This window comes from Scomber scombrus, chromosome 6 (assembly GCF_963691925.1).
Source record: "Scomber scombrus chromosome 6, fScoSco1.1, whole genome shotgun sequence".
Taxonomy (NCBI): Eukaryota; Metazoa; Chordata; class Actinopteri; order Scombriformes; family Scombridae; genus Scomber; species Scomber scombrus.
Window position 1 is genome coordinate 20,183,004 of NC_084975.1, and position 72,089 is coordinate 20,255,092.

General features: G+C 40.3%; 4 protein-coding genes across 4 annotated transcripts in view; 3 read left to right on the forward strand and 1 right to left on the reverse strand.

Annotated features, from left to right (window-relative positions):
- Nucleotides 1–4,491: 4,491 nt before the first annotated feature.
- pparab (peroxisome proliferator-activated receptor alpha b) lies at nt 4,492–28,969 on the forward strand. The gene is given in 8 exon segments (XM_062421459.1): nt 4,492–4,606; nt 8,775–8,959; nt 8,961–9,024; nt 11,925–12,088; nt 14,745–14,883; nt 18,835–19,034; nt 24,245–24,698; nt 24,926–28,969. Coding segments are annotated over 7 exon segments (1,410 nt in total). The 5' UTR covers nt 4,492–4,606; nt 8,775–8,815; the 3' UTR covers nt 25,171–28,969.
- A 2,439-nt stretch (nt 28,970–31,408) lies between these two features.
- yars2 (tyrosyl-tRNA synthetase 2, mitochondrial) lies at nt 31,409–37,081 on the forward strand. Its single transcript, XM_062421519.1, has 5 exons — nt 31,409–32,187; nt 33,941–34,108; nt 34,411–34,566; nt 35,327–35,497; nt 36,011–37,081. The coding sequence occupies exons 1-5, from the start codon at nt 31,409–31,411 to the stop codon at nt 36,168–36,170; spliced, it is 1,434 nt and encodes a 477-aa protein (XP_062277503.1). The 3' UTR covers nt 36,171–37,081.
- Nucleotides 37,082–38,044: 963 nt separating this feature from the next.
- cdkn1bb (cyclin dependent kinase inhibitor 1Bb) lies at nt 38,045–42,520 on the forward strand. The gene is made up of 3 exons (XM_062421329.1): nt 38,045–38,817; nt 39,115–39,244; nt 40,920–42,520. The coding sequence occupies exons 1-3, from the start codon at nt 38,376–38,378 to the stop codon at nt 41,083–41,085; spliced, it is 738 nt and encodes a 245-aa protein (XP_062277313.1). The 5' UTR covers nt 38,045–38,375; the 3' UTR covers nt 41,086–42,520.
- A 10,974-nt stretch (nt 42,521–53,494) lies between these two features.
- kcnq1.2 (potassium voltage-gated channel, KQT-like subfamily, member 1.2) overlaps nt 53,495–72,089 on the reverse strand; it is a 163,014-nt gene continuing 144,419 nt past the window's right edge. The window contains exon 19 of the mRNA XM_062421039.1: nt 53,495–53,641. Within this exon, the coding sequence (XP_062277023.1) occupies nt 53,495–53,641 (147 nt within the window). The remainder of the gene's footprint in view (nt 53,642–72,089) is intronic.

Below are 72,089 nucleotides of genomic sequence, written 5' to 3' on the forward strand. Positions count from 1 at the left end.
TTGCTTGTTTTGAGGTCTTTGACACTTATATGAATATTGACTGTGCTTATGACCATGACAGATAACCATGCCAAAGGTTAAGGCAGTGCAAATATTGTTTTGGATGGAGATTGCTATTTCTGCCAGTTAAGCAAACTCTTTCAGTTATCATATTCAGCATTCACATATGGCATCTGTGCAGCTGAACTGGGGTTTTAAGCAAAGCATTGGCTATATTTAATGAGGTGACCGTGGTTTTTTAAGGTTTGCTAGTGATGACAACTGCTGCATGTAGACAAAAAAAAAGCCAAAAGAACATTTTTGTCTTAAAATGCACTGACTGATCCTACTACAGTAGCAAAATAGTGTTGTTCTGTCACCAGCCTTATGTGCTGCATGCCTCTCAACAAACACGTAGGTTTGGCAGGCAGAAAGGGGGAACTCAGGACTCCAGTGTCATGCTGGAAAATGTAATAAGAGACACACAGCTGTCTGAGCAGAGAGAAATGCTCCTAGCTTCGTGCTGTTCTCATCTCAGTTTGGGCAATTTCTAAACTCTGGCATTGTCTTGTAAGTAATATAGAAACGCTGTAAAAACAATCTTGGAATGTTGTTGAAAAGCATCAATGCATTTAACTTTTTGACAAGCTAGCATGGGAGAGGAGAAGGGATAATGTAATAGTAAAACTATTGTTTGCCTACAGTTGACAATGTATTTATTATTAATATGATGAATAAATGTGCACATTTTTCATTTATTTTTAGTCTGTAAGAAGGATATAATATGTCTAAAAATAATGATATAAGATATACAAATCAGATCATTCTCACACATGAGAAGTTGGGACCAGCAAGTATTTGACAGGAAACTAATTTGTGAGGGTGGCGAAGTTGACTTATCATTTTAGTACCGAATTAGTGATTATTGCACAACAGGCATAAATCTGAGACTTGTGCTCAAAGTGGTCTGTCAAAGTTACAGACTGAAAGCTTTGTCTGCTCCTTGTATCCCTCTGTTGCCAGGGGATGAGGGTATTGTATCTTGGCAGAGCCTCAGGGGACAGAGCAGCTGGTATAGAGTGTTACAGACTCACTTGAACATTCCCTTCTCTTTGTTACCAGCCATGATAGTACATTGTGCTGATCACACACGCAATATTTTTATTTCTAGAGAGGAATGTGCTACTTCCTAAATTTGTCTGTGCCAGTGTTCAGAGCAAACCGTACATAATATTCCAACTAGCTGGTCTTTATATTTAAACTTATAAACTTCACACCGCTGGAATTTATACCACCCTAAAACATTAAGAAGCTCTTGGAAAGCCATATCCACATGCATTGCAGTTCCTTTCCTAAGTGCTTAATGCTTAATATTGCAATGTCAATTGTAATATTATGCAATGGCATAAAAGTCGGTATACAGAATAAGCCCAACGACAACAACGATGGCATAGATCATAAAAAACGCAAGTTAAGGTGACCCACAAAGGCACCTTTCGGTGTTGTCGGCTCAGTCCGATATATGCAAGTGCCACTTGTGGCTGCAGTAGAGACATTGCTATGCTATTACCCCAGCCATCATCTGTCAAGTGATAAAGCAGCTGTAAATAATTGCTGCAGTTTCCTCACTTTAATATTTACAGTTTGGATGTACTGCAGGGACATTTGGTAATGGTGACCCTACTTGATCCTTGTTACTGATTTGGAAATAAGCACAGAAAGTGGCAGCCAGGAACCTGTGTATTTGCACAGAATAGACATGTTGCTTAAGGTTGGTGTCATTAGCGATTGGTAATTTTGGTGATTTTTAGCAGCTGGGAACAGTGAGGGTCAAGCCTCTCATTGTTTCAGCTGCAAATACATGTAACACAGGGGTGTAGCTTGCTAAGCCATGGCTGTACTGGTCAAGGTTACACAGCAGCTGTGTCATTTCCTCGTTTCTCTGTGACCCCACCGTTGCTGATACATCAGACCCAACTCTAGTATTGAATTCTGCCACCAGTATATCACGACTGCTTTAAATCACTTTCCCTTCACTGGCTTTGTTCTGGCCCTCTGAGCCAGATGAGGAGAGCCCCATAAATAAATGCTCTATCAGTTGACTTTAGCATGCAAACTAATTATGTACATGTTATTTCGGAATATTAATCTAATATTTATGCTGTTAAATGGTCAATCTATCAGACAAGTAAACTGTCAAAAATGCCTCAGCCTTTGCAGCCTTATTAGAAACAAAACATTTAAAGATAAATTCAGCTGGTTAGGTTAAACATACTTCAGGAAATTATATAAAAAAAAGAGCAACTATTTGGAAACCATTTACTTACTCAGACAAACCCTGAGCCAAAATATTTAAGACATCTGGCTTTATTAGTGTGGCATGCAGTCACACACCCAAGTTCATATCTGAATTCTGATTTTAAACATTTTCTTCTGTTTTGGCTAAACTAACAATCAAAAATCAAACATGATCACCAATTGAACTCACTGGATGTCTCGAAGTTTTTTTCATATTGAAAATGTCTTATTATTATTATTTTCATGCACTTGTTTTGGCTCCACAACACACACACATGCAGGCACACTTTCCACCACGTAAATGTGTGCTATAAACAGCCAGCGTGAAGGGTCAGGTCACTATAGACCTTTGAGGTAACATGATACACTGTCACATTGCACCTTCTGCTGTGTTTTATGGTCAGTTTGTACAGTATGGGCTCTGTCTTCTGACAATGTGAGCATGTGTGAACATTTAATTATTATTTGGACACTGAACACGCTGTCAATCCAGAGGTCAGAGTCCACTGGGCATTATGTAACCTACTGTTTTATTTCTCAACTCAATGGAGCAGTGGGTGTTGGATTTGCAGACAACTAAAGCAAGAGCTCATCTTGAGTAACACTTGTCCTCCATAAAAATCACAAGGCCTGTACATTTGGAAAAAAACATTAGTTATTTTGAGTGAAGTTGCTCCTGGAGGAGTGATCTAGTTAAGTGAGTCAAGAGCAGTGCTTTTATCTTAGATGTATTCATGTAATTTATAAGGACTGTTGTACACGTGTGTAGACAAACATACTCCTTGCACCAATCACCAAAAATGTAAAATATCAAGGAGGTTTAAAAATGTATTGACATGTTTCCTGGTAATAGGCTGTTCTGTCTGAGTAAACAAACTGATGAAACAACTGGTAGGTGTTATCTCAAAAAAAGTTGCTCTGTATGCAGTTCAGGATTACAATAATATGCTGAGATTAGAGTAAAAGGGGTAGTTTAGTTCTACTAATAATTAATATGACTTAATACTTCTGGATCTCATTTGGCTTGACCTGTGGTGTTAACAGCTTTTTTATGTGTCAGTAAACATATCAGCCAACACGTAAAGCATCATGCCAGTGTTTTATTTTTCATGTTTTGGCCCATTTTCTTAAACTCATGTAAAAATGTATATTTAGATTTCCTCTATGAAGTCAATGGACAGCTGTATAAGCACAAAGGGCTCAGACATGGAAATGTGAACATTTTAGAGTTCCTTTGCAACTGTGCAAACTTCATCTGCTGATGATGCTAAAAATCATGTAATTTGATGATGATGAAAACTCCAGAACAAATACTAACTGGACCTCGTGGTGAAGAATGCTGCGGTGTGTTTTAGACATCTAAATGCATTTTTTTCAACTGTCCCAGGCAGCCATTGTTTCAGCTCATTTACATACATGAATGTGTTAGCCAATGCTTGAAACTTACTTAAATTGTGTATTTCATTGCATCAAGTTAATATTTTTCAGTTACATACATCATCATTATGAGGTAATCTCGTGCAGATGTTTCCAATCAATCTGCATTTAAACTGTATTACCACATAACAGTAACAGTAAAATTGACATCCATGGTGATGATAACACAGCTCAAGCTGTTTTAAGAGTCTGTTAGTAGACTTTCATATTGCACAAATGAATGGAAACCACTCTTTAAAACTGAGAAAACAAAATCTACACCTTTTATAGCATGCATTTACAAGTGGTCAACAGTGTAGAATATACCTGACTTGTAGTTTAGAAGCCAACATACACTTGTATGGACTTTCAAGTCTAAAAATAGCATCCAAAATTGGCAATGTGATCGTCACTATCACTGACCGTGAAATGACAAGGTTAGTGACCTGATAACAGGATGATTGAACTGTTAGCTATCATATGGCTCACCTGTCACAAACTACAGCTAAAGTCCAATGTCAATCACTGCCCCAGCTTGTACTTTGGTCAGTCTCTATAATGATAAGAGGGCACCGGCCAGCATATCAGCTCTGAGTGATAAAGGGTCACTTGAGTGTTTACTCTGCGGGCACGGTCCAGGCTGAGCTCATAGAACTCTCCAAACAAATGGACACGCAGAGTTGGTGGGACAGCCCTATCAGCCCATATTCCTGCTCTAAGACCACCATTATGTCCCCTAGGGCCCGTAGTCTTACAGGCCTGTCAGCACTCAGACCAGAGGATGGGTGGATTAAACATTAACCTGTAGTTCGGTCTCTCTGACATGCACCCAAACACACACTGAATGATTATACAAACTCTTGGAGAGAGCTGGATGTCATCTTGTCAGAGGCAAAGGTTTTGGATGAAGAAGGTAGGGTGATAGTTTTGTTTACTCTGGTTAATGTCGGTGTATATACTGCACATAAGTCTTTAACTAAACTAATTTCATAGATTGTTAGTGATTCAGATTTAATTCTAACACAGTACACAAATAGTGCATGAGATATTTATCTCTTTTCTATGTATTTTCCTTGCCAATGTAGGTACACCTGTATTTGCACTACACTGTTTCCAACAATGTTTTTTTTCCACACCTTGGCAAGACAAGCCCATACACACCTCTGTTGTCTTAGTCTCTTGCCAGCTTTATCTTTTATTGTGGTCCTGTCATCACACTCTTTGCTGTGTATTGTCCCCGTCCATGAAGGATTTGGAAAGCATGGACCTACTGGACGCCCCAGAGACAATAGTTACAGTTACCCTCTCAGCAATCAGCTTTGGCTAGATACCCATCATTGTGGATGTAGAGATGTCACAGGAGCAGAGAGCATGATCCCTTTGAGTGATGAATGGCACCAGAGAGACTGTAAAAGACTATCAGCTCAACGGTGCACGTGATTTGTTGATCATTTTGTCTAAGATTGCAGACGGCTGTGTAAACTTACTTCATACTGTTCTATGTACTCTCCTGTGGGGAGAGTAGGAGGTTGTCTACATGCCTGGGTCACATTCAGAGCATGTTTATCTGCCTCAGCTGGAGCTTACTAGCGGCTTCATGTCTTGTCTGTCTAATGTAGGTCTTGACTGCGATGGATGTATGTAACATGGGGGGGCTGGGTGACCATGTTAAGCAACTGTGCAGAAATCCATCGGACCATATGGATTATTTATGCTCCACTGCTACATCCGGCCCTATGATCACTGGTATAGACTTGCAAATACACATTTAACCTATTTTTGCTGCAAACTTTAATGGGAATTATTGATTTCAATGCAAGATTGAATTCCAGTGCTTGTAGGTTGTGGTTGTCTTCATCTGCCTGCTTCCCGCCTTCCACTGTTCATTTCAAAGCGTGATCCATGTGGCGACATTGCCATGGCATCGCCATGGAGACCCCATGGCTCTTGGTCAGGGGGCCTTTGTCAGTGTAACCCCCCTTCTCCCCTTTTGGACCCTAACCCCAACCATAACACACGCACAAACCCATATGACCTTGCTCATCTTCCTCTCTGTGTGTGCAGTGCCCTTAGCAGACTTGGTTGAGTGAGCATAAGAGAGGTCTTGACCTATGGGACAAAGGCTTGCTGTTACCGTAGGAACCAATGTTTTCTTTCACTCTGTGTCACACACATTACTGATAAAGACTCTGTAATGTAGCTTTACTGAAATTCTGCCTCCCGTGTCTCTGTCTCTCTTTATCTCTCTGTCTCAATCTCCTAGACCTGTAGTCTGCAGCTAAGCACCTCTGTGTTTACATTCTCAAGTTGTATGTTGGTGACAACACGAGGTAAGCTTGGGCCATCGGTTCATAGCTGCTGGAAGGGGGTCATGAGTTCAGAAAAGGACTTGAGTAACATATGTTATTTAAATAGAATGCCATGCATGATCTTGGTGTCTACTGACACAAAGCTTCAATGTCTACTCAACCTTACAGTAATCTATATCTGGACTGTGTCAGCAAACATAAATCCACTCAAAAGTGTTCTAATGAAGAAAAAAATGTTCTTGAATGATTTATACATACATCCATACTGACCTGGGTTAATGGAGTGTTATCTGAACAGACAGCATGGATATTGGTCAAGCTGTAGCCAAGAAGCTTCTTTATTTTTCCCCTTGAAGCAGTATTATAATGAGACAGTGTTGAGTGAAGTGAGTGTATGAAACAGGATGTCCTCTAAAGAAGACCTGAGGGTCAGGAGCTGGAGGCTGAATGCTAAAGAGGTTTGCTTTATCCTTGCAGAGCTAACACTGCCTCCATTCAGAATTACAAGTATATTGTAGAGCGAGTAACTCACATATCAGGCCTCTTTTCATATAGTGTATGGGAATCTTCTTTACTATCAGGTTTGGTTCAGTTCTTCAGGGCTGTGATTCCTTATGATGTATTTAGTAATTTATTGAGATTTCTTTTTTTAATTCTTGACCAAAACAATGTGTAAAAAACAAAAAGCAGTTGACTCTTTCATTAAAATACTGCTGCTTATAAATGCTGTTTAATGTACAGTAAATGGTGTTTATTAATTGCTGTGCTATCTTTCCCAATGGCTCCAACCCTCAAAAGTATGTATTTAAATTCCTGCATGTTCCAATAAATAATGCATTGTTACTTTTGTAACAGTTTTAAATGGACATGAGGATGTAGATCTATCCCATACAAGAGAAGAGAGATTATAATATCTTTGACCTCTGCGTGCCAGAATGTGCATACCATGTTACCATTAAAATAGCACTCCACCGATTTTACACATGAGGATCAGTTTACTCATCATCAGCAAATGAAAACAGCTGTATAATGTCTTCATGTTATCAGGGTTATCTTAGCTTTAGACTTTACAATTTTCCAGAAACTTGTGGCATGGAGTTTGAAAGATATGAGCTTTTACCAGGCATGGGGGTCTAATGAAAAATGCTGTTGAATCGCATTATGGGAAATCTAAGATCCAGTCTTTTTGAAAAGGAGCTTAAGTCAGAACATCTCAGCCTCTGTTGCACAGATTTTTTTCTGTCACTTGCAAAAATACCCCACCTTTATGGAAGCACAGCACTACATTGCCAGAGTAAACCTTTCCGTTCCCTCTTTAAGATTTGAAAAAGTTAATTACAGCAGAGTAATTGGTGTAAACATACCCAGCAATTTGCTATATAAGTGTACTAAGTTTTGTTTTATTTGACATCTGTTATCTAATTTAAAGATAGTTCATTGCTCATCCATATCCACAGCCATCCATATTATTCCATTTGGTTGGACTTTGAGCTCGGTCTTGCGTTTGTCAACTATATATTTTTTAAATATTTTTCAGACTTTGAGTTATATCATTCATCATCTTATCTCCTATTAGTGTGTCCCTACTTGCACTGGTCTTGGTTATTGCAGTTTTTCTTTTACTAAAGGGTTTAAATGCCATAGAAGGAGTTATTATTTTTTATTTGCACTCTGCACTCAAGGCTCCATGAAAATTAACTATACTGTACTTTCAGGAGCTAACTCAAAGGGATACCATTCATTTCTGTCCTCAGATCTTTTAAATAGACTCACAGGGAGGACTGAGGGCGGAAACTTTTCAGCACGCAGTCACTTTCTCTTCTCAAATTGCTTACAGTACATTACACAGTAAGGGGTAAGTTAAGGTTAAACTAAAGGCGGTCATGTGTAAAAGTGTGGAGCGGCTGACAATAACCACCAGCTGCAGTCAGGGTGACTGGCTATGTTATAGCCACCCTGACCCCCCCCCCCCCCCCCCCCCCCCCCCCCCAACAGCATTTGATGTTCTTAGCGGTCCATCTTAGGCCTGATGGAAAGGGCTTACTGAAGATTGACCCAGTTTACATGCGGATATATGAAGTTTGAATATATGATGCAAGGTTCATTCCTTCTGTTGGGCTTAAGCCAACAAGGCAAGCCCACTTCTTAGTGCACCTTCAAGAATAGTTCTGCAGCTCCTCCCATTCCCCACTGTGCAATTCAGCAAAATCTCACCCGGCTACAAGCCTGTCTGTCATGTCCTCTCGAGGCCAAGCCCAGACCCAGCCTTCCTATCGCAGCGCAGCCTAAGCCAGCCTAGTGACCTACATTCATCCCTCCACATGTCTCTTTGCCTCACTATGTCTCTCCTTCTGTCCTCTATTTCTCTTTCTGCAGTACTATAAGGTTTGTTAGGATAAGGTTACTGTATTTGGATTTAATAGCTCAGGGGAATGGAGGGGCCTGTGTTGTGTCATAAGATACTCTATGTCCTTCATTCCTTCACTGCCTGCTGACCCACTATAGCAACATGCGTGACCTGTTGGTGTTGATGGGCTCACGTTGCGTCACCACTACTTAAAAGCCCAAATGTAACCCAACCTTACCTGAGATAATTCACTTTTTCTGTTGATAATGATGTCACCAAATATGCAATGATGCAGTGAATTTCTGACAGAGTTGAAATTATTATCTTATCTTTTTCTGGTCTGTCTCCCTTTGTTTGCATATCACTTCTTTGACCTCTTTGTCTCTTTTTTCCCCTCCACCCTCCCCTTTTACGTCGATCTCCAGTCTGATGATTGAGAGTGCTGACTGCCCGCTCTTCCACCACGATGGTCGACATGGAGAGCCACTACCACCCCCCTTCACCCCTGGAGGACTCTGTGCTGGGCAGCCCCCTGTGTGCCGATGATGACTTCATTGGCAGCATGGAGGAGCTGCAGGACATCTCCGAGTCCATGAGCAACAGCGCCCTCAGGCACCCTTGATGTCCCAGAATACCAGTACTCCAGCAATGGTTCCGAAGGCTCCGCTGTCTTAGGTGAAGAAAGTCTTACTGTCATTGAATTGAAAAATACTGCAGTTTTCTCCCACACTGTCATTTCATAGTTTCAAAGTGTCCCCAGCAGCTCAGCATAATCTCCTTGCCATTGTTGTTGTTTTTAGAGCAGGGGTCCCTCGCTTTAGCTCCTTAATCCCTAATTTGCTCCAACTGAATGTTCAGAGAAGACTTACACACATTTTAGCTTATTTAACCTCTTGCCTTTACCTACCAAAAGCCTTTGACAGTCTTTTTTTACTCTGACTGACCTACTTTTCCTGAACTTTGGGCAGTTGTCCTTTGATCTTAATCAGTTTGTCCTTGTCCGTGTCAGACTCACTGAGTCTCTCTTGAGGCTTTTCCCTGCCCATTCTCTGCAAATTCATTCTATGTTTCCTCCTTTTTTTACTTTTTATTATCATTCTCTGTACTCCCTCTACCAGTCTGTCTTCCTCTAATCCTTCTCCTCACCCCATAGCCAATGAGGAATTCACACATTCCGCAGCAAGCACGCACCACCTCTCAAGAAACATCCATTTGCTTCCGTGTTTCCTCCTGAATAGAAGTCCCATGGGCATCTAGGAGATTTATACTACTACCAAATTATGCAACAAGCAAAGGGGCCATGAATGGTCTTAGACGATAAACAACTGATGGAAGAGTAGGGGGTATATGTGAGAGAGAAGAAAGGAGAGAGGAAAGGCTTACTAGAGAGGGAAGTGGTTGGAGAAGGCATCACAGAGACATTTGATGATGTCATGGAAAAGTCAGTGAGAGGGTGTTTAGGATTTATTGGTGTTTAGGAGTGTTAAAGCAGAGCAGAAGAAACACTGACATGCTTTTCTTGTCCACACTCAGTCAAAACATGTGCACTTGCACTAGGCTTGCTGCCAAATGCAGTTTATCCCCATTCTGGCATCTCTCTCCCAACGCATGTGGCTTGACTTAGCGCCACTGTTGTGTACCATTTCGTCTTCGCTATTTGTGTACGGAGCAAGTTCTACCAACCATGTTCCCTTCACAAGGTGGAAATAGGAAACTATTGGCCACCCATGGCAAACCCCATGACCTGTCATCCATGAGGAATAACAGTAATACTACTCCAACACTGTTATGCTTGTCACAGGCAACACGCCACAAACAGCATACTAATATCTCTGAATGAATAGTTGCTGTGATGGAACAAACTGTCTTTGTCGACCCAAAGAGGTCAAACTGTACTTAAATTCCACCAGTTCATTGCTAGAGGGAGATGACTATGGTTAAATGCAATAGGGCCATCATCGTTTCCATAGTTATTAACAGTAGCGTGCGGTGGTGTTTCAGTCAGGGCCAGCACCAAAATCCAAGTCAACGATGACTTGTAGATGAAATTCATCCAATCATATCTTTATCTACCGATCTTGCTGTTAAATCAACCGCCATCATCTTTCAAGAATAACAGACAGTGCGTCATCACGCACCTGCCCATGGGCCAATCAGCCAAGCTCATTTGAATGACGACGCCCAGGCCAGCACTAGAAACTCTGCTTGACTTAGGGCGTTCTGTCCATAACACATCAAAATTTGATTGGCTGATGATACGGTCACTCAACGTTACGCACCCAATAGCAGCGTCCAGCTCAATCAGAGGCTAGCAATGCAACTACTGCTGGCACCAGCAGAGGAAAGGAGCTGTGATGCGTTTATAGGACATAGGAGATTTGAGTTCCACAAAATATAACCATTTGTTTTCTGGATAAAGTTGCATACTGAACAAGTAATTGACTCCAGATACATTCCAGAATTACCTTTTAATTATGGAAAAAACAGAAAAAAAAACAGTGCTAGCCTTGCTGCCCCTGACTGCACACCACTGGTTATTAATTTGTGCACTGTATATAAATTATAAAAAAGAACAAAACAAAAGGTTGGTCATGTTTACTGAGCTGAATTCTTCAAATGAAGGGCTTGTCGGATCGAACAGCATCTGAAACTCTCTCCTCCCTCAGCAATTTTGTAACTTTTCTAGACCAATCCAACAAAACATGAGAGCAAATCATGGTCTCTATTTTCATTCTTCACACTGGAACCTCCACTCCACTGTCACATTTAGTACACAAACATGTGCAACACCATGAATGCCTTTTGAGGAGAAATTCAAAAGCATGCAGAATTATCCCCATTTAAATGATTATCACATCTCACCCTTCTTTATGATGGCAGGCTTTTGGCACATTGTCAAAACATTTGCCTTCAGACATAGTTAAACGACGTGCTGCACCAACTAGTTTGTGTCAAGCAAACCCTAAGATTAGTAAGCAGGAGGCAGTGTCCAGTTATTCTGTTTGGCTCCTGTTAAGAACCTACACTTATATAAATATTCAGTAAACCCATATTATTACATTTCAAAATGTTTAAGTTGTGAGAAATATCAGTGTTTCATAGGGATCACTGTTGCAATTTTATAATACCAGCTGTTTCCCATACACAATACAAATATATGTTTCTCACACGAATATGCACACTATCTAACAAGAATGATGAAGACTGCAGCAACAATGGAAATGTTTGATACAGATATTTTCATTGAGGTGTGTGCGTTCCCAAATTCAAATCAGATGTGTTCTTCATACCAAGAGTAAGGGGCCTATGAGGGCCATCTGATTGAATGCTCAGTTGAGGTGACAATATTGTGAAGGTCAGATAGGCTGGACTGGTTGGGAAAGTTTGGAATTTAGCCGTTTTTCACTAAAACACTAAAACACCTTATTTTTCATCACTGGATCACCACTTGTACACATTAAAAGATAATGTGGGTTGTGTTCTTAATTGGCTTATCAGTTCCTTTAAGATGTAAGCATTAGTCATGGGAAAAGCGCAATGAAATGTTTCATCACCTATGAACTTGTGTTTTGTAGATGCCCTGACCCCAGCATCCAGCCCGTCTTCAGTTGTTTACGGGGTGGCAGCATGCCAGGAGGACCTAACATCTTCCACCTCATCGCTAAATCTGGAGTGTCGAGTGTGTGCTGACCGTGCCTCGGGCTACCACTATGGAGTCCACGCCTGCGAGGGCTGTAAGGTGAGATGAAGACTGTGCGCATTAATTACACGATCAAGCAAAGTGATTTTCTCTTTGAGTTTCATGTTACACCTTGGCGAAAAAGACTAGATAGAACATGTGGGTCTTGCTAATGGACATGTAGTTCAAGGGCGTTGTGTTGTGAAGATTGGACCTGGGGCCATTTTGTTATGGGGCTGCCAAGCCAACCTTTCACATATGCCTCTGAATCAGTCTACTTCATTTTGACACTATACATTGAGTTTTAGTTACCTACTACAATCACAAACAGACCACTGAATACACAGTAACCCATTTCAAGACAATACAGTGTATCATATTTGGAAGTTTAACACTGAAGAAATTAGGCCATGCCAGGCCAGAAATCCAGAGGCAGTGTGTCTTGTGACTAAGGATAATTCTGAAAAGCATCAGAAATAACAACTTTGGCCTTCACACGTGGTCGCACAATAATCTTTCAGTTAATTTTTTACCAGTCATGTTGAAAAACAACCCAAGGCTGTTTTTTAAGAGTTACCAAGGGACAAAGATTAGGTGTGTATGAATGCTTTTTTATGCCTTTGTTGTTTGTTGTTGTTGTTGTTTTTTTTATCTTATTCTTAAATATTCTTTAGTATTCTTATTCTTTTTTGCTTCAATTAGTCAGTGAAGGAAGCAAAACAGAAGGAAAAGTAGCAATTGAAGCGAGACACTTTTTTACACCTCCGCAGTGTAAATACACAGAGCTCAGCTAAATGAAAAAGTCAAGACAGGAGTGGGTGTATGAATGTCAGGAAGTGATACATAAACTCAGTAACTCCATATGTTAACATGCTGTTACATACATTTTCACATTAGAGCAACAGGCCTCTGAGTGTGTGTGGACAGTAGTAATAGTTTATTTCTCGGTTTGCATGCAATAGTGGATATAATGTGGTGTAATTGTGTGTGCATGCATCGATACGCAACTGTCTCCACTGGATAAAGGCCTTTGTCAATCCACCGGGCAGAGTGAAAGACGTGACATGTCCAGAGTGAAGTAGTAGGGCTGTAAAACTGTAAAACCACAAGTTATCACAAAGGTCAAGGTAAATTTGTGTAGAAATGACCTAAAGGAAGGCCATTAAAGGCACATCCATCAGAAGTTACCTATGAAGTACAAAAGGGTAATGGAAAAGCCTGAACTAGATCCTCTGAAATAGATTTCATTCCATCATAATGAGCTGCAAGGCATGTCTGAATTCAAAGGCTCCTCAAAGTATTTTGGGGTATATCACCTTTAATACAAAGGTGAACAGTAAAGAAGTGACAGGAAATGAAGGGCAAGAGAAATGGGGAATGACAGATTCCCCATTGAGAATTGAACCAAGGTAGTTGTGATCACAGCATAATGATATACATGGTGTGTATAACACCTGAAATCTTTAATATGCAGAGTGGAAAGAAAAAGGAAAAATGTGCAGATTAGTGGCACAAACTGAAGAGATGCTACACCAGTCGAAGTTAGAGTTAGGAAAAAATGCCTGCTTAGTTTAATGCTCCAAACAACCAAAATTAATCTCCTTTTAGATTCTTATTCTAATTAGAATTCTGATTAGTACATGGAAATGCTTTCAAACAGCTTAAAGATCACAGACAAACAATCAAATCTGCAATGTGAAATAACCAAAATTGTTCTGACTGTGGCAAAATTAGCATGTGTTGTACTACCCCAGCGCTACTAGCTGGAAGCTGATCAAATTTAAAGGATAATCTTGAATAAAATTACTTCACACACTCTCTCGGGCATGTTTTCTCCCTCCTATTTGGTTGTGTAACAGTAGCAGGAGCAGGCTGACCCCTGTGATGTCAGTGACAAGAGATACATGCAGCGTCAACATGAAGCCCACATGTCCTTGTCTGTATTTCTGACCCTTGTTTTATGTATGTATGTGTGTTTGTGTTTGTGTGAGTGTGTGTGCACGTGAGGTTGGGGGTTAGTGGGTGAGAGTGACTTAACTTGCACTCACATGGTCATACATGTAATCCTGTGTAATCTTGTATCGTATGAGCATTTGTGTGTCTTTCATACTTAGTGTGGGTCTGGATGTCTGCATGTATTTTGGCACACTTGGTGACAGTTTTGGGGGAAAAAATACAATTTGCTATTAAGTATGGCTAAATGTGCTGTTAAGCAATTCCCCAGGCATTTTTTCTACCCTCCAGCCGACCGCACACAAGCCACTCGATCCATCAGTTGCTCGCCAAAGATAAATGTTTTTTGTCAAGGTTGTGTAAGTGAGGAGAAACTGGTGGTGAAACAATGTGTCCGATACTGTCACACACCATTCATATAGGAATCAATAACTTTTTATTGGCTTCTTTCTTAATAAAGTGTTGGTCAATAGTTATTTTTTATGCTAAAACGGGTTACATGATTACAGAGCCCCTACATACATGACACAGTTCAAGTTTTACTAGCTTGTGGGGTTTTTTTTGTTTTTTTTTGTTTTTTTTTGTTTTTTTGGGGGGGGGGGGGTTCCTGCCTGACTGATGTGGTTTAGGGTGCTCTCAGTTATGCTTATAAATGAAAGTAATAGTCAAAACATCAGCAGTGATTACATGTTTTCTTCCTACAAGCAGCATAAAATGTTTGGGTTTTGAACTTGTCTGTCTGTCTGTCCACTAATTCCTTCAGGGGTTTTTTCGGAGGACCATACGTCTGAAGCTGGAGTATGACAAGTGTGAGCGCCGCTGCAAGATCCAAAAGAAGAACCGAAACAAGTGCCAATATTGCCGCTTCCAGAAGTGCCTGTCAGTGGGCATGTCCCACAACGGTGAGTCCTACAGGGCAAGGCAGGTCTAGACAGTGCTTCAAGCTCAGCAGCACACGCGCGTGCACAGGCACACATACACGTGCATGCTTCTTGTTACTCGTAAACACACACTACTTAACACAGCCCCACAATTGTGCAAATGCCAAGAATAATTGTACAGGCATGCACATACATAAGCAGCACAAATAAGCAATCTGATACCCCATTTGAGTGTCACATGGCATGTTAAGGCAAGTCACTAACTGAAGACTAATCCAGGTTATTATACAGCTATATGTCTTCTCCAAAATGTAACATTTCAACATTCAACACCCAGTGAGATCTACAACTCATGCATGTAGAACACATGTTCTATTTGTGTCTGAGTGTGTAGCACCCTTTGCAAGAATGGAGTCATATTGCGTTACAATGTTTGAACCCATTCAACCCTTTTGGTACAGCTTTGTGAACAGGAAAGGCAATCACATGACAAGTAATATTTTGATTAATCTGTTCTATCACTGTAAAACTCAAATGAGCCTGCTCGCCTGCATATGTGAGCTTCAAAAACCTATGTAGTCTACTAATAGTCCATTTTTTTAATCTAAAGTGACTATAATAATTGTGATAATGCTAAATAATCATGCATGATGCCTAACATTGTCATGTGATGCATGGACATCCGATTCACAACTTAAATCTTAAAGACACTGGAAGCAACCCTGCACTCTGTTTATAATACAGCATAATTTCTACTCCTTTTGGTAAAACTATGGCTGTATTTTTGTACCTCTGTGACTTTTCCTCCAAATTCTAACCTTACGTCTTGATGTTCACAGAGAAAAAAAAAACTTGCATATATAACGGCAATAATACCCTGTTGCTGTTAACACGACTGTGTAAACATACAACATGGCATGCTGACCCTTGGCCAATGTCAATATCCTGATTGGAAAGAAGCTCTGAATTTTGGAGATGACGTTTTGTGTGTACGTGTGGGTATGGAAGTGCTTGTTTTTGCTGGTCGGTCAGTGTGTTTCTTGTAGGAGGATCAAAAAGGTCAATGCAATTGATGGGTTTACCTATAGACTCTGCATACATTGCAAATATTCCGCACTGGTGACCGTGAACTTGTGGGTGCAGAGTGCAGACTGAGCATATTACATACAGAGTTATTGATGACTAGCATTTTTTTGTCACATGGGTTTATTGACTTCAGAGGTTTCAATGCTTCCTTAAGGTGTAATGCAGCACAGTAGTGCCTAAAAGCCATGCAGTAGTAGTATTTCTGTGAGCTGCACTTCCTCTTACGGTATATGTGTATTGAGTTTCATGGACCTAAATGTAACTGTAGAGGACAAGGAAGGAGATTTGAGATGCAAGTGCAACCTAATCTTTTGAGGTCAGGAGGTCTATCAGACTTTAGGACCACAGCATTGCTAATTTTGGAGTTTTGTTCATCTCTTTGTATCGACAAGCAGTTTTATTTAACCGATTTGACTGTACCAGATGATTCTTAACAAAATGGTTCAGCAGATAGGGTTTGACTTTTCTTTTGATTTATCAATTAACATTCAGACATCATCAGAAAGGCAGCATTTAGAAAAGTTTTGTTTTGTACTTGTGAAATGTTCCCATAATAATATGGTTGTTTTTTTTTTTGTAATTGGCTGGAATCTTCTTCAACAAATCAGCCGCTGAAACAGAAGATTCAGCAGAATGATAGTCCGTCCCCCTCCTACTTAGAAAGCCCCCTCCCTGCTTGAGTCACAGACTTATGCCCTCACACTGGCCCTTAGTAAACGGACTTATGCTTAGCTTAACATCACTCACTTCCTCTCATCTTAATTAGACTTGGCTGCTGCCCAGGCGCCTACTGTGGAGCTTTACCAGCTTCAGATGATCCATCCACTTTGTGAGCAGTAATCTAATGGGCCCTCATGCTGTCTACAGGCTCGGTATCTCATCCGTGCTCAGCCCTGCTTAGTACAGCTGGATTTGTTTCAGCAGTGGGTGGCTTTTTGGAGAACAGGGAAATCAGATCTCTCCTTTATGCTTTAATAGTCTCTCATAAATGCAGGCGGTTGGTGCAGTTGAATGTCGGGTTGTGTGTGTGTGTGTGTGTGTGTGTGTGTGTGTGTGTGTGTGTGTGTGTGTGTGTGTGTGTGTGTGTGTGTGTGTGTGTGTGTGTGTGTGTGTGTATGTGTGTATGTGTGTATGTGTGTGTGTGTGTGTGTGTGTGTGTGTGTGTGTGTGTGTGTGTGTGTGAATCTGTGCCAATATAAATTGGTGAGGATAGGTTAAAAGCAGTTCACCTCCAATCTCATTAGTCAAATGGGATCAGGCCGTCTGAGAGATTCTGTTATCCTCTTGTACAAAAACAACTCTTGTATAGTGTTGAAGCACACTCCACACAAGGGATGCCACCTTACAACACACCCTGCAATGTGTAGTATTGTGTTCATTCATAAATTCCTCGAGCTGGAATGCATGAAAATTAAACTGTTCTTTTACCCTTTTTTGTTAAATATCGATTCTGCTATCTTTATTATTCTACTCATGCTAATGTTTTTCTTTCATTTGTGCTTTATGGGGAAAAAAGCATCAACATAAACTGTATGTCTCTTGTTTTTGTGTTTGTCAGTTTGTCTGTTTGCATGCTGACTTAACTGATACACCTGCAGTTTGGACTCCTGTGATTTGGTGTCTTTGAAACTCTGCTAGTTGTGTCATGTTGCTTTGGAAACTTGCGTGAGTGTCAGAATAATATGACCTGACTTTGAAGTAGGAATTGTAGATGTGATTGAGAATAGATTGGTTAAGATTTAAGATATGTAAGATTTTAGACACATTCACAGACAGGGTGAAACTGTCAAAAGGTGATGGTTTTGTCTTTGAAAGTACCTTATATGGTAAACTCATCAGTTTTTCTGACCTCTTGGCCTCTTTTTGGAAACTGCACCTCTTTTGGAAGACTAGTGTTAAGAGCAATTCGCTGGATCTTGTGTGTGTGTGTGTGTGAGAATGTGTGCGTTTGTTTGTGTGTATGTGAAACGCAAAGAGCAGGCAGGCAGTCTTGGTGAGCTGCACAGGGAATCTATGCAGAGGCAGTGAAATTCACCTGAACTGACCCGATGCTGTTGGTTGTTGTTATTCTTCATTTAAAACTTACAGAAAATATTAGAAAATTGCAGTGCAAATATAAAACCAAAATCAACTTGTTAGAAGTGAATGGGAAAGACACCACTTTACCATGGACTTAAAACATTGTACAAGAGCATGCTAATGCAAGGAAAATTAGCACTAAACAGACTACCAAAAAACAGGAGGGCTGTCTGTTAGCTATTTTTCTGAGATTTATAATGAGTGTCCAGTTTTGGCAATATGCTGTTTGTGGATCTAATTGCCTCTGTACTATTTTTGTAAACGATGGAAAGACTAAATAATATAAACCTGGGATTTAATGGAGCTGTTTTTGAACATTTAGTTTCTAACACTGTCCGTCTAATAGCTGTGCAAGCTTTGTTCCGACACAATCTATATATTTTTGGAATTATTCAGTGTTTTGTTTTTGTTTGTTTTTTTAATTTTCTGATATGTTGTTTTAGATTTCTTTTAATGGGATGTCTTGTATATGTTTGAAAATTATTCTTCATGATGTCAGCATCTTGAGTCGCTGATTTGTGTGGTTTTGTAGAGCGCAAGCTATTTCACATTTTTCCAAAACTGGTTTTGATAAAAAAATCACTCTGTGTGCCCGCCTTGTTCTTTTACAGTAATTTCCTCTGTGATCCATTGTATTCACTGGTACTGTTTGTAATAATAATAATATTAAATTTAATATAGGCACGGATTTATTGCTTTTACTATACCATTTGGTATACTGTAGATTTCATCTGTGATTTGACAGATTTATAATGGCACACATGTTGTTATCTTAATCTGACTTTCTGTCTGTGTTGCTGTCTGCAGCCATCCGTTTTGGTCGGATGCCACAGTCAGAGAAGCTGAAGCTGAAGGCAGAGATGGTGACGGGGGACAGGGAGGTGGAAGACCCCCAGATAGCTGACCAGAAGACGCTGGCCAAGCAGATTTATGAGGCCTATCTCAAGAACTTCAACATGAACAAGGCAAAAGCTCGAACCATTCTTACCGGGAAGACCAGCAATCCTGTACGTTGATTAAGAGTAGTAGGTTGGTGAGTGAAAGATGTTGTGTATGTGTGTGGATGGCTGTGTGTGTTCATGGCTCTTTCCTCACAGGTCGAGTTCATGTCATCTTGCTTAATTTACTTCTTCCCCATCTTAGTGATTGTAATCTTGTCCTTAGTACATTCAAAATTTGCAATCAGATTTATGTCTCAATATGACCTGGCAACCAGGACCTTAGAGATTATGTGTAGCCAGCCAATGACAGAAATGACTTTCTCAATCAGTAGTGCAAGCCAACACACAAGCTGAGCTGGACAAGGAAATGTTTGTTTGCACGGAAACAGTATAAAGAGCCAATGTATGAGCCAATCACATCTACTTTTGCCTGTTTCCCTCCATTTCGGCGCTATTTTAATCACCCCTCCCCAAAAACATTCCCCCACACCCTTGTTTCTTCTGCATTCTTTTTCTTTGGAAAAGAGGGGTCGATGAGGATGGGGTCAGGGACTGCTACCTAGAGTTGTTGTGAATACCCTGAATGGATATGTGTAGGTGTGAAATAGGTCAAGAGGGACAGGTCAGTCAAAGTACACATCCATGTTCAAACACAGACCCTCCCCACTGATTCCAGAGATCAAAGCTTCCAAATGGATAAGTGTGCATTTAGGGTAGAGTGGGTCTCTGGGGTTTGCAGCCGTTGGAAAGCAGTCAGTTGAAAATGCACATATTGTTTGATCCACCCATGATTTCAGAGTTCGTGGTGTCACGGTTCTTTTATACATAGGGGAACTTCCCCTGAAAGTTATATTTTGTGCCATTTGCCAGGGATCAGTGCTGACATGATCTGCTGCTTTCATTCTGAGACTGTATAGCATGAGAGGAAAGAACAACCTTCTCAATTTGTTGCATCTCACATTATTGTAAGACTGATAGAGACTGATTTGGGAAATATAATGTTTTAAGATCCTGAGGATAGGGTTGCAAGAGGACAGCTGATTAAATGGTTTATATGCAATGGTTAATCACTTATGGAAAAGTACGTCCTCCATCATTAACTTACTGGGATCCAGTTAATACATGTAACTGAGCCAGGAGACATCTGTAGACTTCTGTCAGGTTTGACTCATCAATCTCAATGTGTGGGAGGAATACTGAGAAATAATTGTCTCACTGTTAGCTCTGATCTGTGTGCAACTAATATAATTTCATCATTTAATCATCTGACTTAACTGGTATATGAATCACCAGAAATAGTATGTAAATTAGTAATATACACAGACTTGACTTTATGTCTTAAAACATTACAAACTCTTGCTGCTGCACAGGTCTACAGCGTACACTTGATGATTTAATGGGAAAACAACACATTTTAACAAGTTAAAATCCTGCTATGTTTTTGACTAATTCATTAAATGTCTAGACTATAAAATCTTGTCTAGTTAAGTATGCCAAAATCTTAAAGATAAGATTGTGGATTTTTAATTACTTGTAGTGCTATGGAGCAATGATTTTATAAGTGGACACCTGTTTTGTTTGCATCATGCACATGAACTCATCCCTGCAGGTGATGCATCACACAGCACAACACGTGTATTCTTGCTATTTGACAGCAAATTATAATATGAATATTGAAATATTCATTTATATATTCATTTTAAATCAGAGAAAAGAAGCAAATGCTCATATTTGAATAGCTGAAACCAGTAAATTTGGTATTTTTGCTTTATAAATGACCCTTATGACTTCTCAAAAATGTTTATTTTATTTATTGTTTTTATTTTTTATTGTTATAATATACAATACAAAACAAATATATACACACACTCCAAAAAAGGAAAACAAACCAAACAACAAACAAACATAGGGGAGGAGGGGTTGGCATCAATAAATACAACAAGTGGCTACATCAATACATATGCCTTTTTTCCCCTTCAGTCTCTCTCCAATAAAAGATCAAGAGTAAACAATACCATTTTCACATAATCCGGTATAAAGTTTAAGTATGACCTGATTTTGTCCCACAAACCATCCGAGTCCGGATCAAGGTGCCTCAGTGTAGCGGCTGCTCTTTCCATCCCAGTTAAATCAATAAATTATTCCAGCCAACTGCTTAAACTGAAACAATTTGGAGTTCTTATCTTCCAGTTCATAATAATTTTTCATTTAGCAGCGGGACAACCCAGTGTTACAAATCTCATTTTATTTCCTAGTATACACAAAGTGGGACTTTTATTGACAACGACCTGGAAGATCTCTGAGAGAGCATTTGTTACCTCTGACCAGAGGGAGTTCACTGCAGGGCATTCCCACAAACAGTGCATCAGGGTGCCTCTATTACCACATTGATACATCATACCCTTCAATAGTGGGAAGGTTTAAATTAGTGAAGAACTCTTCCATTTCTGAGCTTTTTGATTCACATTCTGCAGTGTATAACTTGGCATAATATTGCTTGAATGCCTCATTTATACCGTCTGTATCCCTGGTGACTGATCCATCATTCCCTCTATGATGATATAATCTGATTATTCTATAACTGTTTCAATGTTAATGCTAACATCCTGCCCGTATCACCTGATTCAAAGGTTTTCCTTCGCAACTTATATAATGCGAACACAGTTTCCTTATGAATAATGGTTTGACGTTCAGACTCAATTTCAAATCCTTTGGGTTCTCCATATGTTTACATTCCAGATCTTTAAGCAATATCTGCAGTTTGTGTTTCTTTTCTATTCTTTGTTTCTTTTTGGCAGTTGAGTAACTGATAATCCATCCTCTGCAAGTTACTTTAAATGCTTCCCACACTGTTTGTATAGATGGGACAGAATATTAATTTAAAGTAATGAATTCAGAGATCCTGTTCTTAATAAGAAACACAAATTCCTCATCTCTAAGAGGAGAATTATTAAACTTCCATGTACGTTTAGTTGCTTGTCTATCTGCAAGGACAATAGAGAGTACCACTGGGGCATGATCAGATATGATAATGTTCTGAATTTGAAAGTTAATGACATTCTTGAGCATGTGATTTGATATGATAAAGTGATCTATTATAGAATAAGAATTATGGACTTTAGAATAAAAAGTTTTGTCCCGAGAGACTGTAATTAGCATACGGCAAACATCAACCAGTCCCAAAAGTGCTTTAAAATTCATTAAAGGCAGAAGAGAGGGATCTGTCAGAGGGAAGAGGATGATTTGATCTGTCTACTTCTGGCTCCGGCACTAGATTAAAATCTCCATCAATGACCATGGATAAATCTGAGAACTTTGATAATAATGGACAGAGAGATGTTAAAAAGGTTACTTGTCCAGTATTGGGAGCATATATTTACCAGTACACATTTTACATTTTGCAAGGTGCCTGATAAAATCTAATATCTCCCCTAGTTGTCTGTAAACAATTCATTTAATTGAAAGGAAATTCTTTTAGCAATCAGAATGCACACGTCCCTTGCATTCCCTGTACCAGGTTAGAATAAAACCTGTCCTACCCATCTTTGTTTCAATCTAAGGGATTCTACCTCATTCAAATGTGTTTCTTGAATCATTGCAATATCACAACGAGAGACTTCAGATGCATCCAATTTTGATACCTTTTTCATCTTATTTAATTCCATAAAATGAAGTTAACATTGTTCCACACCATCTAGTTACTACTGGGGGGTATAACATGCATGATTAAATTATGGATTAAGGGAAGGGGTAAAGATGTAGTACATCTCCATCCACGAAGGGAAAAAAAGAAGGTGAAGAGCAGCATGGGCTCAGTTGCAGAAAAATAATCCAGCCATTTGAAACGTCATATTCAATTATCCAACTTTAAACCAATTTTTGTATCAGATGTTCAGATGTTTTTTGATTAAATCTGAAATAACGGTGAATTTGCATAGATGAAGCTGGGTCTCTCTTAATTGATCTGTCTATTGACTTCTATGAGGAAGGAAGTTCAATTCAACTGGGTTTGTTTTTTTTTGTTGTTGTTATTAGCTATCTGTAACTCTAATGCTGTTATCCTTTGGAGACAGCACCATTTTTGTCAGAGAGCTTCTGCAAAACACACAATATCAGATGTGTTGCAGCAGACAGTCAGTTACAGTGCAGTGCTATCAGAGTGGCACCACTGACACTGCTTTTACTATAAACTGTGTTTATATTTCTTTTTAAAAAATGTATTTTTTTTTAAATCTTCAGATCCATTAGGGTGTAGCTGCAGAGTGAAGGAGAGTATTTACGTTGTTATAGACATCTTAAGTGTCAACTTGGGCTGTGGACTTGGTGCCTTTCTTACCCGCCAAAGTACTGAGGTCTCCTCTGAGATTATATGGGCTCATTTGCTTGTGCAGGACCACATAGCACCAGTTCAGGCAGTGAGTCCAAAAAGAATAAAAGTATCTATTAGAAAAACTGAAGTTATTTACTGTATACAATGTCCATGCGCATAAGGCCTGTGTCAGCACTTTTGATGCAACATTGTGTCATGGTATTCTGGAACTGAGATTAATACATCATGAACTAAAACAAATTATGGGCTACAGGTTATGATAATCAAGTGTTGTGTTGGCTTGGAAGTATTACCAAATTAAACGTCATGTGCCTCATACCTTCCCTTGCTACTCTAGCCCACGTTTGGCACGGCATTCATGAGTCACAACTCTGGTCTGATGTGCAGCAGCAGGTGTAGCTGCTCATCATATGTTGTAACGTGTCCACTGTGGGAACAGTGACGCAGCTAAAATGACGCACTTGATTAGTTTTCCTTCTTTTTTTATTGCAAGTATTTTTGTACACTGGGCTATAGTTTCAAATGAATCAAAAGATAATTATTTTTGACATTTGGAGTTTTCCCCTGTTAAGCCCACATTGCTTATATTTCTAGAAACACTATTTGCACTTCAAACCCAAGTGCTAAGAATGACATACATAATTACATAGCTTCAGGGTCAAGGAGAGTAAATTTGTCATCGTGTAAATATTCAACTGTCAATAAGGGCTGCAGGCTTTTCTTTTAGTAAGGACTATGTCTAAACACTACTATCATTACAGTTTTTCATGTAGAAATGTTTGCTGATTCAGCTTTTTCCATATTCATGTAGCCTCGTCAAGTATAGTCAGGTTTATTTATGTATCCCAAAATCACAGTAGAAGTCTGCATTTCAACAGGGAATCCATTTTTAAACATGCTTTCCACATATAGTTCAACTGAGTGTGTCTTTCTCCAATGTTCACAGCCTTTCGTCATCCATGACATGGACACTCTCCAGCTGGCAGAGCAGACACTGGTGGCAAAGATGGTCGGCTCGGCGGGAATGCTAAAGGACAGGGAGGCAGAAGTACGAATTTTCCACTGCTGCCAATGCACCTCGGTGGAAACGGTCACCGAGCTCACAGAATTTGCAAAGTCCGTCCCCGGGTTCTCAAGCCTGGACCTCAATGATCAGGTGACTCTTTTGAAATATGGCGTGTATGAGGCCCTCTTTGCCCTGCTGGCCTCCTGTATGAACAAGGATGGGCTTCTTGTAGCGTATGGCTCAGGGTTCATCACCCGGGAGTTTCTCAAGAGCCTACGGCGGCCTTTCAGCGACATGATGGAGCCAAAGTTCCAGTTTGCCATGAAGTTTAATGCACTGGAGCTGGATGACAGTGACCTGGCTCTGTTTGTGGCTGCTATCATCTGCTGTGGAGGTGAGGATGCAGGGAAATTATCTTTTGTCCTAATAAAGCTATTAATCCTAAGCAGTCTATCATCTTGTTTTATTTGCTCTTAGAGGAGTTTTACACAATGTCAAGACAAGTGCTTTGATATCACAGAAAATTAAGAGATTGTAACGGCATTCTTGTAAAATGTTATTGTAATACGAAATCATGTTTATGGAGTCTGACTCTCACTTTTTTGCCTCCTGTGTGATTAGACCGACCAGGCCTGGTAAATGTGGGGCACATTGAACGAATGCAAGAGAGCATTGTGCAGGTGCTACAGCTCCATCTTCTGGCCAATCACCCCGACGACACTTTCCTCTTCCCCAAGCTGCTGCAGAAACTGGCTGACCTCCGGCAGTTAGTCACCGAGCACGCGCAGCTGGTGCAGGAGATCAAAAAGACAGAAGACACCTCACTGCACCCTCTCCTGCAGGAGATTTACAGAGACATGTACTGAGAATTGTGGAGGAGTAACCAGGAGAGGCACTCTACGGACCATCTCCTTTTTCAGGGACAGGAGAAGAAGAAGAGTCCTCCATAAGCTAGGGTTGAACCACTTAACCCCCCCTCGCCCCCCTCCCCCAATGCAGCAAGAGTTAGCTTTGGCTTTTGTCGGTACAAGAGGCCATTTTTAAGCCCAGGCAAGAGGCTGGTGGCTCTCCTAGTTTGACGCAGTGATTTCCACTCCATTGTGTGGACCTTGAAATGTGATATACAGCTGATTGAGCCTCCATCTAGACACCCGTGTATGTAACCTATGGCCAAACTCTTGGATAAAAAATACTAAATGCAACTTTGAAGTCTTTAGGTGACCCCCATGGTTATTCCTAAACTGACCTGAAAAAAGCCCTAAAGTGAGACAGTGAACTTGATAGTCACCACTCCAGAAAGTAGATTTTTATACCGATGTCAAAGAGCAAAGAGCCATATTCCCTCACAGTTCTCAACACCCAAGTGACTTCAGTGGCAGCAGCAACATTAAGACAGTAATGATACCGGCAAGGCAGCTTCTGTCAAATTGGCTATCAATAAATGTTGGTTGGTGGTTATGGTTATCTATGCACCAGCCCTCCAGCATGTTTCTTCACCTTTCTATACCCAGCAACACAACTGTGGTGTCCCAAGGCTCTTGAACATAATCCTTTTTTTGTACTGTAAGTCAAGCCATACTTTGTTTATATTTATCTTTAAGTCTTGAGATGATCAATGTCTCTTGCTAACAAGATACCAGGAAGACTTGATATAGATTATCATTACAAATGACTCAAGTTGCTTCAACAAATGTCCACGAACTATACAGGCAATATAATGTTTTACAATTCACAGTAAGGTTGCAAAATCTTTGGAAATTTGAAGTTGTTCAAGACTGAAATGACACACAGATTCACTGTGTAAATGCACCACAATGCAAATCTGAAGCACAAACATGCCTGTGAAATGTAGTATGACACTATTTTATACTGGACCTCCATTCACTGCCTTCTTCACAAAACACATGCACAGATGTTTGGCACTCCATCCTGTTTTGTGTTGTGGTATTCAAGGGCTAACACCAAGATAAACCGCATTACAACCTTAAATACCAGCGCATTTGAAGCGGATTTGGTATAAATCAGTCATCCGTTTCTTAATTTCTCACTCAGTGAAGCCCTCCTCAAAATGATATCTCATTAATTACTGGTAACATATGCAGTTGCTTAAGATTCAGGGTTTTTTAGAAACATTTTTGTATACGACGGCAAATGAAAAGCATTTCTTTGAGACATGATAGATCAAACTTTCACCATCACACACTTGTCATTTTGGGTGAAAAGGGGTCTGTGATGTTCTTGCAGTTGGCCTGGTAATTTTTGGTAAACAGTATCAAAGTCAAAAGATACTGGTATCTACCTACATTTATGGGCTCTGGTGAGAAAAATAAAGCCAGTGCAAGGACAGTCACAAGGCATTTTTTTAATTAGAAAAGTGTCTGGTGATGGATAAAGACAATAATTTTCCACATGACTAGACTTTTTTGTCATGTGATAACTGCATATGTAAAAAGGCCACTCCTGTAATTTGTTATGATACTGCCCCTTGTAAATGAACATCAAAGAAGACTTGAAAGAAGACCCCTAAGGAAATGGTAAAACATGCATGTTTGATAGTTTGATAAATATATATCCAAATCTCTGAGAGAATGCTTTCCCCCCTTATCTGCTTATCCTACCAAAATCATCATGAATTTATCAAAATTCATTCATCTGAAATGGACCTTTTCTTTAGAATTATGTCAAATTCTGTAGAGTGCACTGTACATAAATGAAATCTCACATCTCACACTGACTGCTCGCCCCAACTTTTGACTCGAGGTATACAAGGTACTAATGATGATCAACTTTTGTATTCCTCTGTATGGTAAATACTTTTAAATGTTTGAAACTGTACAGTAAATGTAGTTATGTACTGTATGTTCTTTTTGCTTAAATGCCACATAATTGTGTTATGATTGAATTGGATCATATTTTTATACTAAAGTATATATGTATGACTAAATCTAATAATTGTTTTTTTTTTTTTTTTTTTGAAATGGCACGAATGAAGAGTGCATTGTAAATAGACTTAAGGGTAACAGGGCAACTGGTAATCCGAATATCCATAGATATGAATCCCAGTGGGGACATTCCTTGTGTTGATCGCTATTTTTAGATAGAGAACCATCAAGGCTGCGATATGCACTCAGTTAATTTCAACTGAACTTCACTTGTTGTTAAATCAAGCACTTATGATTTAAACTGATGGCCTGTGTGCACTTAACAGGGCTGCACAGGCTCACAATTATGGGTAGTTGATTAGCAGCAGAGATCATTCAGTACTGATCTCCCCTTTTATACACTGTTGTCAGGTTGCACATAAGGAAACAAATGAGGTGATATATGTTTCATCATCACTATCATAAATGCTCCATAATTCCCTCCTCATATTGAGCAAACCTGCCTGTATTGTTTTATTTCTTGTGACACATCACATCTCTGTTGGTTAAATAGAGAAACTGAATGCACTCATAATTTGCCATCACATCACCTACTATTACAGTTAAGAAGATGCAGTAATGAAAATGCAGTATATATTGTCTTATAATCCTGTTTTGTCACACTTTTTGTCTGACTTTTCTCTCCTCACTCGCTGCTATATTATACTATCTCACCAAACATTTTTTTATGCCATGAGTAGATTACTGACCTTTAAGCTGCCTCTTACTTATATATACATATAAATATCTTCACACAGAATGTCAGTCCAACATGCAGAATTCATTCAATGCAGCTCAGTTTTTCCCCATGCAGATTCCTGGAGATTTGGAGATCCCAGGTATGCTTCAGGATTAACACAATCAATCTGTGCCTTAGCATGTGCCCATGCCATAAAACACTTGAGATTCAGATTAAGAGTTGGCATGTGCGCACACACACTTTCAGAATTACACACTGTAGTTGTGAACAGCTTCAATTGGCTGTTTCGGAAACAACAGGGCAACGCAGACAGGAAATGTTGTCACAATAGATTCAGGGTATAATCAGGTATCAGGTATAAATGACAATAAGACAGAGGCTCAAAAGTGCTATTGACATTTGACCCTACACAACCGTAACAATGAAGGACAAGCTTTAAAAAACATTTTAAAAAGAGAATAACTAAATGATTAAAATGCTACAGCCTGGCCCAAGAGGAGAAGTCATGTAAATTTGTGATGTCTGCTTACCCTTAGGAGTGTCTGTTTTGTGTTGAATTGACAAGGGACTTTTTAACTTGTATCAGGGAAACCTAGTCTTCCTTTGTTGAACTAGCTCAGGACATAGAAAGGTACTCTTATTCCTTTTCTATCTCTGTCTTTTTTCTGCGTCTTCTTTTTCTATCTGGAATGAGTTCATAGTTCACTGCCTTACAGCACTCAAACACCAACAAGAATATTGATTAATACTTTATTTTATTTTTATTTTTATTGTGTCCAAAACTGACAGAAAAATGTTACCGGGGGGCAGTAGTGATAGGAATTAAATATTTGATTTGTTGTTTTTTCTTCCTGGATTTCATGGAGTTTGTTTTTGTGGCTATGGTTTCATGCAAAGAGACAACAGAGACTGTCTTTGGATGTGATGTTATTGTGTACTGTGGCTTGGTAACAATACTGTAAATGTTTGATGAATGTAAACTTAGACATTTAAACCATGAAATAAGTTGACATTGAATGGATTTAAAATAAAATTATTTTAAAAATCCAATAATTTATTTTGTGTTTATGTTTGTTTGAATTTAAATTGACAGTGCTGTAAGTTAATATTCAATATAATTGTATGATTAGGTGGTTAGGATATGTGTTATTTGTGAGTATAGAAACCCCACAGACAAAGAAACATACAGATCAAAACAAAATACAATGTCTAGTCTGTAACTGTGGGCTATTATTTGAGCTGGACCTGATGCAAGATCGCCACCTATTGGTGCAAAGTTAAACCTGCAATTTATTTCTTTATCTTTGCACTAAAATTTACCTGATTTTTATTGTTTGATGTACTGTTGTCGTGTTTTATGTGCCTTGTAAGGTGTCCTTGAGTGCTTTGAAAGGCGCCTTTAAATATAATGCATTATTATTATTATTATTATTATTATTATTATTATTATTATTATTATTATTATTATACGGTGACAAATCTTTGCTGATCTGTGAAGTAAACATAATTTCTTTCCAATCTTGTATAATGCATATAAGATCAAATTGTGACTGTGATGTACTGAATCCACTTCTGCATTATCATTCCATTTGATTGATATTATACATTTGCATGTGTGCAATGATAGCACTTCACCATATGATGCAATGTATCTCCATGGCAAAGACCCCAAATTGATCTGCATTAGATCATAATGAGCCCTGTAAAAACAAATTGCATTATTTTGTGCATTTGGTAAAGATATACTGACACCTCTAATCACTAAACAAAAGATTCTGGTGTCAGTATTCAGGCTTGTAAAGACTGAAACTGCAGTTTGATTCATTTATCTTCATTGTTTTACTACACTTTATTTATATTACTTCATTATGAAAAGACCAAATTTTCAGTAAATTATCCAATACATCTAAATTTAATACATTTTTAGGGTATCTAGAATGAATCAAAAAGTGGCATGAAACACATGGTTAGGTGTTTGGTTTGAAACATTTTCTGTGAATATGGTATTTTCCAAAAGTTAAAATCAGACTGACAGTGATACATTATCAGAGTTTAAGAACATCCGTCCTTATATCAAACAACACAAATATAACTGTCCAGTGACCTTTTCCCTTAAAAAAAAAATCTGTCTACCATAGCCAAGTTGTGCAGCAGTGAGCCTCTGAGCCCCTATTAAACCCCACTTCCTCACACCATCTGTGCAAAGTGTGCAGTTTTTCTGTGCTGGAATATAACCTGGCCTTATAAATATAAAACTGTAATATGAAGGGTTTAAAAGTCTATTTTAATTAAGCAGGACGATCATTAAGGCCCTCATCTTGTCAGCTGGTATTGTGCATCCTCAGGCAAAGCAGACAAATGCTATTTTATTAGCTAATCTTGAGACCCGGTGTGTAGACAGGCCATGTGTCAAACACAAATTTTATTATCTTTATTTAAGTTGATATTGTGCTCACAATGTGCATATTTCAATATTAAATTGATTACCTAAAGGGCAATATAGCCTATACAAGTGGGGTGGAAATGGGGCGCAAGGCTCATTTTTGCCCCACATCCTGCAAATAGGTTATCATTCACCCATGTTTGTTTGATTGTTGTTTGTATGTTCTTTTTCTTTTGTTGTTGTTATTGTTTTTGGTGTTTGGCTTCCAAATGCTTAAAAAAATAAAAATAAATAAAAAATCTGTAAAAATCATGTACATAAAATTGTAGTATACTACACACATAGAGCTCTAACATGTTCAGTTGCAGTTCAGTGGCTCTCAAACATACAAAAATCTCTCACAATAATAGACATATATGTAGTGGACAACAACATATAAGGTTTATATACAAGTGAAACCATTTCTGTGACTGTAAACAGGATACAAATAGTGCAAAAGTGTGTAAGAGTGCAAAGAGTGCTGAAATAAATATTGTATGATGGGTTAAAATAGTAATACATCGAGTAGGTGGTTATGCACAGTACATACAGCCTGCTCAAATATACAGAAATTAATGATAAAAAAGATCTGCATCAAAAAGACATAGTGATGATACGTGACAATTATTCTGATTGGCTAATTGTAGGTGTGATTTTTGGAATAAGAATATTAGGGCTTTGTACAAGGAGGATTTATGCAGAATTTCAAGTGAGTCAGACTCCTAACCACTGAGTTATGGTCATGTTATGGATGTAAATGTGTCTCATTGTTCAAGTGCTATGAGCCAAATGAATGAATAACATACTTAGGACCTGCAACTTATCTGAGTTCATATTCCTGGACTTCAATACATTTGCTTAATCTATGCCTGTATTAAGTGGATGGATGGAACATTTGTCACCATCTCACCTACTGTTAATACCTCCAAGACCCTCTAGAAAGGTGCAAGCACCCTTTATGAGAACCAGTGCGGTAGAGGGCGCTCTACTCCTGCCAAACTGTGTATTCTTCACCTCGACTCCTCCTCCTCCTCCTCTGTCTTCTTGTCACATTGTCCAACATGGCTACATCCATAGCAAGGAGCTGCCGCTATGTATCGCGGCATAGGTCCTGTATTCTCCCGAGTTTGTGCCTCACACTCCGTTCTACATTTCACTGTTCTACTACTGTACACAACGGACTGCTGTTCACCTTAAACAAACGCGGTGTGCTGAAGGACTCCTTCCCCGAAAGCTCAGCCCAGGATCAGCTCCCTCGGCTGCTCAAGTCCGGTGCTCAGACTGTTTACTGCGGCTTTGACCCCACGGCTGACAGCCTCCATGTGGGCAACCTGCTCGCTATCATCGGCCTCCTGCACTTCCGTAGCGCCGGCCACCACGTCCTTGCTGTGCTCGGAGGGGCTACGGCACAAATCGGAGACCCGAGCGGGAAAACGAGCGAGCGGGAGCGGCTCTCCCCAGACGCAGCGGAGGCAAACACCCGCAGCATCCGGGAGAGCATCCAGACGATATTCTCCAACCACGAAATGTACTTCCACGATGGCTCCAGGAAGCTGGGCACCGTGACAGTACTTAACAACCTGAGCTGGTACAAGGACTGGGGTGTGGTGCAGTTTCTGTCGGAGGTCGGTAGACACTTCAGGATGGGCACCATGCTCAGCCGCCACAGCGTGCAGTCCAGGCTGAAGAGTGAAGATGGTATGAGCCTGACAGAGTTTACCTACCAGGTGTTCCAGGCTTATGATTTCCACCACCTGAACCAAATATATGGCTGCAAGATTCAGCTCGGAGGCAACGACCAGCTGGGCAATATGATGTCTGGCCACGAGTTCATTCACAAGTAAATGTCCATCCCCCTAGCTGATCTGTTTTCTGTACTAAAGAGAAGGAGAGGGAGTGATCGGTACCAAATCTCGTTGACAATTCTGGTAATTTAAATATGTCGACGATGCTTCGTTAATGCACGCACGTCAGAAAATGTGACTGTTATCAGAACCAGCTCATGGGAGGTTCAGCTCCAAAGCACCCACCAGCTGGGTCATTTGATGGTTGGCCATGAGTCAAATCATGTAGATCAAGTAGGCATGTCCATTGTCCATGTCCACGCTTCAGGTAGAAGCAGCTGTTTGTAGGGCGTGACCAATACTGGATTTTGGGACCAATACTGGATTTTAGGGAAAAAACATTACAATATCGATTTATCGGCCAATAATCTTACATAAACAGAATATATACATGAATACACATTTTTTGCAGGGATCCCTCAAATGTGGTTATCAAACACTTGTGCCAGTGGTAATGGAGACATGGTACTTTACAGTTTAATAATCAACTTTATTTTTAAAATGACATCAGTGCACCAAAACTGCAAACTTCATTGAGAATTTAACAATTATAAATAAATAAAAAAACAACAAAAAATACATATGTCCTTATATATTAAACTTAAATGAAAAAAAGGAACCAAATACACATAAAATGCTGCTTATATAACTTGCATCATTTGAAATCTGAGTGTGCGCATTAGAGTCAGGCAGGAGATGATGGTCAAGCCCTCTCACCAGCTGCCTGATGGAGGTTTGAGAGCGACTTTCACAGCTGTCAATCATAACGTCACACTCTCTTTTTATATCATCAAATAACTCATTCAAAACAAACTTATCAGAAAAATTAGCACTTGGACAAACATCAGCGTGATAAGAACCACCTAAAATGATAGAAATCGTCTTTGACGTGTACTTTTTTTTTTTTTTTGATTTATGTCCCTTCCCCAAACATAGAGGGACTTATGATCTATAATGCAGCCAGCCACAAGGGGGTAATCAAGATGTTTTGGCTTCACTTTTCGGAAGCTGTCTTGAGGTCCATATGTATATACAGTCTATAGTATCAGACAACGTACGCCAATATTGATAGATCTGTGATAGGCCAAGTATCATCTGATAGTATTGGCTGGCCAATGTCAGTCAGGCTTTGTTTATTCTGTATGGGGAAAAAGTTAATTCCAAATCTCAATTTCATATCTGGACATGAGTTAATTTACAAGTGAATGTCCACTACAGAGAATAATTTATTGTTGGGCCCATGGCATCTGTTTTCGGCATGCAGAGAAGGCTAAACATACACACCAGAAAATGTGACTAACTACCTTGTGTGAAATGCTAGAAGCCACCCTTTAATTTCGGCGTACTTCCAATCCATCATGCAGCTCCCTTTTCTTTAATTTGACCAAACTAATTAAATTATTGAAGTGGTTCACTCTATATATATATATATATATATATATATATACATACATACATACATACATACATACATACATACATACATACATGTAAATGTACATTTTTAGTTTTTAATTACATTTTGCTTGAAATCATACATTTGGACAAAATTTAACAAAACGACATGACATGGTATGATCATCATGTCCCTATTTAATCCCACTGAATGCTGAATTAGTGCCCACACTATGATCAGGCATGCTAAAAGATACCAGCAAATCAGCAATGTCAACAAATCCACTTGTCATTTCTTAATTACCTATGCCAGACATGACTCTTCTCGGATAATAACTCTTGATTCCTCTCCAGAGCCAGTGGTGACGAGGCGTATGGCCTGACCATCCCACTGGTGACCAGCTCTGTTGGGGACAAGCTGGGGAAGACGGCAGGCAACGCAGTGTGGCTCAACAGAGACAAAACATCTCCCTTTGAGCTCTATCAGTATTTTCTCAGGCAACCTGACGCCAGTGTTGGACAGTAAGTTAAGATGAAGCTTTTGTATATCAAAAGAAAGAAAGAGAAGCATCTCAATGGGTGTTTTAATCTCATCACCTAATCTGATTGTCACATATTAATTAATAGGTATTGTATTATTATACCATAGTGTCCTAGTTAATCTACATCCAGTTATTTTGGCCAGTCAGCTATATATAAAACTCAAATTACAGGAGATAATCAGGTCAAGGTCAGCCAGAGACATATAAATCAACTGCTAAAAACTAGTACATGTAGTCTGTAGACTGTAATGAGTGGCTCAGTTTTGTGTGGTCACTCTGCAGGTACCTGAGGCTGTTCACCTTCCTGCCTCTGGCGGAGGTGGAGCGACTGATGGAACAGCAGACAGAGGATCCAAGTAAACGCCTCGCACATAAACGCCTTGCTGCAGAGGTGACAAAACTGGTGCATGGAAAGGAGGGCCTCGAGAGTGCTAAGAGGTCAGAATGAGACTTGTTTAACTACATATAATGCTCACTATGTATGTATAATAATTTCTTTCAATCTTTTCTTTTTCAGATTTTTAATAATTCTGTTAAACCTATTTTAAGGGAGATTTAAAAATACTCATTAAGTTGTAGAATTGAACAGGACAAATTTGTGTTACCTGTAGACTCTAGGGAGAGGACAAGCCAGAAGAGTGCACACAGCAGTACAGTCATACTTAAAGTCTGTGTAAAGTAAGAATAAATATGTGTTCTGAGTTTGACATACCACAGAAAAGTGTGTTGTTAACCACCCTGCCAAATATGAATGATTAAAAATATCGCCAAATATATGAAATTAGACTTCAAAGTTGTGTAAAAATCAGCCTCTGTCTTTGCTCCCAAACGCTGTGGGCGTGTCCGCCGAGTTCCCTGAAACCCCTACCCCTACCAAGTGTCACCTGTCAATCAAAGTCACTACCTCTAGCTTTCTGCCGCTAGCTCAGCTGCTAGCTCGGCGGCTAACTCAGCTGCCAGCCCCTGTATGTATACCTACAGCAGCAGGGGCGGGTTATACGGTGGTGATTTTCAGACCCGCCCACTAAATCCTGAACACAGAAATCTTGAAATACAGTTTGTGAAGCCTAGCTCCACAATTCAAATCTAAATGGTTGAAATACTTTTTACACCTTTTTTAAATACATTTGTGACCTATTTAATGTGTTTAGAAGAAAATGTCTGAATTCACTTTACACGGTCATCATCATCATTGCAGATGTACCAATGCGCTGTACCACAGCAGCGTGCAGGCCTTGGAGGAAATGAGTGACGAGGAGCTGCAGGAACTCTTCAGGGAGGCTCCCTTCCATGAGATGCTGTTGGAGCCAGGAACAACTGTGATAGATGCCTGTCGCAAGGTCAATGCCATCCCTGAAGGACCCAGAGGGTGAGCGCACTGACCCTGCTTTTACTCATTTAAGTTCCAGTGTGGAAGCTACTAAAACTTACCAAAAGATTTTTTTAAACATATTAATGTTCTTGTGCTCCTGTATGGATAAATGAAAGTTAAAGGGTCTGTCCACCCAATTTACAAAAACATATTTTCTCATTTAGCTATTTCGCAGAAATGATTAAGCAATTATCAAATTTGTTTGTGATTCATTTTCTGTCAGTCATGTAATCACTTAATCAATAACTTGTTTTCGTTCATGCACATTAATTATTCCAGGAGACAACAGGATTGTCTGCAATACCACATCTTTTCCTAGCAGAGTAGTGTGAGGATACTGGTACCCCAAAGATCATCAGTATAATTTGTTAGATGGGTTTGAATTTTTATCATTTTGTATCAATAATGTTACACTTGGTGCTAAAATGCAAAGCAGTGTCCTGACTTTTTTAGACAGGGTGATGAATATGAAATTCTGTACTAATTGACAATTTAAATGTCTGTGTGCAGGTATCAGATGGTTTCAGAGGGAGCAGTGTGGATCAACCACAAACGAACAGAGAAACCAGAGCAGGTTCTGATCCCCAAACTTCACATCCTGTCTAATGGACTAAGCCTGCTCAGAGTGGGCAAGAAGAACTTCTACATAATCAAGTGGCTCAGTCTTTGAAGCTGCCTCCAGTTTACTGTGATGGACTGACTGGGAAGGTAGGGCAACTACACCTTGGCAGGGTCAGTGAGGACACGTGGACGGACTGGTATTTTTGGAATGTACAGGGTTTTTGGCACAGTCTGAACTCCAAGTGATTGCCTCTGGTTGTCATATAAATATGTACATGTACAGATTTGATGTTTATATAAAGCTATGGTATTAAAAGAATTTCATATAAAGATTGTTGCCTGCTGACATTCAACTGCTGTTAACTCTTGCCAAATGTGCACTAGGGGGCAGCATTGTCCCAGCTATAATGGTGGTGCTGCAGGCCGCCACAGCTGCACCACATAGCCTGCTGTGACCCCATAGGTAAATAATTGCTCTCAGTAAAATTAAATTGCATCATTTCTCGCAAACAGCTTCAGGTTCTATTTTAGGCAAATCATGTTTCCTTCTATTTGGTGTGGAGACGAGGCCAGCAGCTGTCGTCATGTGGCTGTTTTTTCAGTCTTAGTGGTGGATGGTGTAAAGTGTTTTAGAAAGAAAAGAAAGATATTTGATACATTTCAAAGCAAACAAATTTTGCTTGTAGGTTGTCTTTAGATTACACAAATTTAATACTTTCATTGGTAGAATATTGTTTTCAAAATTGCCAGTAGAATTTTCTTTCAAGTATAACATTTTCATTGTGGTGTAAATTACTATTTCTAACTTTGAGTTCACAGGGTCTTTGTCCGGCATTCATTTTTTTGATTTATGTATTTTTGCATTTACAGGCTCCTGAATGTGGATATGTGCGTGGCTTTTTAAGCTATTGTCTCTTAGGGGCTGGTGTAGATGAGGTGAGGGTCTTGTGTGTGTGCTGACCTTAATTTACCTCACTCAGCTCACGACAATGGGTGGAAATACGAAGTTGTAGAGCTGCACTTTTGACCAGTTTACAGGCTTTTTTGTTTTGTTTTTTTTGTTTCCTTTTTCTGCAATCACTTCATAGTTTTGATATAGGGGAGGGGGGGGGGGTTACCTGCTTAAACTGAGGGCCCACATCTCTAAGATTAGTTGTATTTTCAGAAATGTCATCTCCTTTAAGGTGGAATGTTTCAAGTAATTAATTTTCTTATTCATTTGAAAATGAACAAAATTCCTCAACAACTTTTTTTTCCAAATCTTTCTGGAGCCAGATTTGTTGTGCCATCCAATTTAATTTTGTGTTTTAAAATATATCAGGATCAGACAGACAATAAGGTCTCCTGTCCTCAGCTTTTTTGCAGAGAAGCTTGTTCTAAATTGAAAAATCATGATTAGATCTTGAACTCGACTCTGAAATGTACCCGTTTCTTGCTATTGCGAAGTACTTTTTAAAAAATGACATTGTGCATGTCAGCTAATAGATATTTCAATTTGTCTGCAGCTTTCATCCCTAATCAAAATTTAATTTTGTCAAATTTGGTAGCTGAAAAAGAGTGTAAGAGAAAACACTAAGTGTACACTGCTTCATGTTTATTTTAAAAGTATGCTTTATGAAACGAAAATGAAAGCACACCTTAATTGAAACTTTTTTTGAGGATGTGCAAAAAGTAATTTTTACTTTCAAGATGATTGTCTTGGTCTAAGAAATTGATACACTTCTCAGTTAAAAGAAAATGTGGGATTTACTGTAATGCCCAGACTTCCTGGATGTTGCAAGCCTGCAGCAACACAGCCGGTCCACCTTAAGAGAGTGGGCGGGCTTAAGATGCTCGGACCAATGAGCGGCAGGTATTCGTATTTAAATAGCTCTGTGTGTCAATCATTTTTTCCCCTCCCCACCACCTCCCACCCCCAGCCCCCCGAGTCAACCTCCCCTCTCAATCCCAAGTACATCTCTCAATCGCCATATTGGGTACTGAGAAGGTTTGTCTGCAGTTTCTCTCACTACGGGACGAAACTGACAGAGCAGCTTCAGTTCCTCTGCACTGTGTTTAGATGATCCGTGGAGACGACTCTCGGCTTGAAAACGCCGCGGCCGTTACCGTTTCCAGTTCGACGTCTGCATGGCATAAATCGTTTTACGCTTGTTTTGGATCTTGCTCAGCGACGAGGAGATAGTCGTTGTATTTGAGCTGTGTGTGTGTGTATGTGTATGTGTGTGCGTGTGTGTGTGTGTGTGTTGTTGTTTTTTTCTTGTGAAACCTGGACGCTCCCGGCTGTTTGAAAAATATTCTCTTTCTTTGGTGGAAAATGTCAGATGTTCGACTTTCAAACGGGAGCCCGACGCTGGAGCGGACGGACCCCCGGGTGTCGGATCACCCGAAACCGTCAGCCTGCAGAAGCCTCTTCGGCTCGGTGGATCACGAAGAGTTAAAGAGGGATTTAAAGGGACATCTGCGGGAGATGGACGATGCTGCCTCCGCCAAGTGGGGCTTCGACTTCGCCAATCACAAGCCGCTGGCCCACGGCAGGCTGGATTGGGAATTAGTGGATTGTAGAGACCTACCGGATTTCTACAGCAGACAGCCTCGGAGGGAGAAGGGCGTCTGCTCCGCTGGGAATAACAATGTGGATCTAAACGGGAATCATAACTGTGTTGTGGTGGCTCCGAGCGAAGACATCGAGAGGTCTGATGGGCAGATGGAGTGCACGGAGCAGTGCACCGGGATGAGGAAAAGACCTGCATGTCACGGTACTTTGATATGCAACAAAAATGATCGCTCATTTTCACCCATTTGTGTTTTAACAGGCAAGCCAAGGCTGGAGCAAAATCCAACATATCGGTCAAAGTGATGGCATTTCGCTCAACTAATTCAAATAATTTTTAATAAGCTCTGAAATTGGAGCAAAAATGAAAAAAAATGTGCATATTGAGGGGTGGTCGAGCATGATGCACAACAGTTAAATACGACCCCTTTTTGTGGTTATTTTCCCCTATTTTTTTTTCTTTTTTCTTTTGACTGACTGACAGTGAACTTTGCTTTTGCAGACCCCTCGGCCCAAAGTAAGAGGTCACACACCAGCTCAGAGGAGGTTAGCTGTCCGAGCCTGAGCCACTCTGCAGAACACACACCCAGAAAGGACCAGTCCCAAGAGGCAAACGTGAGGACGAGACGACGGTAAGCATCTTCTTTTCTTTTCTTTTTTTGATGTTTGGTGCAACTTTTGTAAAATGTCACTTTCTTGAGCTTCTGCGTGATGCAAGTCCAACTGGAGCATAATGGCTTAAAATGCAGTCTACACCCCCTCCTCTTCCAGCTGTTGTTTGCCTCGAAATGCTTGCGTTAATTTAGGGAAATACCCCATTTTTAATCTCGTTATATCATATCTATACTGTCAGGTGGAAATCTTAATGCAAACCATGTGCACTTACAATTTTAATTTCACACAAATGTGCGGTTATGATAGCTAAGATATGTATTTTCATGTGTGCTCTTCAAAGGCGTTTTCAGGCTGCTCCATTCATTTAGTTGAACTTGTAGTAGTAATAGTAGTTAAAGGGGGAGTCCATTCTGCAGCTGCTAGATTTCACCAAAGCTTTCAATTGTATTTTTATTTTTTTTTATTTATTTATTTTTTGCACTCAAACTGTGTCTCGATGCTGTGTGATCGGTATGAGGTAAGAGTAAAGTAGAATAGAGAAGCTGGTGGCAGTGCATTTACACCTTTTACTACAGCCGCTGCCACGGCGAGCCCGAGTTTCCGACTAAACTGTAAACAAGTGCTGAACAACAGTGTAGTAGTAACACGTCAGCAGCCACTGCCCTCAGCGCAGAGCAGGGACGGGAAGGGGGCCGGTCTCGTGTGTGTGTGTGTGTGTGTGTGTGTGTGTGTGTGTGTGTGTGTGTGTGTGTGTGTGTGTGTGTGTGTGTGTGTGTGCTGCACACACTCTGCACACTAATGTTACAACACACACACACACACACACACACACACACACACACACACACACACACACATCTGTGTCTGCCGGTGGAGAGTGTGCAGTGAGGGAGCCGTGCAGGTCTGAAATCAAGTGTGCGCTTGTTGGCTAAAAAGACACGAAAAGTGCACAGTTGTAGTGGCAGGATGTGAACTACAGGGCTGTGGAGGCAGGGGGAGGATAAACACCTATCTTTGCCTTTTTTAGTCTGTTTTTTTTTTTTTGTTGGAAACAAACATATTTTTAGGGCAGGTAAAAAAAATCTATTAGGAGAAAATATGTACATATTATGTTTTTGATGTGGAGGAAAAAAAGAGTGAGGTTATCTTGAAAAATATCCGATTTCTGTTATGCTTCCTAGTTGTTGTTTTGGCCCTATAGTGGCCACCTACTAAAATAATTAATATGGATAATTATCATATATTATTCAAGACAATACAAGTGCAGATGTAAAAATAAGTCCCACTATTTTTTTCCACATAACTTGGCACATCATTTTAAGTCATATGAAGATGACTGTGTGCAGAATAGCTGCCAGTATTGTTTGATAACTATCACAGGACAAGAACAACAGCTGCTGGAGTGTTTTAGTGTATTGCCACTTTATTTGTGTACACTTGTTGTTTGCAAGTTTGCCCTCCTCCCTATTTGTCAGATGGAACACTGAATCTTATATTTTCCATGTTTTTAGGTGAACACTGCACAATTGTTCTGTCCAGTTTCTATTAACTTTCTTGATTTAAAAAAAAGAAGAAGAAGAAGACTTTGTATGTTGCTGCATGATGCTCTGTGTCAAACATTAGACTTTATCTTGCAACCTCTCTGATTTATTTTTTAATTTATTTTATTTTTTTATCTGATTTGCCCCACAGAGCCGAAGATGTATTTCCCCTTTTACATGGGGAAACCTCAGTGTTGGCCGATTTTTTTTCGGAAGAGGAACTACACAGCATCAGAAACATATCAACTCTCCTGAAGACGGGGGAGGACGCTGTTGAAGCACTGAATAGAAACACTAAAGTTGTGGCACTCAATTAAAGTTACTGCCTCTAAAAGCAGTCAATGTAGCAGTGTGCAATTAGGTTTGATTTCCTTTTTTGCTCCTTTTTTACTACCTGTGTGTAAATAAATATATATTATATTTCTCTCCATATGTAGCACATAAGAAAACATGATTTGAAAACAAATCCTTTATGTAAAAAGGTGTGAATTTTGATTTGACTTGAAGAATTGCAGTGTAGTTTGATAAATGTTTCCAAAATGCTGTTGTTGTTTTTTTTTTTGGGGGGGGGGGGGGGGGGGGGGTTGTTTTTGTTTTTTCGTTTTTTTCTGAAAGGCAGTGTGACTTTGACACGGTCCCTAACTGCTACAATTTTTTTTAACACAAAATCATGGCTTCACAAAACAGTGTCTCTTCACTCCGTCATCTTCCTAACTCAGCAGTGAAGAACGGTACAAATGTAGCTCATCTGTTTGTTTGTTTTATTATTTTTTTTCCTTCCTCTGGTCATTTCAGTGTCACCAAGTGCAGGTTCTCCTATTACATCTATTTCCCCAGGAAATCAACACAGAAAAAAAGTAATATTTCTGTAAGGAATATCTTTAAATCACCCAGTATTTATTTTGTGATAGAGATGCTTTTAGCATCAGTTGAATCCTGGAATATGATTTTTTTTTTTTTCTCAAGTTCTCCTGCACACCATTACAGCCACGTTGTAATGGTGTGTGATTGATTTCCTCTGGAGTTGTGAGGTACTCAGATATTGAAGGACAAAGACCATACAAACTGCACAGGTTGTGTTGTGTAAATTCATCCTCTCGTTGACTGTATTCCTATTGTTTGGACAGCCTTACTGCTCTGCAGAGAGGAGGTTTTCTGAAATGGGTTGAATGTCCTACAATACCAAATACATGGTTGCTTCAGTATGGTTGCCAGCACTGCCAGTGCTCCTTAATTGACTTCACATTGTATTACTTTGTGATAACCTAGACTTAAATCTACATTTTTGTTTGTACTTTTTTTTTTCCACCAATGTTGTTAGCCTGCTGAGGATGCAAATGTGAGCATCTAAAAGCTTCCCTTTATTTGCCTAAAGTGTGGGTTATATTCAAAGAGACCAGTGTACAGCTGGATGAGGAGAGGAAACAGCTTGTCTCAGAGATGCAGTCACCATGCCTGTGTATTTGTGTAAATCTTTACAATGTACCTATGTACATAATTTTGTAAAACACTGAGAAATTATACTAACTTATTTATGTCAAGCTTTTTTAATGTAGAATAAAAAATGGGTTTTTGATTACGGTTATCCAAAGTGGCATTTACTTTATTATAATTGTCTTATTTTGTAAAAGCATATTTTTGGTAGTTTTTTTTTCTTATCAATAAGGTTGCAAACTGAGCCTGATAAAATATTTGATGTGCATTTTGTAATGTGTGGTTATAAAATGTGTTGCAATCAATTAAAAAGATAAAACTAAATCTCTGGTTTGTGGTTGCTTTTTACACTTGGTGTAAATTCACCATCACACACACTATGTTCGATTCTTCTGTTACGTGAAGCTGAAAAAATGTTAACTTGTAAGAAAATAGCTGCAAAAAAAATCAGCTTTTAAAAGTAAAGGAGGAAAAAAAAAAAAAACTGTCCAAAACCAGCCTGAGTGTGCAGCAGCAGCAGCTGTGTGAATGGATTTCTGTGCATCGAGGCATCTTGGTGCAATGGAGTGACACTCCCAATATGAAGCAGCATTTTGAGTGGGCTGATGACTGACACTTTGGTTATCCAATCAAAAGGAGTGTGGGGAAAGCAGACCACTTGTTGCAGCCAGTAACATTCAGTAACTTATCATGGGAATGGCTTTCATGGAAAAAATGAAACTCCCTTGAGCTCAAAATACGATCCTAAACTGAAAGGTAAAATACTGAGAGTTTAATATTTTTTTACTATTTCACTGGCTTCTTACAAAGCATATGTGTTTCTGTGTGTGTGTGTGTGTGTGTGTGTGTGTGTGTGTGTGTGTGTGTGTGTGTTGGGAGTGTGAGTGTAAGCAAGTAAGTATGTGTGTGTGAGAGAGAGAGTGAAAGAAAGAGAAAAAGAGCAATTGTGCTTTCTGTGTCTTGACTGGTGTATTTTAAATTATATTGTCATCCTAAATGTGTTTCTGCTACTAATAAGGGTTACACACAAATTTTATGCAATTGAAGAAAAATACGTTTTTGCTCATTTTTTTATGTTTAGTGGTGGAACTTAGGAAGTGTATTTTTGTACATCTTAGTTATATGCATCACTAAGAATTAATGTTCTAAAAATATATTTATTGTATTGCATGAATTATATTTTCAAATAAATTCATACAATTGTTATTTAGTAGAGAAGTCCTGTCAGTTAAAATTACAATACTGGCAATAACAAAAACTGCTTAAAGATAAGGCCATGTTTGATCTAATGGAATTGTATTTTTCTTTTACATAAATATGTCATATGGTGATTAATGTATACTCTGTTTGGCCTGTGGTTATTTTACTACACACGTGTCTCAGTCTCTATGATGGCACATTTTCTGTTGCGAAACCCAAATTTGAGCTTATATTTCACAGTATCTCCCTGCTTCCCCCTCATACCTCCGACACAGGAAGACACCTGCAGCAGCTCTCTAATGCAGGATGGATGGGTTGAGCTGAGGGGTGGAGGGGTTTTGCTTGTGTGTGTGCGGGGAGAGATGGGGGGTGGGGGTCCGGTCCTGAAGTGTGCAGGTGGGTAACCTCAGCTCAGCCGTCCACCCCCACTCTGAGCCCTGCCCATTGTCCCAGTGTGTGGGCCTTTGTGTGGAGGGCCATTGTGAGGGGCCTGGGCTGGCCACTGTTGTGTCTGGGGCTTCTCTGCTCAGACAAAGGGCCCGTCTACGAGCCTCCACCCTGCCCAAACAGCAGACTGACTGACTGACTGGGTGTCTGACTGACTGCTTGACTAGGTGGCTTGCTGACTGACTAACTGACTGAATGGCTGACTGGGTGTCAGTTTGGCTGACCAATTGATTGAATGGAGGAGAAGGGGAAGTGTGTGTGTCAGTCAGTCTGCAATTCTTGATTTACATTACAAGTGTGCACTATTTTTCATGGGAATTTCACATCACTCTGGAAATTATTTTCAAAATTAGTAACACATACAAGCAACTTTGGTTTTAAATGTAGTATTTTTTTAATGTAATTATGGCAATTACAGATACATTTTATTTATTTATTTTACAATTAAAATGCTTTAAGGTTTTTCTTGAATATAAATATATAGAAGCAAATTGTGCTTCAGTCAGTGAGAAAATTTAGGTTGCACACAAGACAGACAGGAAATAGTGTAAAATCAGAAATTAGAATTTTAAGTATTGTAATAAGTGTAGTGTAATAATTCTGGCGTGTGTGTGTGTGTGTGTGTGTGTGTGTGTGTGTGTGTGTGTGTGTGTGTGTGTGACAGCAGTGCATAGCTGCAGAAGGCAATGCATACAGCATTTTACCAGAGCAATATTTTTATTAATGCAGTTAGCACATGGTGTAAAATAGTGTGTGTCTCGTGTCAAAAAGTGCAACAGGACATTTTTTTATTTCTTCAGGCAAAGGGAGGTATACTCTCAAAACACTGATATTATAATAACACCGTGAATACCAAAATGATATATTGCTTGTGAAAGAGTGACACATTTTTCTTATGGATTATACATAATATTTTCTGATACAGTTTAGAAATACAAACTTCAAGCAATATTGTCTATGGGACATTTTTATCATATTTTTCTATGCTGTGGTTGACTTTCATTTAACCCCTTTAAAGATAATGACTCATTTTATTTCCCCCACTGAGTACTTTCTAAACAACTCCTTTTACACAACTGATTTACAACACTGCTTAAACTAAACTATTTGTTTGCACCTTAAAAATGACCACTTGCAACAAGGTCAATCATTCAACGGGTCATAGATAAACCTGCCTGGCTGCTATGATGCAATAGTATCTCTCCTTGCATAAGAAACACCTTTTCTGTTACAGCAGGAATGTCCCTGAAAGCATTCCTGTAACACTCCGGCACTCCATCACAGCCACCCAAACAAAACCACAGTGAACTCGAGGAAATTCCAGTAAGCCAGTCTATCAGAGAGGAAGGCATCGTCGTTCTGTTCCTCTCTGCGACATCTCGCATGTGCCAAGAATTCACACTTCCTTGCTATATCAACAGAAACAGGTTATCTTTTCCTGTTAACCGCCCCAGCACTTAATATAAAGCCACAAGTTCCTCCCCATGTTTCCTGCCCAGGCCACAACCCACGTCATCAAGCTATTCCCTTGGCACCCTAGGCCCTGAATGAGGGGAAAGCAAGTGCCCACAAACACCTAACATCTCTCTCTGTCTTTCTTCCTGTTTCTTTCTTTCTCCAGTGTGTCTCTAACAGCTGCGAGCAGGCCAAACTGCATCTGTATTACTGTATTTTTTTAAATTCATTTTTCCATTTCTTTGAGCGTTTGTTTTAGCCTGCCTGGAATGCCCCTGGTGGGTGGGGTTTGGATGTTTTTTTGGACAGTTTGTTGGATTCAGTGAGCCAGACAAGCTGTATCAATACAGGAAAAGTATTTCATTGAACAGCAAATGCACTGACATCGCTTTGGTTCCTCAAATGCTACGGTGTGTGATGTGTAGAGCGTGCAAGATATGTATGTATGTGAGAGTCTGTGGATGAGTGACAGGCAGGGAGGTGGGGGAGGAGAGGTTAGGGAGATGCTGCAGAGCATCGAATGACAGATGTGCAGATGTGCGTCTGTGGTGCGTTTTTGCAGGGAAGCAAGAGGGGTGGGGGTGGTGGTAATGCTCATTAAAGCAGCGCACCTGCAGCCTATCAAAGAGCCTTTATCTTTTATCAAGGCGAATCAGCTCAAGCATACAGTGCGAGACGTTAAAACAAGCAGACTATGCTGCATGCTCACTCTTACTCATTCTGTCTTTATCTCGCTCTATCCCTCTCTCTCTCTCTCTCTCTCTCTCTCTCTCTCTCTCTCTCTCTCTCTCTCTCTCTCACTCTCTCTCTCTCTCTCTCTCTCTCTCTCTCTCTCTCTCTCTCTCTCTCTCTCTGTCTCTCGCTCACTCCTGACCAGTGAATGGTACCTGGCTCAGTAATCCCATCAGGAATGCTCAGGGATGCGTTTAGATGCATTTGGCTGAGAAACAGAGGCAGAGCTCCCAGCTGAAACATCTGCTTAGAGCAGATAGACTCACTTTGTTTTTCTTGGCCAGGACTCTCTTATTGTCAATCTTACTGTGATACCCTCTTTCCTTAAATGTCATAAATAGATCAAATACACAGATAAATTATGTCTGCAACTGCTGATTTGCATTTTTAATGTGAGAAAATATTCAAAAATTACCCTCATCACAAGTTTCCAGGTGACATCTTCAAATTGCTTATTTTTAACAGTCCAAATACCAAAGTACAATTTACACTGATGACAAGAAATCAGCTAGTTTTTGTATTGATTAAATCAATCATCTTATTTGCTGTCAATTAATTTTCTGTGAATTGACTAAACAATAAAATTACTCACACTTATACTTAACCTGATGCATTAGAACTTCAGGGGTCAGGCTCCTGTATACAATCATTTCACTGATGGGGGTTCTTCTGTGAGCATGTGTGTGTGTTTGTATGAATAGGTGCCTGTGGTATATCGTGTACATGAGTGTTTTGTTTCTTGTGTTTTTGGCTTTTATCTGCATATCCCCATCTATCATTTTAATATTGTATGAGTGGAAGTTTTAATTTATCACAGAGTCATTTCTGTAACAGTAACTGTACATAAACTAGCAGAGGGCCTTTTCCACATCAATGATGATGATGATGATGATGACAATATGGGTGTTATAGGATGTAATGTGAATTTGACGTGATACAAAATATTTCCATATGATGCAACGTTTTGTAACATTTGCAGAGGCAAATGTGGCATATGAATAATCTAATCAGTCAAAAAAAATTCTTATAACACTTACCACAGTATACATCATATAACATCCCATCCACTGAGCCGCCCTGCCATAATGTCTGATCCAATGACAAGTGAACACCATTGATTCAAATGACACAGAATGGAAAATTGTCTTCAGCGTTGTTTGGATCAGTCCCAAAAATGCATCAACTTTCCACTTTTCATGAGCAATAAAGCAGCCCACATTTCATATGAATATACCCAGACTTGTTTCTAACTTTCTTTTTGGCTCTCTTTCTTTTTTTCTTTTTTTATTGTCCTGCTTCTGCTGCCCTCATCAGGAGACTCATGGGGCCTCTGTGCTGCACGGTCCTCAGTTCTGGTGTTGAAAAGATTCCTGCCATAAGAATGAGTGAACATGTTCTCCAACACAGGGCTTGATGAGAAAAGCAGATTCTTCACCATATGAAACCCACCTCTGCTCATGGACAGCCATGGATGTGGTCCATTGGCTTCCCAATATTCAATTTTCACTCACTGTAGATTACGGTTTTGCTGTTTTGGGGATTTTGAGCTGCCTTTCTGAGTACATTTAACTGAATGGAAGCAGGTATCAAATTTAAAGATGCTTTTTTGCATTGCACACATAGACCCTGTTACTCTCCTAATTCAGTTGAAAAAAGTACAGTGAATAACAGATTAGATGTTGATATGGATTTCAGTAGAAGCTGATGAATAGACAGAAATTTGTGTCTATACTGCCTCACCTCAAATGTCACTTCTCAGAACTAGTGCAGCGTATAATTGGTAGTAATAGTGAAACCAAATTAAACAGAACTGCCGGCTGAGTTTTTCAAGTAATCCAACACCTAATGCTCTGTTTTCACTTCCCTTTTCTGATTTAAAATATTTTTAAAAAATGCAAACATCACATCAGACATTAAAAGCTTATACCATATATCACTTCTGTGTTGTTTTGCAATAACAGCCCCCCCCCCCCTCTCTTACAGTAGCTCTGTGGTGCAGCTGTCCACCATGCCTAACATTCTGCCTCGGCTGGCCAAACCCCAGCACACCACTGAAGTCCTTCCAGTTTCTAGCCAGGAATTCTCTCCCTGTCTGGGGGGAAAAGTCCCCAATAATATGACCTATATAGGCAGCCCCAAGTCAGCCTCTCTTTGCACCCTCTACCGCACCTCGTACCCCTCCTCAAAGTGTGCCTGGACCTCCGCTCAGATCCGCTGCAGCCGTAACAACAAATTAGCAGCAGTCACACTTAACATAGCCAGCCCTGGGTGGGGTTTCTATGGCTGGCTGGACCCAGGATATGAAACTGAGCAGCTCAGACGGATCTTTGGATCTGAACGTGGCCGGTTTGTGCTGTTGTTCTTGGCTGTTGATCTTTCTTCCGGTCAAGGGGAGTTGGGGGGCGCATGGTGGGCCAATGACATATGGCTAAGGAAAATCTTGTAAGGCCAAAGGTCACAGGGGGTCAATCTAACCTCCTGGCCTCTGGTTGATTTATTATCCCATGGGGTGATGTTGCCCCGCTCGGACCAAACAGAGAAGAGGTCTAAGGTCGTACTGTATCTGTTGCTATTGTGAAAGGCTGCATAGAAAACCAGTTGTCTGCATTGGGGATAAGGGGACTCAGAGGGCCCTGCAAATGAGGCCTAGGTACTGTGGGGCCATTTAAGCTCAGGAACTTTACCACTGCATTTCCCATAAGGAAACCATGGAAACCAAGTTAATACTTAAGTAATAAGAGGGCTCAACTGTGATTTTGACTTCGTAGAGGTGCTATTAAGTGCAACATGGATAGCATTTCTCTTGTTGCTCAAGTTGAACCTTGAAAATATACTTCCATACCAAGTTGCCCATCATAATCATGAAAATGATGTACATTTTTCATGATTATTTTTCCATTTGCCCATAACTCTAAAATGCTAACTCAATGTTATTCATTCAAGCAATTTAGATTCAGTTCCTGTATAAGATAGGTATTTTATCCTTGTTTTGGTAGCACATTAATACTTGACTCTAATGGGACCACAGGTGTGTGTTTATTGGGTGTTTTATTATGGATCTGAGCTGGACTAAGTCAATCAGAGTAAACTGTAACAAAACTGGGAATGTCAAGTATTCTATGATAAAGAGATGCAGGAGAGGGCAGGGAGCTGCAACAACTGTGCTCCAGGCAACTGCTAGCCTCAGCTATTTAGGGATGACTCCTAACAGAGTGGCTGGCATCAGCTGCTGCTAACATTGTTTGTCACAATCTGGGTTGGTACAGAACAAACACACACACATGTGCATGCACACGCACCTGTTGACTCATATCTGCTTTCATATAGCACTGCTGGGCCTCTACAGCCTGGGCCTCACAAGACAGGTGGCCTCCAAGCACCCCCACGATGGCCAGGCACGGCCGCATAGCCTGACAGCTACCACCCGTTTGCCAGCCACAGCCTCCCAGCTGAGCCTGTTTGGCTTTTCTTTTTTTGTCACATGAGATGTTTTTTTTTATGGGGAGCAATATGGGGAAGGAGATATGTGACACACCCAGGCCGTCTTGGGTACATGGTGTTAACCATAGATAGCTTGGTCTCCTGGTTGCTGCAGCCAAAGGGCTAGATTATGAAGAACTTATTCTTATTCATATGATGTCCAACAAGGATGAAAGGTAGAAGTGTTTATAGCTGTTTTAAATGGCCATAACCCAGGATGTGTGAAAAGCCTGCTGTCATGGTGAGGGAGGAGACATGACAATATTCTGTACATTTCCTGATTCTCTTGTCAGGCACTCACACTATAAGAGCCAGAAATGGTCATATAGCAAATGGAAAAAATGAGCAAGGGAGAGATGTTCAGGCCCTGCTCACTTTCTCAATGTTGGATTGTCGATTTTGGAGGGTTATAGAAATTGTTGGACACAGCCCAGCAATTCTGATGCAAGAAAGGTGTTTTGATTAAGTATTCTGGTGCCTTAACAGTACTCCAGCAACCCAACATGACAAACAAAACATGCCTTTGTTCATCTCCAGCTTGCCTTTGCTCTCTGGAAATAACGCAGCTCTTTTGATGCTTCTTTTCTCTTCATGGCTTGATAATGTAATATAAAAATGAAAATAAATAAATAAAATACAATTATTCATATCACTTTAAGCATTGTTCATAATTAAAATCTATTAATCATGGTTGTTAATCTTAAAGCTACTTTAAAGCCACTATATGTAGAATTTGAAAACCCACAATCTTGGCAGACACCAGTGGTAGTATCAATAAAAGATACTGGCAGACCCGAATGTACACAGTTATACCATGAACTGCAAATTTTTTAAATTAATTTTTTACTGGTATTAGGTCATATTTTAAAATGTATTAAGTAAAATGATTCCCAGTCATTTGATAGGGTTGTCAACACCTCAGTCTGCTGGCATTTTCTTTTCTTTACAAACCTAGACAATGTTAAGGCAAACTAATGCCACTCTGATAGAAATTTGGCATTTTGTCAGTTGATTACTTATTTGCATTATAATTCATATGTCAAACCAGCCTATTTTCAGCTGCAGTCCTCTTCTACTCTGAGTGTGGCTAAGGTGGCAAGATCAAAGACAACATAGACGATCAACAAAGCTCAGAGTGTTTCATGACCTAGCATGGGTTCCTCCTCTGCACAGATTCTAGGATAGCCAGATTTCACTGTCCAGCATCTGTGACAGTGTGGCCCTTATATTCTCCTTTTAACTGCTTCCTCAGATCCTCTTTTAGGTTGTGCTCCTGTGTACTTCTGAGATCAAACTGTCTTTTGAAGTGGGAGTCTCTCTCTTCTCTCTGTCTAGTCTTGAGATGAAAGAGGAGCACGGGGCGACACAGAGCGGCCTATGCAGACGGAGGTAGCCATGGGGTCTCTCTTTCTCTTCTTCGCTCTCTCTCTCTCTCCCTGCCAAAATCCCCCAACAGTGATAGAAACCAGAGGACAAAAGGCAGCTGAGCACTGCGGCCCTCTGGCCCATGTAGTCTCTCTGGCTAATTGAAAATGGCTTTGCTCTCTTCTCCAGCTCACTTATGCTCCTGCTGTCCTCCTCCTGCCTCTCCTCCTCCTTTCTCTTTCACTCCTGCCTGCCCTCCCTCGGGACGACCCTCCCTCCTTCCTCCCCTCTCTCTCGGCGCTGGACCGTGCTGATCTTGGGACATCCCCAGTATTTTTTGGCCTTTGAAGGCAAATATAATTGAGTGGTAATATGAGACGTATTCTCTTTTTCCTCTGCATGCCTCGCTCAATGGGTTATGGAATATTGAAGTTCAAAGTAGGCGCGGTGAATGTGATATTTTTTCTTCCTCTTCCCCATTCGTGGTGATTGCAGTGTAAAAGGAATTTAGTGAAGTTGAGGAGATTGAGGAGATTTTATTTGGATGGAAACTCCGGCTCCATGGCTTACCTTCACGCAGCTCCACTCAGGATTTGAACAAACGTCTCAGAAGAACTGTAAGACAAGTTTCATCCTCCAATGAAAGCAAATTATGGAATAGATGAGCTGGTAATCAAATTCCTCCAAAGCCAAGAGAGCAGGCCAGAGTGTAATGAAATGGAGTTTTATTATTTACAGCAGAGCTACAGTGCAGAGGGTGTGCATGAATATCATTTACAATCATTTCCATCCATCTGTAGAACAGGAGCCTCACTTTCTGTGTTTTTCATCACTGTAACAAGTCGACATGTTTTAGGTTGAACTTTCCACATGATAATAAATACAGTACAATAAGGCAATGTTTCTATTTACAATTCTTATAAAACTGTACAGGACAACAGACAGGCAGGCAGATATGTATCAAGGTGTTTCACAAAAATTAGAGTCCTTTTAAAATGCAACCACTTTTTTTGATAGAAGATAAATAATAGCTAATTTATAACCACCGCAAAAATATGAAAATCTATGCTAGTGCAAGGAGAAAGCCTCTCTTCTTTCCCCTTCCCTTGTTCACCCCTCTTTTGTGTGTGCATCCGCCTTTTTAGGAATGTGCATGCTATAATTATGGGAGGCCTTTTATACAGTAGCTACATAGTTGAGTTATTTTCTATTTTCTACTTCCTACATGCCTCAACGTTCTGTCAGATAAATACAATGAGTACGGGAACAAAGTGAGAGCATTGTCTTTTTACTCTAAACGTGTGCTCTCAGTGGTAGCCTGATATTTCCAAATCTTTCACACAGAATTAGCGTGCCTGCTCCTCAAAGCTTACTGTTTAAATTCTGCACATTTTCCAGTGTTTCTTTTCATTAGTCGCTCACAGTGAGTAATCTCCCCTTACCAGGAATTCAGCACTTAATTAGCTCAGGAGAGAAAAAATAATCAGAGCTATAATGGGGCAAATTTATTTCAAATTACACACAGCAGTGTGAGCCCCCTGAAGATGGTAATAGAGGATATTAAGCAGGGTCCTGGTGGTGGTGGGAGGAGTGGTGCTTCTAATAGAGTTTGGAATTGATATACTTATGAAAACTGAGAGACCATGCCATAACCTCTGTCTGTATTCCTATAACATGGCACTGGGCCCTGTCACAGCTGTTTGGCTATTTTTATTAGCTTCAGTGTAACTATAAATCAGCACCACGTTAGCCCACCAACCCACCCCAGACACATTTCTCAAGTCCCGTTTCTTTTACTCCAGCCTTCCGGTCCCTAACGTAAGGCAAAGCCCTTCCCTCCTCGTGTTATTCGATCACTACTAACAAACACCCGCCGCAGCCTAAGTACAGTTAGGCTAGATGGATATGTGGCTATGGAAATAACCCTGTTGTGTACTGGGTGTGGATGGTGCCAAGATAATCAGAAGGATTTGAGGAATGCCTTTGCCATGGCTGGACTCTCATTTTTACTCTGTGTCTTTGGGGAACTTCAGTGCTTTGATTGCATTACAACTTCATTACGGGGTTAGTTACCTTTGGAATAATATTTGGAGTAGAGGAATGAAGCTCAGTGACAGGCCACACATAAATTAACATCATCTGAGTTGTGTGATTATGAGGCTAATAGTGAAATAAATTCATGCAGTGTGTCACTGCTTGAATGACTATGTGCTGCTGGGGAAGACTAAGGGCCTACAGTGCTAGTCTAGAAAAGAAAGCTAAATTTAAACACCGAAAAATACCCCAAAAGGGTTAACAATCATCAGAAGGAAGAGATCAGTCAGCCTTCTCTCTACACCATGAATCCAATTCTCAGTGCTTCTTTTGCCCTCATGTCCCAGAGCAACACAACACCAAGTAGACAAGTAGTTTTCAAGTTGTTCTCTTATGAGGGGTCAAAAGTCAATGAGGAAATTTGTGATTGCGAAAGGAAGAAAGGGAGAAGGGTTCGGAAGACTGAGTCCCCTTATTATTTGCAGGCTGGCCCCCATTGAGAGGGCCAGGCTTTTTTTTAATAAACTCCTGCTCCTTTACGTGTCCTCTGCTGATGACAACCTCATACCCTGTATAACATTAGGGTCCCTCGTCCATGCTGATGCCCATGCGTTTCTGGATGGTCACCCTGCGGATGGAGGGCTTTGACGTCAGCTCCGGCTTGGGCAGGAACTGATCTCTCAGGATCTTCAGGACTGAGTCCATTTTCTTGTCCATCTGATGGACCTGGATTCAACAAAATGACAAAAGACAAACAGGTTTGTTTTACCTGCTATAACCAGTCATTACAAAAGCTGTCGAGCTATATGATCCCTGACAAGGCAGCACACACTCACGCGCACACACATACATGAAGGCCGCTGTTCTTTACATACTCTCCCAAATGTAAACACAGGTGTATAGAGACAATAGAGACAGTCTAACCACAGTGCAACTACAGATGAATGGCTCCACCTGAGTGTTGGAGGTAAACAGACAACAGACTGTTTGGAGACATGCAAATACAGTGAGGACATCTGCATACGTACACACCCTCATGTACACACTCAACCACAAAAAAGGAGGTACACGAACTTATTGCACATAGTTTTGTAACTTCAAAGGGATTTCCTAAGACTTCACAGCCTTGGCCTTGGTTTTACCTCAGTACTTATCTAGTTATCCCTCCAGAGGTACTTACACAGCATGAACACACACAAACCAATATCGTCTGATGGCTCCAATGGCTTCAAGAAACCAGGGAAAATGATAAAGATGGCGCTTCGTAAATCAAAGCCTAAACAGCAAAGCACATCAAAGAGCCATAACATCTCACGCAACAGGCAGACCAGACAGATTCAGACTCCTGTCTCTACCAGACGCTGATAGCGAACAACTCCGGCCCAACTGCGGTATTTCTGGCAGGACACAGTCAGATAGTTAACATCAATGGTATTTTCATGGGCTTAAGGGTATGGACCCTCTCTCTCCCCATCTTTTAGTGTGTGTGCCTGATGGCCCGGACATTTTTATGGCAGAGCAGGACATTTAGCAGCTATTATTGTTGTTGAAATATGAGCCATAATAGGATGCATAAATCTGAAATATCAGAGTATGCCACAGAGAAGAATGAAATCACATCACAGCCAGCCAATGATTGTAATTTATAAACAACTGAACATTGTGAAAAATGTCTGACAGACCTTAGATTCTGGGGTGTTTATTTTTGTTTGGCAATTTTTTAGATGAGTCGAGTATCTAGATTTCATTAATACAAAAAAGGTGAGCACCTACAGTTAGAGATAGTACATATACTGAACTTTAGGTAATGGTCAAGTATGCTGGCTGCTTGACTTTTTTTTCAATAATAACTTTTACATGGTGGATTGGTCTAAAGTATACAGTATGACAAGTCAGGAATTACTTAATTTTGATCCTTTTTGCTGAGGTTTGCTGATATTTTACCATTCACAGTGTTTTCCCCTGAGATTGTACCATGACCTAAATAGTTTCACTAAGTAGACGAAGCACGCGCTGGACCCGGATGAAGCTTAGAGAATAATAGGCTATCATAAACATGTTGGGCAGTAATCTACAGACTTATCAACATTCTCGTTGGGGCTTAAAATGGATCAGGAATTCCTCCTGCTGTGTGTCTGAAAGGAGAGGCCCAAGAGACCCACTAAGAGACAAGAAAAACATAATTAGACGGACGTGTTGCAAACACACAAGATTTATTTATCACCACTGGCTATATGTATGTGCGTGCTTTCTGGGCCTGGATGTGGGTAAGAAATGCAAGAGAGAGGGAGAGATTGTGCAAGTGTGTGCGTATTAATGTGTCACTGGTGGCTGAGCGTTTTTGTGTTGCAAGACTACATCTCCATGTATGCGTCTCCAGGTTTGAAGGTGCATGAGAGAGATGGTGTGATTATAAATGGAATTAAAAGCAGGTGAGAGTGAAGGAAGTTACCGATACAGACATTTTGTATTTTTAGTTTTTAAATTTCAGTCTGTCTGTTAAAGGTAACCGACTCAACTCAGTGGTCATTACTGAGGCCGCAGTTTGTATGGTCTCTTATGCAAATATCCTCTTTGCAAATACACTTTCTTCCTGTGTTTGGCATACTGTATGTTTACATGATTTGTGAGAGTCTTCCTTTTGCTACATTACATCATTTTGCAGTGTTTACAACTGAGGCAGCTACACTTTGGCCTTTTGTAAGATCTGTAAGATGGAAATTACATAAAATGACAACTTGTCATCCATGGACCAGACAAGTGTTGCTAATTGGTATACAATAAAATATGTCACTCGTGTAGTCTTTTTCACTGTAATTTCTATAAGGTTTACTAAAATTCATTTGTCAAATGTAATTTTGTCTACATTGTGTAGTGTGTACATGTGAGTGTGAATGTTACCAATACTATGTCATATGAATGCATGCTGTGATCCCTAATCACATGTGTTGATCACATGTGACAGGTGATGCTCCAGCTGTCCCCGACCTTCCCTCTGACCGCAGACAACACATGAAACAGTCACAAGCAGAGCTGACACTCAGGCATGAGAGGTTTCTATGAACCTAGATAAAGTCGTTCTGATGACAGCCAAGTCAACTCAGGAACAGAGATGTGTCCATGTGTCTAGCGTTTTTCAGTATGTCACTATACGCTCACACAATTCCAAGTGATCAGCTCATGGTGTACACAATACATTTTCAACAGTTTGTCTGAAAAAAAGAAGCAAAACGTAAAAGTATATTTTACTGTATCAGCAAGGTTGTGTAACCTTTGGACTGCCTCTTACATCTTTAATAAAGAACAGAGAAGGTGTAATACAAGCGTAATACTGTTTTGTTAACTGGAGATAGAAGATTAATCAAATCATTAGATCACTAACTAGAATATTATATATAAAAGATATAAAATGAGTGAAAATATTATATGAGTGATGTGGGGTGTGGGGATATGAAATAAAATTTAAATTCACCACAAAAGCTTTGACAAGCAACACAGGTACATTATCTCCAGGATATTTGATCTTTGGCCTGTATTTCAGCCTGCAGGGAGACATGAAGTATGGTGACAGCAGTGGAGAGGACACAGAGCTCCTGTTCACACAGGAACACCCTTCCTGAACCACCTTCCTGCCCTCCCCTGGGAGTCTCCGTCTCTTATCTGGTACACTGCAGCAAGCACCAGAGTATACAAGTACACAAACCAATACAGATACAGCATGTACACACACTTGTTTGTTGTAGTCTGTGTGTCACCAAGCAAACAACAAACAAACATGGAGCAAACAAGGGACCATATCTTTGTCAAGGCATTACCTGTGGCCAAAGAGCTGTAGGGGAAGGTGTAAGCGAGAGAGATGGAAAACTAATAAAGAGCTATAAGTACACAACTAAAGGGACACAAAAGTCATCAACTGACGTCAACTGTCAACAGGTTGGCTGACAATTTGTTCTGAAAAGAAAAACTCAATGAATTAAGTTAGTAGCTGATGTGGTTACTTTCTACAAAAGGGATGTTTTTTTTTACTCAATTACATCAGGGATGCGGATTTAAACCAAATTCATGATAAGATAAGATAAAATAAGACAGATAACATCAACTTTATTGTCCCTGCAAGGCACTTTTTTGAACACTGCAACACAAAGGACAATAAAAGTAGTCAGTGTTAAAACAAGAACAGACAACAGCAAATGTCAGACATAGATTATGTCATACATCCAGATTTGACATGGGTTTGCTTTAAAAGTCCTGCTGGAGACACTTGTGGCTATGTTACTATAAAGCATTGTCCAAACCCACAAAACTTTATATTTTTATTCCACTGAAGACACCACAGTTTGTAGAGAAACCCTTTTTTCAGGCTGAGTTGTGTGAAATGTGTGTAAAAGGATGCACAACACATCTGGAAAATATGCAGCCATAAAATACTTAAATACATATACATATATGTAATAGGATGTATACTGCTTACTGAATACACACTGTCATACAGTTTAAACATACTTTCTTCAGCTCAAGAAGTCAATAACTTCTCATCTTGTCTGTATGAAGAGAAGAAAACAGAAGTATGAGTGTCTGCTATACCATGAATATCATGTAGAGCAGTGATCCTTAATTAACACAGTCCTGAAAAGCAGGCCTGTGCTGATAGAGCGATTCACACTGCCATCTGTTGGGGAGTTATTAAGCTTGAAGAAAAGCTTTGGGCTGCTATCGCTGCATTCTCTGATCCTTGCCAAATTCTACCATTGTATGATTACTGACAAATGGAGACATGACATGCAAAAGCAATATGAGATACTGGATGAGGTAGAATGAGGGAGTGCGTGGTAGCCTTGACATGTAATGAATGGTAATTAGGTGTTGTGAAGCGGTGTGGCTTATTCAGCTGGGGGAACAAGGCCACTACATACACTGTATAGCACAGTCCTGGCTAGGTTACTAAACAGATAGCTTTTCTTTGAACATTCAACACTCAGAAATACAGCACGTAGACAAACAAAAACAAAAGGGCTCATAAATAGACACAACTTCCCCTTCTTCCTCTTTCTCCCTTTAACCATCACATTGAAAAGATGTGAAGAGTGAAACGGAGAGCAAAAAAAGAAGAGTGGAGTAGAAGAGACAGGTTCAGGGCTGCCAGAAGGAAAGAGTACCAGCTCCAGGAATGTCTTGGCATCTGTGTCCGACCAGGCCGCACTATTCAACAAAACAAGATTCCTGTCATTGAAATGCTCTCAATCGTATGAGACAATGGAGACAGAGCCTGGACAGAAAGAGAGATAAGACAAGAGGGAAACAATTGTGCGGGTCACCGTCCTTGCATGCTGTAATGAATATGTAATGTGTTTTCCCACCACTGTGACCTCAAATGGTCTGGTGGTTCAACCTGTGTAACACCAGACAATTTTACACCGTCATTCTTTCTTACCTTTGTTATGACTGTGTCTACTCATACAGCACGAGCATGAATCACATAATGTTCATTCCAATTGGAAAGGAATTCTTTAATATCCCACTGGGGCCTTTTTGAATCACAAAGCAAGGTTTTAAATGCAAAAACAGAAAAAAGAAAAACCCTCCTTCAGTATGTCTTGAGCAACTGCAAAAAGAGTGGATTACTAGTACTTTAAGGTATCTTGTGTTGTTTTGTTGTAAACAGTTATATTATAATCATGAAATATAAAATGTTTGAATAAAATTTCATTTCATTTTGGTAATAATTTCATCAAGATTGAAAAAGGAGAGGATCAGCTCTAAAACTGTGATGAAACTCAGTAAGCATGTAAAAAAAATGTACCAAATATTTAAGTCCAAAATGTCATCCCTTTTACAAACATCATATCATCAAAGACTAACACATAGTGTAAGAGTGGCCATACTTAAAATTCTTATTAATAAAACTATCACAGATTTTTAAAGAATCCTACACCTCTGTACTTTCTATTAAATAATCTGCTTTTCCCTCACAAGCTGACAGTCACACTGTTTTTGACCTTTATATTGTCTAGGCCTGCGTTACATCCCACCCTGATATTCTGACACAACATTAGACTGAGCAAACACTGACACACCCCATTCAAAGTCAGATGTTGGATGCTCTCATTTCCTGTTTACTGGAAATTACATCGCTGTTGTGTTATAGCAATTGGCAACAGCAAGGAGGAAAGAATATTAAAATCAAAAGGTATTGTTACTTTTTAAATCATTCTCATTAAAATCCAGTAAAACAGACTGTTCCAGTTATTGTTCACCCTTGTTCCTGTAAGACAAGGCAAGGCAAGTTTAAATATAATTAAAAATGTGTCGAATGCACCACTGAGAACCAATAATACTATGACTGAAATTGTGCCACTGTCTGTGTTTCACTGAAGACCTGATTTTAAGTGGACACAGGCTCTACACCTGATGTGGGGGCTCTGACTGTCTGTCTAATTTCAGAATTCATTGCAGGACCTGGAGCACAGTCCCAGCAGTCAGCAGCTCTTTCATCTGATCAGTGAACTCCAAGAGTTGGGAGAAGAGAGAAAGGGTGACTGCAGAGGAGGGTGACCTGGATGGAGTTTAAGGTGGTGAAAAAGGTAAAATGCTGAGGTGGCGTTCTTTCAAGGTTTCCACCACGACATGTTGTGTCCTCTTCTTGTTTTAGTTCCTCTTGTCTTTTGTCCTTGACAGCAGGACTTTTTTATATTCCTTAAAAAAGTCCCAGAGAAAGTTGAAATTGTCAATAAAGTGCACTGAATGGACGGCACAGAGCCATGTGTCCAGTGTCAGCAAATTGCTGAATCTCTTTCCTCTTCTGAGGAAGTGTAGTAGAGGGCCACAGACAAATACCTCTGCATTTAAGGAATTGAGTGGGTTCAACAGATCAATTAAGTCTCATGCTAGTACTTCTGACTGTTTCACCATATCATTGGTCCCTATGTGCACTATGATGTTTTTAACAGTAGTGTACAGCCACAAGATCTAAGATTGTTTTGTCATCACTGGGAAAGCAGAACATTTTGGGGTTCTTACTGCACATGCTTCTTATATCTTTTACAGCTAAGTCATCCACAGTCAGAGTTTGTGGCCCAGATTTTGCTTTCCCTGTAGCCTTTTGTTTTCAGACTCACTCTCAGTTTTTACCCTGCTGTATGAGGATGAGGGGTTATCCAGGTCATGTGATGGAGATTCAGGGTCCTGCAACGTTGGAGCAAATCTGTTTTCAGGCTGTACACTTGGTTATTGGGAAGGTTTGTTGCTAGTTCTTTGTTTTGCAGCTGTTGACGGTTGTGTTCTTCTAAATACTGGGGTTGATGAGGCATTCTGCCAGTCGTGTCGCAAATTGCATCTCAGGGTGCTGGGCTCTGCCTGTCCCTCGTCCTCCCATTTCCCAGGGAAATGATTTAGTCTTAGGTTTTGGACGAAGACAGTTCCAGGGAGGACAGTAGATTTATTAACTAACAGACAGCCCTCCTGTTTTTTGGTAGTCTGTTTAGTGCTAATTAGCCTTGCATTAGCATGCTCTTGTACAATGTTTTAAGTCCATGGTAAAGTGGTGTCTTTCCCATTCACTTCTAACAAGATGATTTTGGTTTCATATTTGCACTGCAATTTTCATATATTTTCTGTAAGTTTTAAATGAAGAATAACAACAACCAACAACATCGGGTCAGTTCAGGTGAATTTCACTGCCTCTGCATAGATTCCCTGTGCAGCTCACCAAGACTGCCTGCCTGCTCTTTGCGTTTCACATACACACAAACAAACGCACACACACGCACCACGCACATACACGCACGCACACACACATACACACACACACAAGAGCCAGCAAATTGCTCTTAACACAATGGACAATGCAGAAAAAGCAACAGAGGGTGTACACACTGGCCTCGCTGGTGGGCCAATACAAGGTAGCATTACACAGAGGTCATCATTATCATCACTGTGACAGGACTGCATGAATGGAGAATGGGACATCAGGGGGTGAGGTGAGGGAGGGGAGGGGGAGAGCCAGAGGCCAGAAAGAGAGAGTAAAGGAAGGGAGAAAGTTATAAAAGAAAGACAGGAGAAAGGGACAATAAATCTGAAAGGAGGAAAAAACTGGGACACTGGTGACTGATAATGTTTTAGCCATTAATCCAGCTGCACACTGTTTTATTTCCAGGAGTTGAGGAAACTTGTTCGAAGAGGTTTGTGACATTAAGCTATAACTTTTCTTACACTTTACCTCATACTCGCACAGCCAGTGGACAAAATTATGGCTTGACAATACCAGGAAGAGAAGTTTACCACAGATGGGCATAGGTCTAAGTGGACTCTACATTAGCTGAGTTCTCCGCTCCATTGACACAATAACACAGACCCTTCCAACAATTTGCAGACCCCTCAGAAAAGTTTGCAAGAAATATTAATGCTCCACTCACTGCACTTTGATTAGTCTGTGCTTCTGTCCTTTGGATTAGAAAAACACAGCAACTGTTATGGAACAGCAATTGATCTGAAATTATCCTCCAATATCAATTTTATATCAACACAAACACACACACACACACACACACACACACACACACACACACACACACACACACACACACACACACACACATAAACATCGAGCACATATCGTTCTTTGACACCAGTTTGATATGTTTGAAACGTTCAAAGAAAGCATGTAAATCAAATATATCAGAAAGAGATATAAAAATAGAAGAAAAAGAAGATTGATTCATTATGAGCATGGGTCAGCTGTTGAAGAAAGATCAGAAGAGGAGATGGATGGATACAAAGATAAATAAATGGACGGTGTGGATGAAAGATGGCAGAGAGAAATGAGAGGAGGACAGTCAGACAAACTTCAAAAGGCTCTAGTGGCCTTTATTCAACAGTTTGTTTGTGCTGCCTTGAGAGTGTGTTGACTCATCTCTTGGGCTCTTTCATATTTGAGAGGAGGGGAGGAGGTTTATGTTCAGTTTCTGGGGATGAAGCATGATTTTGAAATGTGATAGCGTTTCATTATCGGTGCGTTCAAGTCGACTTTCATCAGTCGACATAACTGCACTTCGGTGTTTTGGGTCTGCTTGTATAACTCCATGAATGTGAAGGAGTGTTGTTATTATTCAGGAATATTAGTGAGATTGTGTATTTGTATATTTCAGTAGATACAAGTCTATTTGTACTGACTGAGAGTGTGTGTGTGTGTGTCTGTTGGTTTGTGTGTTTAAGTTCAGGGTTCCCACAAAGTTCCATGACTTTTCCAAGACTTTCCACAACTAAATCAGAGCACTTCCATGACCTTAAAATGTTCCTCCTCTCTGGTTTCTAGAATGCTCAACAATCTGGTTTCCATACAGATGGAGAAAAGCAGCTCAAAACCACCAGCTAATACAATGAATGTATGAAAATTTCAGTCTGATGTATTCATGTGACCCATTTGTAAAAGTTCACATGAGAATTTATTAAAATCTATAATTTTTTCCTGCCTTGAGTGAATCTCTCAGAGTTAGAAGATGTTTCAAGATTTTGTGTTTGCAGTGACACTTTATTTGTGCAAATAAAGCTATAAGGCAACATCCTTATAGTGTGCATTTGAGAATGCTTCATACGAGGTGAACTCGGGTCATGCTTTGCAACTGGAGTCAGAGCGAGAAAGAGAGAGAGCGAGAACGACAGACTGCGTGAATGAATCCTAAACCAACGTGTCAGCTGGACTCAAATTCACCAACCCAACGAGCAACCAACCCGCTCCACCAGCAGTCTCACTGCCAACTGGAAAACATAGCTAGCCCGGCTCAGATTCACCGCGGGCCGGGCCACTGCCAAGCAGAATGGATTCACTTTAACGCTGGCAGATACAATATGTTCTTTGTATTTGTAAAAGCAGGAGAGAAAGAGATGGACAGAGAGAGAGAGAGAGAGAGAGAGAGAGAGAGAGAGAGAGAGAGAGAGAGAGAGAGAGAGAGAGAGAGAGAGAGAGAGAGAGAGAGAGAGAGAGAGAGAAAGAGAATAACTAAGTAGAAATGAAGGGTAAGGCTGGTTTGGCAGTGGTGTGGATGGATTGCTTTTGGACTGAAAAAGGAGAAGAAGGAGGGAGTGAAAGAGGGAAATGGTAGTTATGTTTTAAAGAACAGGAAACTGAGCAAGAGCACCTGACGCACATGATAAGTATCAAGGGCTGTGCCACGTGCCGCTAAACTGCAGCCAAAGCTCTTTTCTGCAGGGGTGGTTGTGGTGGTGATGGTGGTGGTTTGTTGAGGGGGGTGTGTACCGGCTAATCTCTCTTCTGAGTGGGCGCACACTCAAAGCTGCTTTTGTTTCTGAGGGCTACTTTCACGAGGACGTACAATCCCCCGCATCCACTCCTCCCCTTTTCCTCTCCTTCTCTTTTTTGCTCTTTTATCACTCCGTTGTTCAGAGCACACTCCTTCTCTCTGAAACACTGTGGGTGTTTTATTTGATTTACTGATCATTCTGTTTGGACATGACTGTGGAGCTGTGAAAGTGTGTGAGTGAGTGTGCATACATATGTGCTAGTGTGCATCTCCATGTGGTGTAGTGTACGTCCGTGTGTGTCTGTGCACATACCTACTGTATCTGTGGGAAACACTGACGGTCTTTCATGTTGCAGGAAGGTAAAAAAAAAGCCATAAATCGAAGCAGCAAGAGAGAGTGTTGGGCGAGGGTGAGGCTTTGATGTCATGTTGGAGGCACATTAGCGTTTTTCACGTTGAGAGATGTGAGGGCCGGGGAAATGTTACCACAAACAAAATAAATGTGCAGCATAAACAAGCCAAAAGAGATGAATTATGGGATGGCTGCTAAGAGATGAAGAACAAAAGCAGGAATGGGCTCTGCTTGTTTCCTTTATATTCAATTTCATGAAATCCTAGAAAGTGCTACCAGCCAGGAGCAGAAGTTTGTAGAATTCACATATTAGGTGAGCGCTCACAAATTTGCTTCTCACATTTTTCTTTTTGTTAAATGATTTGCAACAATCCACTATGCACACAGACATTTCAGGCTCTGCCTCCCTCCGCTTGTACACACACACACACACACACACACACACACACACACACACACACACACACACACACACACACACACACACACACACACACACACACACACACACACACGTTCAGGAAGGCAAAGCATGAAACGTCCGTGTGTAGAGTGGACCATTGCCAGCCATTTAATAATAACAAAAAATGTGAATGCAAAGAGATGAAGCTGCTGTCAGCTCAGAGGAATATATGGTGTGGGGTGTGTCATGTATAGGAAAACATAATTTGTTAGCAGCATAAAAAGTTCATATACATATTTAAGGTATTATATTAAAAACACAACAAATACATGTAATATACATGTAAAATATGCCAAACATACTATGAGCAGAGATAGAAAAAACCCTGTTCATGTTATGTTAAGTATTTTACTTAAGTATTGAGTATTTTAAGATTTAAAGTATTGCAAAGCGTAATATACAGTATACATATCCCATTATTCGGTCAATTAGTTTCTTCACCAGCATTTATCAAATATTACCTTATATTTACGAGAGGCAAGACTGGGCCCACGTTTGAAAAGGATGAGAAAATACAAAAGCAAACTCAAATGTCCTTTACTTTCCATTACACGTTAAACCCATAAAAAACAAATCGCCATCTGACCATAAACACTTCAACCACCTCCCACTTATTTCCAGGAAGCTGTCACCGTACATCGCTTCCTGTGAGTGACTCGATAAAACCACTCAAAATGGTTTTTAGCAAGTAAAGTCAAGTAAACACAAAGAGGGGGCAGGGTGGATGGGTGAGAAGAAGTGGCAGTGGGGGGAACAAGCAGTTGCCTGATGGACCATTTGTCCTCAGAGACAGCTGGACATGATCTGCTCCTAACTGGTCCCCAGTGTGGTGGCCCTCATGAGGACAGAACACGGCTTCAAACACATTTTAATACTTGTATTTATGTGCGCATAAATATACCCCTCCCAACATAGTTTCATGTTTCAACAAACATAATTAAACAATTACAATACAGACATGCACACAGTCACATAAGCACATACTATATACACAAACACCCAAACAAAAATATGTACATGTACACACAAGCAGAGATCCTCATTATTTAAGACCACGTCTCTTCTAGGAACTATTTCAACACATTCAATGAAGCCAAACACTAATATTTCTTCATCGTGGGCTCTAATGTGGAAAGATGAATAGCCGTCACATGATTCAATCAGAACAGTCTGATTACATTCCCCTGTCTCCCTTGAGCTAATAAACAGCTCAGCTACGTGACACCACACTATACTTCATCAGTAATGCAGCAATGACTCAACAGGACAAAACTGTACACTGCGGTTTCTATGAATCACACACACTTGTGTATTCACAAGACACACACACACACACACACACACAAACACTGATATGAAGCTCAACAAATATAAGTGACACATTTGGCAGCAGAGCTTTTTGTTTGTGGGTCATTTCTCAGCTGCCTTTTGTGTACATTACTACTGCATATTTGTGTGTGGATTTGTGTACTACAGTGAAAATTACAATGTTTGTGAATGTAAGAGCATGTGTACGTGCACCTCAGCAAGCGTTTTTGAGCTTGCATCCAGGGTGTGGCCTTGCATGGGGTTCACACAGGGGAGTCTTTATAAATGAGAATCCCCTCCTCTTCCCTTCTCACTGCCAGCTGCCACAACCACCAAACCCCCCCCCCCCCCCCCCCCCCCCCCCCCCCCCCCCAAACACACACACACACACACACACACACACACTCCCCCGCTGCCCTCCTCCTGTGCCAGGCTGTGGTGGCAGCCAGCGTGGCATCGTCAGTCACCGGGGAGGTGCCATGTTACTACGGCCACTGCTGTAGGTCGGCCACACTGTGGCTTTGTTCTCATCATCAATAGGCCAGTCAGCCTGATATTATAAATGACAAGGGGCGTGCCAGCACTTTGGTCTAGGTTGAGGGCGACTATTGAAATGGACACTAATGGCATCATGATTTATGCACAGCAAGATTTTTGCTTAAAAAACACAGACCCTGACGTTTTGTGGGGAAAATATTTATCTATATCTATCCAGCTATATTTTTGTATATGTTACATGTACATGCTGTTGGCAAACTTATCTTACTGTTTACAGCACTCACATGCTCCTTCGCTCTTTCCTGCGCCCACTTCCGGTGAGCCTCTTACTCTCTTCAGGTGACTGGTCTTGTAGTGTTTGATGTCCTCCATGTCTGTGGCCCTGCCTGATCAGTTCTGCTAATTTAATTACTGCATATAACAGGCACGGACCTGCTATTATAATTCCCCCTTCTATTTCCTCTCATCGCATTTGTTTTCATGTGAATTCTGCACTTAGTAATCTTCAGGACGATTTGCTTGATTTTCACTTTATTCTGCTAACTCTATTCAATATTTGCCAAAATTAACAAACCCCTTACCTATGCTCATCTCTAGCTATCCTACACGGTATGAGTCTTTTTCCATTTCAGTCCATGTAAATCACAGACCTCCCCTATCATTAAAGCTGAGCAATATAATTGCAATCTAATTGTTTAGTAGCAGTCAAATCTTTTATAAAGAAAGGTTCACAATATTTTCTAAATTCACTGTCCAGTATCAGGAAGTGTTAAAACTGTTCAGCACCACAAGAGCTGGTATATTTCTATGCTCTATAGTGAGAGCCAGTAGTTAGAGACAAAACATGCAGCATTAGTGGTGTTTAATAATGTTCACTGACTCAGGTATTACTCATTTCATTTTCCAAAAAGTTATCCAAACTGTGGACCACAACGTTACTTAGACATGAGAGAGACACAATGTAACACACACGGGATGTAAACAAGAGTTGCCTGGTACAGTGGGGGGAAATAAAGATGATGTGTGTGTATCCCAGACAGAGAGAATCCCCCCTGCCCCGCCCCCGTCAGCTGTCTGTCCTGCCCAGACAGTGGCCCTGTGCCTGGTGCCACTTCCCGACAGCGTGCCAGCTGATCCATGGGTGCAGGAGTCAGCCTGACCCCAACCAACCCCCTTTCCCCTTTTAACCAGCATTAAAGACATTATTTGACATAGAGAGCCTTATTATACTATATGACCACAGCTGGCCTCACACACGAGACAGGCAGAGGAGTAATACAGTGAGGGATGGAACGAGAAAGAGAGGAGACATCTTGTCGCCCACTCATCTGTTTCCAAATATAGCCTTTCCCCGTCCCACTCACCCTCTTGTTTTTGTTATGGTGGCATTTTTCCTCATCAAAGATGCAGACATGAGAAGTGGTGGAGGTTGGGAGCATTGCAAGGAGGAGAAATTTGTTTGCCTTTTTGAGGAGTAATGTTTTGATGGCGTCTGCTAATGTTGGGGGAAGCTGAGGAGGATGATTACGCAGACCGGAGACGCCTGGTTGGCCAGTGACAGTGTTTAGAGACACGCAGTTGGTCAGTGTCCGGGAAAACTGCGGAGAGGTCACCAGGTCTAGGGAGCTCTCAAGAGTGTGCTCATTTAACCATAAATTACGAGGAGCAGAATGTTCGAAAATGTGAATGAAACAGCTTCCTTGTGGCATTACCAAATGCTGCTGGAATGAGAGTTGGACTGACTATTTCCCATTTACAGTGGACAGGGATGTCTGGTGTTATCCCAGAGCCAAATTTCATAATAACTCCATCAGCTCTGCTTGATGACCCTACATTCTTTCCTGAAGACCAACACTGGGCCTGCCAGGCTTGGCAGACAAAATAAGACATGAAACTGATAAGGCCAAATTAAACTATTCCACTAATTTTGGCGAGTCACCGTAGCCTTCCTAATATTCCTTATTTGCTAGCCCTGCCTTAAAACTGTCACTGTATTTGAGTGTATGCGAGTGCTTGTCCTGAAATAATAATAGCTCAATTTATATAGCACTATTAAATACAAAGTCAAGATGCATTTCATAGGATTGAAATAAGAGAACAAAGTAAAACTGAAAAGTTTATGTTTAAAGTATTTTAAGATTTTGGATGCCAGGCTGTATTTGCTTGATTTTCACTTGGCTTATGGACACAGTGAACACATCATGTTGCATCGTGCATGATTGTGCAAGAGGATGAGCATGGCGTTATACACATTCCTATTGATGGTTTTACACTATTCTGCTCATTGATAGTTGGTGCTGGTAGTTCACAAAGAATTGTACTAACATGCCAACAAAGTCAATGAAGAAACTACAAGGTAGTAAACATGAATGTAAACACTGTGTAATTAAAAGAAAAAATCTAATAATCAGCCTTGAAACAGTTTTATAATGAAGGAATGAACATATTTGTTAAACCTCATGGATACACAACATATGTTTCAGTAACCCACACTGAGTGTAACATAACCTTTGTGTGTTTAAAAGAAAAGTTATAAGGAACATTTTTTTCTGTTATTTTGAAGTGGATTACACTGTACCCTGTAGTGTAGGTCAAGTCCCAAAAATATAGGATCATAATACAAATTCCCATAACACAATTATTTCATTATACCTCCTTGGTTGTTTAGTCTTAAACCTGAGCCAAGATAACATCAATGACATCATCAGGGTTATTTTTTCAAACATTAACAAATTGACAAAGTTTTAAAAGAACCACAAAAGACAGTAGGCAACTGTTTCTACAGGGTGAGTAGTACTCCTGATGTACTGAATATATAAATCCAAGTGTGCCCCTTCAAAACAGTGAAGGGAGAAAAACTGATAAACTTTAAAATTCCATTAAAAGAGTCAAAACACTACAAAAAACATGTTTATTTGGTGACTCTTTCACTATCCACACACACACACACACACACACACACACACACACACACACACACACACACACACACACACACACACACACACACTTTCCTGCGTCAGTGCAGCCATCCGGTGTATTCAGCATCTCAGGTATGCCAATAATGACCCAAGGAAGTGTGCTGGCTCTCAGCGTTACCTTGTTTTTAGCCCTCGCTTTCTCTACGTGGCAACCCTTATCTGATCGCCCCTGCACAAACAGGAAGGTATTTAATCACAGAATCTGTAACTACTTTCATTTTAGATATATGAAGGGGGACTGAGGGAGAGAAAGAGAGAGAGATACACAGCTGCCTGGGTACAATCACCCTCACAGTACCTAGCCACTGTCATTTGAGAAGGCCAATTGCCTCTTGTCATCAGGGTAAAAGCGAGTAGTGGGGACACACATGCTAGCTAGCACATGCTAGCCCCCCCTAACACACACACAAGTATATAAATAGAGGCCTAGTGAGCAAGCTTCTGCTGTGAATGGCCAATACAGTACACATAACAGAGCTTTAACATCAGCATCAACAACACAGTCATTAATTTTGATTCCGCACTGCATCACTTGGGATTTAAATAGATTAGAGAGCATGAATAAGAGAATTCAGGCTTGGCCAGAGACACAGGCTCTGTGTGACACTGGCGTTTTTACCAGGGCTACCAGGGTGTGTACATGTATGCACTTATAAGCGCATATTTCTGCACACAAGCATACACCAGCACACACACTCAGACATATGTACAGCACAAACACAGAACCACACGCCATCTCATCCACCTGTTGTGGGACCCCCTCTTAGGCTCCAGCCTCCAGCTGTTGGGTGAAGGGCGACAGACGCACATATGTACACAGCCCCTCCCCCCCACGCCTGCTGCAAACCAGGCTGGGTAGTATTTTTAGCTTGTAGTAAGCCAGGCTTTCATCAAGCACAACCCCCTGCCCGTCTCTCTTTCTCCCTGTTTTCCCTGCTTTTTCATCTTGCATGCGCTCCTCCGTCACTGTCTGTCCCCCTTTAAAGGAAGCAGTCAGGACAGATCACAGTCCTCATTTAGATGACTTTTGATCTAGAGGAGGGGAAACTCTTCCGTGCTCAGGAAATGTCTGCAGGTAACTAAATCTTTTGAAGTGTCCCTGCCATGCTGCATTAACTCTTTCTATTTTTAACAGCCACACTACCTTGGCACACTGTACCCACTGTCTGAGAGTGAAATAGAGAAACCTGTTTGGTTGCTGCCACAGTTACTACAGGACATGCTGAAAAATATACAGTGTGTGTGCCATGAGTTATCCCCCACCTCCTTCCCCCAGCTGTCTATTTTGGGTTAAGTAAACAGAGGAGAAAAAAAGTGTGTGGCTATTTGTGATGAATAGAGTAAGAGGAAAATTAAACTTCCACATGTATGGAGTGTTCATCACTAAGTATGGAAAAAAGAAGACTTGGTTAATTTGATGTTGTGCAATTTTCTCCTGTGTGAAAGCAAAGGATGAGAAGGGAGGGGAAGCCACCCAAGTTGGGCAACGGTGGCTGAATGCCACTCCTCTTCACAGATTGTGGTTTATAATGGAGGGAATAGCTCAGTGTCACACATCACGCCACTTGAGGTCACATTATCATGCCGCCCCAGGCAACATGACTCAGACAGAAGCAGTGGTGCGAGCCCGATGTATTCCACTGTGATCTCTGCTAGAGCAAACCCTTCTCACCACGCTGCTGTTGAGTCTCCACCTGCTTTTTGCAAACTTGTGGAAATCTTCTCTTCTAGGGCAGTGGTCAGTAACCTTTTCCAAGCTAAGGTCACTTTTTCAGATATAAGAATAAAGAAACGAAAGCACAAAGAGATGTTCATTTCATTTTTCTGGAAGTACAATTGACCATGAAAATGACACGTGTTACATTTTGTCAAGAGGGACCTTAAGGCACTAACGAAATGATCTTCACCTCCTCCTAAAACCAGACTAAACAACTTCAAATGTGAATGACTGCAATACAATAACAATATTAAATCTATAGCAACAGATCAATGATATAACCTTTTTACCATAGCGTCAGATGTTGGAGGTATACTGGTTCTCACAGACTGCATTTAGCACTTGTTGCCATGTGCTTTGCAGCAGGAAGTGATGGCTTTGACTTAGCTGTAACTTCACACAGCAAATATAGCCCTGTTTCGGCTGTAGTAGAGCATTCAATTCAGACTGATGAAAATGATCTTCTAACATACTGTACATGATTCTGGATCAGCTTGACTTCCTATTTCTATTTTTTTATATATTGTGAAAGCAATATATTGTATATTGTAATGTACATTTCTGGAAATTCAATTGAGAAACTGTTCGAATTTTTTAAAAAAATCGTCTGTTTTTGGTTAATATAATTAGTTAAGTTAAGTTGAGTTAAGTACACAGCAAATCAAGCTACTTTATCACACTGATGCATAATACTGTAAATCTAAAAGTTCCATAAAGCAGCCCTGTTCACTTTTTTACAACATTGCATTCAACACCCTAATACAACCAAAGAAGTAACTAACTTGGTTTAATCTGTATTTCAGAATCTCTGACACATTTCTATCATCTCATCATGTATATTATCATACAACCCATCCCAAGCTCCCTCCATACATACTACATGTGAACATGTCTGGGCTGAATATTTACTTGATGACATCAAAGGGCTTAAAGTCACAAGAGGGGAAGTAAGTGAATACATACCCTTATTTGGAAGACAACACTAGTCACATAATGGCTTTCTAGTGTAAGTCTGAGTAGGCTAGTGACATTTTGTCACTTCCAGGCATGAGTAAGCAGGGGTCCACTGGCCCTGTCTTCCTCATAATACACTTTGAGTCAGGAGGTGGCTAATGAGACTCACCACCAGCAAAATATGTGTCTGTTAGAGTTCATGTGACTAAATGCGTGAGTACGTAGATGTCTGTATGAAGGTTCCTGATTCTAGAAACTCATAACTCTTTTGCTCACGTACACAAATACAGTCACACACAGACACAATCCTTGTCTGGTGACACAGCACTAATGGCAGTCAGGGTGTATTGTGAAAACAGAGAGCTGTATGCTTTGCTGGTTTTGAACAAGGCCAGAGGGTCTGAGCTCTGATCCTGATTAACCTCTCTGTAGCCAACCCCTAACATCCGGACCACTCCTGCCAGCACTCTACTGAACCATCAACTAAATACCTGGGAGGATGCTACAAGACCGGCAGAAGTCGTGGATGCGCACACAGAAGACAAGAGTGCTTTCGGTCTGTCTTTGATTCAATGAAAATCAGAATAAATCAGAATCAGAATTTTAAAAAACAAAAACAAAACAAAACTGAATCACACTCAATCT

Bases quoted from the DNA above. Each gene is read 5' to 3' on its own strand.
- yars2 (XM_062421519.1), top strand. From the start codon at position 31,409: ATGGCTACATCCATAGCAAGGAGCTGCCGCTATGTATCGCGGCATAGG. The intron at 34,567-35,326 runs GTCAGAATGAGA...TCATCATTGCAG, and splicing joins GGCCTCGAGAGTGCTAAGAG to ATGTACCAATGCGCTGTACC. The intron at 35,498-36,010 runs GTGAGCGCACTG...GTCTGTGTGCAG, and splicing joins ATCCCTGAAGGACCCAGAGG to GTATCAGATGGTTTCAGAGG.
- cdkn1bb (XM_062421329.1), top strand. From the start codon at position 38,376: ATGTCAGATGTTCGACTTTCAAACGGGAGCCCGACGCTGGAGCGGACG. The intron at 38,818-39,114 runs GTACTTTGATAT...TTGCTTTTGCAG, and splicing joins GAAAAGACCTGCATGTCACG to ACCCCTCGGCCCAAAGTAAG. The intron at 39,245-40,919 runs GTAAGCATCTTC...TTTGCCCCACAG, and splicing joins AACGTGAGGACGAGACGACG to AGCCGAAGATGTATTTCCCC.